Source organism: Pleurodeles waltl, chromosome 10 (assembly GCF_031143425.1).
Source record: "Pleurodeles waltl isolate 20211129_DDA chromosome 10, aPleWal1.hap1.20221129, whole genome shotgun sequence".
Lineage (NCBI taxonomy): Eukaryota > Metazoa > Chordata > Amphibia > Caudata > Salamandridae > Pleurodeles > Pleurodeles waltl.
Window position 1 is genome coordinate 793,146,788 of NC_090449.1, and position 72,089 is coordinate 793,218,876.

Sequence of the window (72,089 nt, forward strand, 5' to 3'; positions counted from 1 at the left end):
TCCTCTGATGGGAGCTCCCTTGCGGTGGCAGGCACCTCTGTGCCCACCGCATCAACAGGTGCAGCCGCCACCCCCCCTACCAGCACCGCCCTCCCAGCAGCCCCTCAGCGTGTGTCCCGTGCCCGCTCGCCCCAGGCACCTCAGGCCCTGCCCCAGTCAGCCCTGCTGCCCTCAGTGAGGAGGCTATTGACCTCCTGAGATCCCTCACTGTTGGGCAATCTACCATTGTGAATGCCATCCAGGGTGTCGAGAGGCATTTCCAACAAACAAATGCATACCTGGAGGGCATTCATTCTGGGCAGGCGGCCTAACAGAGAGCTTTTCAGGCTCTGGCCTCAGCACTGATGGCAGCCATTGTCCCTGTGTCCAGCCTCCCACCTCCAACTTCCTCCACCCAGACCCAATCCCCTGTACCTCAGCCTATCCCAAGCACACCATCAGACCAGCATGCACACTCATCAACACACAAGAGTGGACATGGCAAACATAAGCACCACACATCCCACAGGCACTCACACAAGCACCAGACCCATACAGACACACCAGCATCCACTGTATCCACTGTGTCCCCTCCTCCACATCCTCCTCCTCCCTCCCTGTCTCGTCTCCACTCACACCCTGCATGCACTACATCCTCAGCCACTACCTCCATCACCAGCAAGCCCATCACCACACACCGCTCACGTGCACTCACCACCCCCACTACCATTCACACATCCCCTGTGTCCTCTCCCAGTGTGTCAGTGAGCCCTCCTCCCAAAGTACACAAATGCAGGCACACACCCACCCAACAGCCATCCACCTCACAACAGCCTCCGGCCCATGCACCTTCACCCAAATTCAGCAGACATACACCTCCTACAACCACTACCTCTACCTCCACTCCCAAACCCCCTCCATCTTCCCGTCCCAGTGTGTCTAAAAAACTCTTCCTGGCTAACATTGACCTCTTCCCCACACCTCCCCCCCCGTCCTTCCCCTAGGGCCATGCTTTCCAGGTCCCAGCCCAGCACCTCAGCCACCACATCCCCAGGCACAGTGGTGCCAGCAACTGCGGGGTCATCGAGTGCGCCACCCATCAGGGCTGCCAGTGTGCCACATAGCGAGGGCAAGGACATTCCGCCACCTGCCAAGGTGAAAAAGGTGCCCACATCCCAGAGGGAGAAGCCGAAACTACCAGCCACCAAGGGCTCAGCAAAAACCAAAGGGGATAGTGGCAAGACAACTGCAGCACCATCAAAGCTGGGGAAGGCCCGAAAGCAGAAGAGCAGGTGGCACCGACAGAGGGACCAGTGTCACACTTTCTGTCCACGACCACGCCAACCTGTACGGCAGCGAACACCACTAGCTGCCCCGCCACCACAACCCCCACCTGCACCACCCCCGGCACGTCTACAGCCTCAGCGACAGTCCCCAGCTTCTTCCCCAGTGGGCAGTCATCCGAGGCTGCAGGAGACGTTCTGCTGTGTCCCTCAGCAGGTGCTGACCCATGCACCGCCGCCACAGACACCCCCGCAAGCTCTGCTGCCACAGTCACCACCACAAGCACCGCCACCTGCACCGCCCCGCCATGTCTACACCCTCAGCGACAGTCCCCAGCCTCTTCCCCAGTGGGCAGCCATTCGAGGCTACAGGAGACGTCCTTCTGTGTCTCTCAGCAGGCGCTGAACCATGTACTGCCGCCAGCACCGCGACCACAGAAACCACCGCAAGCACCGCCACCGGCCCGCGGTGTCCTCGGACAGAGGCACCACTGCTGACATGGCTACCATCCCCAGTGGTCAGTCGTCTGAGGCTGGGGGAAAGTGCCTGGACCCTGGGCAGCTTCCATGAGGCATGACAACCATCACTGTCTGCACCTGCAGGTGGAAGACGCAGCCGCAGCAGTGTGGTATATGTCGCTGCCTCCATGGCGTATCATGCTACCAGAACCTCGCCAATCTCGTGGCACGCACACCCAGGTGAGGGAATTGTACGGACACACTGCACGTGGATCACTCTGGGCACCATGCCAACTCCAGAACCAGTGGAGAGATACATCCACTATCTCAGTCCTTGGCAGGTTGAAGCACTCTGGGCACCAGGCCCCCTCCAGAACCAGTAGAGAGATACATCCACTACCTCAGTCTTTGGCAGGATTAAGCACTCTGGGCACCAGGCCCCCTCCAGAACCAGTGGAGAATGACTTCCACTACCTCAGTCCTTGGCAGGATAAAGCACTCTAGGCACCAGGCCCCCTGCAGAACCAGTGGAGAATGACATCCACTACCTAAGTTCTTGGCAGGATGAAGCACTCTGGGCACCAGGCCCCCTCAAGAACTGGTGGAGAGATACATCCACTACCTCAGTCCTTGGCAGGATGAAGCACTCTGGGCACCAGGCTCCCTCCAGAACCAGTGGAGAATGACATCCACTACCTCAGTCCTTGGCAGGATGAAGCACTCTGGGCACCAGGCCCCCTCCAGAACCAGTGGAGAGATACATCCACTACCTCAGTCCTTGGCAGGATGAAGCAGTCTGGGCACCAGGCCCACTCCAGAACTAGTGGAGAATGACATCCACTACCTCAGTCCTTGGCAGGATGAAGCACCCTGGGCACCAGGCCCCCTCCAGAACCAGTGGAGAGATACATCCACTACCTCAGTCCTTGGCAGGATGAAGCACTCTGGGCACCAGGCCCCCACCAGAACCAGTGGAGAGATACATCCATTACCTCAGTCCTTGGCAGAATGAAGCACTCTGGGCACCAGGCCCCCTCCAGAACCAGTGGAGAGATACATCCACTACCTCAGTCCTTGGCAGGATGAAGCAGTCTGGGCACCAGGCCCACTCCAGAACCAGTGGAGAATGACATCCACTACCTCAGTCCTTGGCAGGATGAAGCACCCTGGGCACCAGGCCCCCTCCAGAACCAGTGGAGAGATACATCCACTACCTCAGTCCTTGGCAGGATGAAGCACTCTGGGCACCAAGCCCCCACCAGAACCAGTGGAGAGATACATCCACTACCTCAATCCTTGGCAGGATGAAGCACTCTGGGCACCAGGCCCCCTCCAGAACCAGTGGAGAATGACATCCACTCCCTCAGTCCTTGGCAGGATGAAGCACTCTGGGCACCAGGCCCCCTCCAGAACCAGTGGAGAATGAAATCCACTACCTCAGTCCTTGGCAGGATGAAGCACTATGGGCACCAGGCCCCCTCCAGAACCAGTAGAGAATGACATCCACTACCTCAGTCCTTGGCAGGATGAAGCACTCAGGGCACCAGGCCCCCTCCAGAACCAGTGGAGAGATACATCCACTACCTCAGTCCATGGCAGGATGAAGCATTCCTGGCACCATGCCCCCTCCAGAACCAGTGGAGAGATACATCCACTACCTCAGTCCTTGGCAGGATGAAGCACTCTGTGCACCATGCCCCCTCCAGACCCCGTGGAGAGATACATCCACTACCTCAGTCTTTGGCAGGATGAAGCACTCTGGCCACCAGGCCCCCTCCAGAACCAGTGGAGACTGTTATCCACTTGAGAGACTGTGGTTTTGCACTCCCCAGGATAAAGCAGTGGGCAAACCACCCACAGGGGAGACTTGAGAGACTGTGGCTTTGCACTCCCCAGGATACAGCAGTGGGCAAACCACCCACTGGAGAGACTTGAGAGACTGGGGCTTTGCACTCCCCAGGATAAAGCAGTGGGCAAACCACCCACTGGAGAGGCTTGAGAGACTGTGGCTTTGCACTCCCCAGGATAAAGCAGTGGGCAAACCACCCACTGGAGAGACTTGAGAGACTGTGGCTTTGCACTCCCCAGGATACAGCAATGGACATGGAGCCCCCTCGTGCAGCAGTGGCTTCATGCGTTCATCAGGCTGAGGTTCCCCCCTTCCCCCTCCCCCTGAGGTGCCTGTGTATTTTTGATCTAATGCCCCAGCAGTGTTCTCTCCGTTTCGAGTCAGGTATCATGTGTGGGCTTCGCCCATGCATTTTGGGCCCAGTGGTCCACGGACAATGATTAGTACACTATCCGGACTTGTGTAGTTGATGTACATATTTGTATATAGTGAATTTGGAGTTTTGACTAATGGATTTTTCATGATTACAATCGTTACAATCATTTCCTTTTGTCCTTGCATTCTTCCAGGGGTTGGGGGGGTGTATATGTAATGTTGCTGCATGTATTTGTGTGTATGTTGTTGTGGGTGAGGGTGGGGGTGTTGCGTGTTGCGTGTATGTAACTCTCTTTCCTCCCCCCTCCCCTGTGTTGTAGGTGCAGTACTCACCGTGGTCGCCGCCGCCGCCGCCGTTCATACTCCTGGTAGAAGAGGAGGTAAACCAACATGGGTAACACCTGAAGTTCGGGCTCCGTGGCGTCCTGGTTCCTCGTTGGGTGTTGAGAGGTGAGTGTTTTCCCTTCTGTGTACTGTTTCCACCGTGCTTTTGAGAGCGTTGGTTCTGCCCCAGAAAAGGTAGCTGATAGGCCTCCTGTAATACAGTGGGCGGTACTTTGTCTTTCACCTGTCTGTTGGTGGTGTCCGCAGCGCTGTTTGTTTCTACCGCCGTGGTGGTCGGAGTGTTAAAGTGGCTGTCTATGTTGGCAGTTTCTGCCACGGTCGAAATCCCATTTTTTTTCCCGCTGGCATGTTTACGGTATTACCACTGCTTTAACACCAACCGCCAGGGTTGTAATGAGGGCCTTAGTCTTGCACAACATATCTCTGCCTAACAAAGATACAGGACTTGAGTCACACACCACAAATCTATGCAATCCCAAATAATTTCCAATTTCAATTTATACTGTTCTGTGATAGGGTTTGTTAACTGCCTATTTTCCACTCCCACGACCTGAACTGTTATGCCAGAAAGAGGTAAATCTAGTACTTCCACACTCCTCACTGTGGAGCGCATAGCTCCAGTGTCAACCAGGAACGAGACCTTATGTCCCATTACTTTTCCCTTTACATAAGGGCCTCTCTGATCTACTTCTAGGGACGCGGCAAGCATACAAGCGCCTTCATCTGAACTGTCACTCATCCATTCATCGTTTATTTCATCCTCACTGTGAAATGGGAACTGATGTACTGTATTGTTACAGTAATCTGATCTCCGACCTGTGGGCTGTTGAGTAAGCGTAACTCGTTGCTGCTCCATCGGTGCTTGGGGTATGTGCATTTGCTGTCTAGGCGCCATGGGAATCTGCTGCTGTACTGGTGTTAAGGAAGTAAATTGTGCTCGAGGCACCTACAACTGTGGTACAGGCAAGAAATTCTGACCTCAATTTTGAGCATTCGGAACTTTGCCCCTCATTCTTGGGACTCTTACAGTTTGAACTACACCAACATCGTCTTGCTGAACCATTCCTTCCTGCACCATCAATGGGCACTCCCGCTTCCAGTGTCCCACGTTTCCGCACATATGACATGGCAACATCTTTTTTCATACCCTGAATGTCATTCTGAACAACCACAGTGCTTAGATCCGGACCACGCATCATATCCATCCCACATCCTCTACCCCTCACTTGAGGTTGAAACACGACGGCTCTCTGTTGCGGCGGCATCGGCGGCACTAAAGCTCCTTGTACTCCTGATTGTGCTGCCTTAATCTGCATCATCATAGCCTTTTCCTTCAACTTATTTTCTTTCAATTCAATCTCATCGCTACAATATTTAGCATACTGCAACACCTCATCAATTGGCTTTGCCTGCCAACATCTGCCATACCTCAGGTCTCAGCCCTTCAACAAATCTGAACACAAAATGCAGCATGTCTTTTGGTTCGACTGCTTCCTTGCCACTGTACTCCTTGAAAGCCTTTAACAATCTTTCACAATAGGTATGTATTGACTCCTTAGTTTCCTGGACTGTCAACTCAAGTCCTTATAATCATTTTTCATTACCTCAGGTAACGGTGCGCCTGTCATCTTCTTCCTTTCAGGTTCACTTGTCGGCCAGTCTATTGCCCTCTTACATTCGACTCATAAGTCAGTTGGCACAACTATCTCGAATAAGGTATTCAAGTCTTCCCACAAACACTTAGAGAGTTTCACAAACCTCTCAGTCTGCTGATACCATTCAACTGGCTTCTCTCTCAATTTGGGATAATCATTTGTAAAAGGCAATATGTCACTTTGGTGCCATGGGACATGAACAAACTGACCCCCTGGAATCTCTCTCATCGGTAGAATTTTAACTGCTTCCCTTTTCTCTGCTCCCTCAGTTTCATCTTGAGAATCTCTTTTTCATTTCTCTTTTTTCCTTGCCCATCTGCCTTCCCACTTTTCTAATGCTCCCCAAATTTGTGCACTCTGCAGCAAGTCCCTCAAATGTGCTTTCATTCCTGCTGATCACATGTGTTCAAAATCTTTTGCCTCAAAATCCAATCCGTAACTTCGTCTCAAATGTTTCGCAGTCTTAAGATCAATGTCATGCTTCTCTGCTACTTCCGCTAATTTCTGGTGTATTTTCCCTACTTCTTTTGTAATCCTTGGGCACAAATACCTCAGCTCCTCTTCAGTGTAGGATTCTAACCTATTCAATCCCATTGTCCCTTTGACTAATTAATTTGCTTCAATATTCAGTCCCCCTCGGTTCAACTGATCTTCCCCCTTTGATGCACCTTGTGAGGAATTTATACTATCCAGCCAACTATTTAACTGCTGAGCTGTTAACCCTTGTAATGAGATGTTACTCACATTAGTCACTGGCAGCTGCTGTGCCCCTGTTCCCAAGGCTTGTAGTGTCAAAAGTCTCAGACTCTGATTTGCATTAGAGACATTTGATGCATCTGGCAATGTCACAAGAAGACTAAGGGGGTCATTCTGACCTTGGCGGTCTTTTCGCAAGACCGCCGAGTTACCGCCGCGGTGAAGACCGCCAACCGCGGCGGTATGCCGCTGTGCGCATTCTGACCGCTGGGAGCGTTCCGCCGGAAAACTGCCAGCAGCCACACTGGCGGTCGGCGGGAAAGTGGAGACTGGTCAACCTCCACCGCCACGCCAGCAGAACACCGCCCACAGAATTACGACCCACATTTCTGTGTGGCGGTCTTCTGTTGGCGGTCTTCTGTTGGCGGTCACCTCCCCATGGCTCCTGTCACCTCCCGGAGGACCAACGCACAAGGTAAGTTGATCGTCCGTGAGGGGAGGGGGTGGGAGGGTGTTGTGTGATGTGTGCGTGCATGGGGGTGTGCGTGTGAGTGTGTAGAGGGGGTGTGTGAGTGCGTGCATGCGGGCGGGGAGTGCTGCTGTGCCTATGGGCAATGTGTGTAGTTCGGCGGGTGCGCATGTCGGCATGTGTGTGTGCGGGTATGTGTCCCCGTTGTGTATGTGTGTGTGTAGGGGGTGTGTATATGTGCATGTTGGGGGTGTGTGCATGTCGGGGTGCGTGTATGTGCATGTCGGGGTGGGGGTGGGGAGGGGGTTCGTACCACCTCTGGGGGGCGGCAGGGGGGTGGAGGGTGTGGGGGGAGGACTCGGGGGGGCAGTGGGGGGTGGGGGAGACCCCTATCAGTGCCAGGGAAGGAATTCCCTGGCCCCGATAGTGCCTACCGCCATGGTTCGCATGGCGGTTCCCGAACGCCAGAAACCGCGGCGGTAAGCAGGGTCATGATACCGTTGGCGGTCTTGGGTCGACCGCCGGACCGGAGTGCGCAGACTCCAGCCCGTCGGTCATGACCGCCGTGGCTGTCGGAGTGGGGAAGTGGCGGTCGGTCGCGGCGGTGACCGCCGCGGTCAGAATGCCATTTTTAATACCGCCGGTCTGTTCGCGGTCCGACCGCCGCCTCTCCGCCGACCGCCAAGGTCAGAATGAGGGCCTAAATCCTGTGGGAGATTTGAGCTCACCCGGACAAGTTCCGGATGATGTTGAGTGTATCGAATCTCCCGCTCCCCTTCTCACTAAACTCTGCAACATCTCTGCCTGTCCCCCTACTTCTGTTTTCTTCTGGGAATATAAAGGTACCGCTGGACCAACAGTAATCGGTAGTGATATTGCATCTGGGGCTGCTCTAGCACCTGCACCCTGTGTGATTGGTACTCCCATTGCCTGATTCATAACTGGTGCGAGATCTACAGAAGTCCCTGTCAACTGGTTAAACTTCGACGTACCCTGTATCTGTGCTGGTGGCAATAACATTGGAGTCGGGTCAGTCTGGACCAACATTGGCTGTGGGAGCACCTGCTCCCTCGGCACTACGATATTTGAAACAGTCTCAAGAGCTGGCACATCTGGGTAAACCCTTGCCACTGAAGGTGTATGTACCTGCGCCTGAGCTACCACACTTGTTCCTGCAACTGGTGTACTCTGTACTGCCTCTGGTAACTGTCCTTCTTCTGCTTGTACAGCGCCCGTGGCTCCCCGGGATGTTCCAGGAGCAACAGGAGGGGCTGTAGAACTAGTCCCTGGACCCCCTGCATAAGTCGTTATAGGTGGAGGTCTATCTCTCAGCAACTGCGTAATGAGGTCCTAAACACCAGAATCATCATAATCCACATAGGACTTCTTTCTTTTGTTCTTTTCCTCATTCTCCTCTTCCTTGCTACTATCCCCCTTATCTGAATCGTCACTTTCTGTGATCACTGGGAACATCTTAATCTCTTTCATAGTTGCCATTCTCCATCTCTTTTGGTCCCAATCCCACCTAGCTTTGGCTAGTGACTTTTCTATCTTCTTCACCCTTCTGTTGAACTTCAGCTCTTGCTGTTGTCTGGCCACTAACTCCCAAACTGCTAAAGCCTCAAACTGTGCGGGTCTCGGTAACGGTCCCATGTTATACAATGATAATCGCAACTGGTCCAAAATTCTCAAATTGAACTTTCCATGCTCTGGAAAAGCTAATGTCCCTTGATTCTTAGTCAATTCACTCTATTGCTTCAACCAAAGACACAAAGCTATGCCCTTTTCTGTCATTACGAGATGTGCCGGACTATCCTCTGGGGGGGGTTGGGTCCCCCATTTACACCTATTGTAAGATTCACCCTTCATTGCACTCTTAAATGCCTTGAAAAACTTCATTTTGCCTGTGGTATGAACTCCAATTTCAATAAATGAAATGACTTTTACTCCCAAGATTCCCTTCACCCATTTTCTCAACCAATTGCCTATCACAAACGGCTGCCAATCCAGTCGCGGCTCTTCTCACTACCCGACCTATCCCAGCACGGCACACACTGATGTCACACTGACTCACAGCGGCTGACAAAGTCTTGCGGCTTGTCTTCCTCTACTCAATTCCACTTAACTAATGCAATTTATTGCGAGCGTCTTCACCAAATAATAACTAAAACAAACCTGCTGGTTTACTACAGGAAGGGACACAATCACTTCAGGGGCTTTACGGATTTTTACTAATGGCACTTTCTAGCTCCTTAGCTATTCCTCTTTCTCAGTCCCCCACATTCGCAAGTAAAATTTGACCCGCAAACTTTACTCTCAACTGATCTCTGAGTCTGTCCTGGTGCACATAGGACTCACCACATCTCAGTCGAAGCTTCTTCTATTCATCTAACATTCACGTTGACTTGTTGACCACGCCCGATCAACCTACTAAACCAGACCGATTACAACGTATACCCAAGTGTCTCCTACACTTGTCAATATACTCAGGAGTCTTAGACCACGCAGGGTCCGTACATCACCAACAACCACGTGGACAATTTTTTAGCACAAAGCGCCACACACATATGAAGTTCAACGACTTCCCTACTCTCACACTTTGGAGTACGCACACTCCTACTAACCCTTAACTGGAGTACGGAAACTCCCTACTTATCTCACATACATCACAATTTACCTGCGATCTGCTTAAGCCTGTGCAAGCGCGATCTACTACTCTCATACTATTTCAAAACACGCCGGGAACATACTCAATTTTACCAACGGGATCCAGGATCTGGGTAAGTCATTTCTGGGCTTAAGGGAACATCATCTATGCTACCATTGCCATATTAAAAAAAATAATCAAACCTCATAAAATTTCGAACAATTGTACTCAACTTTAAACTACTACCATAACCATTACTCACCACTTAACTAGTTCCCTAAGGAAACTAACCATCAAGCTGCTACCAAAAACTGTTAGCGCGCCTTGTCCTTAATAAGTAAACTTACAAGGGGACGCGTATAGGTCGATGAATCTTTTGGACCGCATAGAGTATCCTAGCCAAGTGGTGACCAGAAGAAACATCAACAATAATTCCAACCAAACACATAATACCAAAACCTAGTCTAATAAGAAAACACCATCACTCTCAATAAGGTTAATTCGTTTTATTCCCTATTAGTTCATCAAGATTTTATTAACAGCAAAACAACATTAATCTAGGTTGGCAAATTTTAAATCATTGAATAATTCAGCAATGTGAGTCAGTCAGTCAAAGTCACTATTGAGTCGCCCTTTGTCAGCCTCCCTATCTCAGATTAGCATCTTCATGCGAAAAACAATTTAGTCAAAAATCTATAATTTGGAAAAAATCTAACTAAGAGAAAAAACATTTCTAAGCAGCGCAGTTGGTACCTAGAAGGAAAAAGCACACATTAGTCAGTCAACATTTATAGCTACCTATCCAAGATAGATCAGCAACGAGTCAGTCTTCGTCTCCAGGTCATCAGTCATCAGCAAGGCTTGGGCTCTCAGGGAGCAAGCCCAAATTTCAGCACTTCGGACAGCGTCTCCTGACGTTCCCTTCTCGTGTCCTGACTTTTTATTAGGGTCTCTCAGTCCGTCCCACAAATTGCTAATTGGTCAACCTTTTTTGGGGTCATGATTCTAACCTATAGTTTTTGTTTACCACTTGTTTGCGTCGGTTCAAGCATCAAGTTCCATTAATATGATTTGTCCTTCTGTCGATGAGAACATCATCCGGCCCTTCAGGTAACTAAATTGTTGCTCACAGTCTCTTAGTCAGTGGTTCCATTGTTCAAATCCTGGGAAAGTACATTTAGCCTACTCTACAAATAATTGTATCAATTTGTTCTGATCGTCTCTTGTCCGCTGGTACATTGCAGAAAATTCTAGCAGAGCTCATTTGAACTCTGTACAGTTCAAGGTCCTTTTCTCCAGTTCCAGTCCTCGGCAGCTCATCGCGTCTCCACGTTTAAGCAAGCAAGGCCCAGCGCCGACCAGGCCTCTAGTTCGGCTAAGTTAAGGATACGAAGCATCATAAAACCTAGATTATATAATCAGTTATGGCATATTAATACACAATTCTTATAATTTCACATTATTTTAGTACTGTTAACATACATGGTGACCACTCCCCGTGGGCACATTTTACACATTACTCGTTAGTTTCAATTATTGGTTTTGTTTGTCATTAATTCTCGTTAGTATGTATACGCAAATCATTAGAATATTCTCATATTAGCATATCTGCTGCAACACTGGTGTTCTTGTTGCGAGTGTTGGCTGCTGTGAGACAAGACTGCCCTCTCTGGAAGTTGAAGGGGGCCCCCTGTAACTGCCAAGTGGGCCTCTAGGTTCCAGTCGTTCTTCTTCCAGTTCTCCAGCTTGCTCAACAATTCACCTCTTGTATTTTGAAACATCCTAAAAAGAAAAAAAAAAGAAAAAGAAAATATTATTTTGTAGCATGGATCAAGTAGGATGGCACAGCTGTACTCTTTGAATGAGATAATGTCATTTTATAGCCTTGTATTACAAGCCTAGTAAAGGATTAAGCTCTCAACTTAAGTTCTCGACTAAGGCATGCCCTTCTGGATTTTCGTTCACACTTCTTAGTGTGAACCTTTGAGACACATTCTTTATCTGCTCCTGTAGCAGATGCAACAACAGAATAGCTTGGCCCATCGTACTGTCGCTTTAGCTAACTTCTCACGTGAAAACCTCAAAAGGGAGCAGCATCTGTGTCAGGCATTTGATCATGCCCCATTTATCCACATCCATGGTCATAGCTTTTGCAAATACATCCCCTCCTTGATCAATGACATATTCATTGATAAGTCTGTACTGCTGGAACAGACATTGCAAGATATAATAGGTTGAGTTCCAATGTGTTGGCACCGCCTGTATCAGGGCTTTAATGGGTACTCTGTTACCACCCTGAATAATCTTCAACTGCTTCTATGCTTTAAAAGAATGGCTGAAATAAGTGCAGATTCATCTGAAGGTGCTCAGTATGTTGCTGACTATGTCTTCCTTCTTGAGAAACTCTTGCACAACCAGGTTGATGCAGTGCACCAAACACAGGACCCTGAAATAGTCACCGTCTGCCATGGCCTTGACTATGTTACTGCCAATGTCCGTGGCAACAAATCCAGTTCGGAGACCTCTGGGTCACAGCCATTTGACACCTTGCTATTAAATTCATCCAAGATGTTGCAGTTGTATGTGATTTCTCCATGGCGAACATGGATACTATTGCATGCCGCCGAACGCTCTTAAAAGTTTCTTCAGGGCCAAGACCTGTAGCTGCTTTTGCTTCACCCTTGTAACAGAGATCCAGTGTTCAGTGATGCACATGCAATCAGTAGCCTGATAACTGGTGCACATGTCTGTCGTCAAGTGGACAGTGTGGACAACAGTTTGCTACAAAGCTTGTCCAACCAATTGCAGCACATAGTGGTGCAGCGCTGGAACAGTCATTCTGGCAAAATAGGTCCGACTTGGAACCTTCCATTTCAGGCAGATGGCTGCCATGAACTCTAAGAATCCCACTCCTTCCACCAAAAAAGCGAGGAGGTCCAGTTCTAACATTTTTGCTAGCTTCCCATTGTACACATGTGCCACTGGGCGGTTGCGGTCCTAGGGCCCCTCCTACCTAAACATGCCCATAATAGTAGCCTGGATTTTCTTCTTTTCTAGGGCCACTAACGCAGGCGACTTTCGAGATGTAGGTGGTAGTAGACTCAATGTGCGTCATGGTGCAGTTACCATATGCCGTGATGTCTCCGTCTGACTCTGAGTCTTCCTGTGCCATTGTGAGGTTGCTGAGGCAGGTGATTCTTGCACATGGCTGGGGACAGAGCTGCTTTGCGTGATGATGTCACCCTCTTCTTCCTCACCTTCCACTATGAATTGACCAGTTGTATCTGATGTTTCCCAACTCTCCTCACCTTTGCCACTGCAACCACATTCAGCTATTTTTAAGGTGCTCCTCCCACCGGATTGCATGATGTTTTTTATATGGGTCGTCTGGCCTCCAGCACCATAATGTGAACCAGGCTTACCTCGATGAACACTTGTGTAGTAAATGAAAAATATCACAATGTTTTCTTCCTCTTTTGCTCATTGTAAAAAAGCCCCTGTGAGACCTGACAGCCTTAGGGTGGTCACCCCTAACTTTTTGCCTGCCTCCCTCCACTTTTTGGGCACTGTTTTTGCTGGTTTTAGGACTCTGCACACTTTACCACTGCTAACCAGGGCTAAAGTGCATATGCTCTCTCACCTAAAACATGGTGACATTGGTTAATACCCAATTGGCTTATTTAATCTACTTGTAAGGCCCCTGTAAAGTGCACTACATGTGCCCAGAGCCTGTAGGTTAAATGCTACTAGTGGGCCTGCAGCACTGATTGTGCCACCCACATGAGTAGCCTCCTAACCATGCCTCAGGCCTGCCATTGCAAGGCCTGTGTTTGCAGTTTCACTGCCACTTCGACTTGGCATTTAAAAATACTTGCCATGCCTAAAACACCCCTTTTTTACATATAAGTGACCCCTAAGGTAGGCCCTTGGTAACCCATAGGGCAGGGTGCTATGTAGATAAAAGGCAGGACATGTACCTGTGTAGTTTATGTGTCCTGGTAGTGTAAAACTCCTAAAGTCGTTTTTACACTCCTGTGAGTCCTCCTCCTTTCATAGGCTAACATTAGTGCTACCCTCATTTACTGCTTGAGTGGTAGATTCTGATCTGAAAGGAGTAACAAGGTCATATTTAGTATGGCCAGAATGGTAATACCAAATCCTGCTGACTAGTGAAGTTGGATTTAATATTACTATTTTAGAAATGCCACTTTTAGAAAGTGAGCATTTCTCTGCACTTAAATCCTTCTGTGCCTTACAATCCACGTCTGGCTGGGTTAGTTGACAGCTCCCTTGTGCATTCCACTTAGACAAATCCCAAACACAGGATGCTCAGTCACACTTGCACACATCTGCATATTGAATGGGTCTTCCTGGGATGAGAGGGGGAAGGGCCTGACACTTACATGTCAAAGGACCGTAGCACGCCCTCACACAAAGGACTGCCACACCCTCTATTGCGACCCTGGCAGACAGGATGGAACTGAAAGGGACCTTGTGCACTTCTAAGCCATTCTTTGAAGTCTCCCCCACTTCAAAGGCACATTTGGGTATTTAAGCAGGGTCTCTGACCCTACCAACTCATACACTTCTGGACAAGATACCGCTGGTGAAGAATCCCTGAACCAGAACCTGCAACCAGCCACGAAGAACTGCCTGGCTGCCCAAAGGACTCACCTAGACTGGTTTTCTGACAAGGACTGCTGCCTTGCTGTTGCCCTGCTGCCTTGCTGCTCTCTGGCTGTGATGAGAAGTACTCTCCAAGGGCTTGGATAGAGCTTGCTTCCTGTTCCCTGAAGTCTCAGGACCAAAAAGACTTTATTCCTTCAAAAGAACTCCTTGTGCGGTGAAAATCAGTGCACAACCTGCATGAAACGACGCACAGCCTGCATCGCAGTGAGAAAATCACTGCACTGAACCAGATCAACGCAGCCTAATTTCCCAAAGAGGAGAACAACACAGCGCCAGCGTTGCAACTGGAAATTTGATGCATGGACCACTGGATCAACGCAAATCCGAGCCGTAACGACGCAGTCTGACTTCCTGAGAGGAATCGACGCAGCATCTGCCGTGCTGCAGGAATTTCCACGCATCGCCCACCGGATAGGCGCAGCCCCTGTGACTTCATCCCTGCACACCCAGGATTTCAACGCATCGTCCCTGGGGCATCCGAAAACCCCGCTACCCGAAGAGGATCCCAGTCTACACGCCAGAAATCAATGCAAAGCCTGCCCTGTGTGAAAACTCAACAACGCCTCGCCTGTGTACGCCTAAAGAATTGACACACACCTCCCTGTTTTCCACATAACTCCTCCTCTGCGGTCCCTTGTGGAGAATGTGAACGTAAACCAGGTACTTTGTGCTTGCAAGAGACATTTGTTGCTTTTTAAAAACTAAAGAATCTTTAAATCATTTTCTAAGTGATATTTCATTGTGTACCTATTGAATCTTAATCATTTTAACCTGCATCTTAACAGATAAATATTATATTTTTTTCTAACCACTGTGTGGTGTATTTTTGTGGTGTGCTACTGTGTTATTGCATGATTTGTTGCACAAATACTTTACACATTGCCTTCTCAGTTAAGCCTGACTGCTCAGTGCCAAGCTACCAGAGGGTGGGTACAGGATAATTTGGTTTGTGTGTGACTTACTCTGACTAGAGTGAGGGTCCTTGCTTGGACAGGGGGTAACCTGACTGCCAACCAAAGACCCCATTTCTAACAGTACTAAACTGGGGGAGGAGTATGTTCTTATTCGGCCACTGGCCTGTAGAAGAAGAACTGGAGGTAGGTGGGTGTGTCGATTGCCCCTCTGCAGTGTATACTTCTACTGAGATACGGGTTGGTGCAGGTCTCTGCTGGGGACTTACCAATATGGGAACTGGCAGTGCTGCCTATGCCACATCGCTTGGAGCAGGTTGGATAGTATTGTTGGACTCCTCTGTGTCAGCTTCCACAATGACTGACTTGTCATCATCATCCTCCTCATCATCATCCCCTTCCCTGATTTGAAGGCTTCCTGGAATATACCTTTACCCTTGTCTCTCCTGGCATCTCCTGGACTCTGCCGGGGTCCACTCTATGTCCCTATCATCGTCATCAGAAGTGGTGCTCGGAGAAGATGGTGGAGTAGTACCTTTCCTTTTTCTTGTGGGGGATCTGAGAGCAATTGATTGTAAAAGAAGAGGTTCTTGCTTGGCAGGAATCTCAACCTCCTGTTCTGCTCCAACTTTGGGAAGATCTACTATTGCTCACTGCGGCTACTGTCCACTTTGCTTTGTTTCCTGAAATGATTGGGTACTACTTTGTGAAAGGGAAATATCCAATTCAACATCACTGCTCGTCGGTGTCGCCATGATTGTGGTGGGTGCCTCACTGACAGACATGGTCTTGGGCTTAGGTTGGGGTGGTGCTGTTGATGTGGGAGTGCTGCTCCCAGGTTCCTCCCCAGAGGCAGGTGTATCAGGCACACATTTCACGAAAAAGGTTGCTGTCGGCATGACACTAGGGGAAAACTGCTTCTTCTCACTGACCACTTTCTTGGGAGCAACTTTCTTTGGGGCCATCTTAAGCTCTCAGTTGGCAGTGGCACTATGATGCACAAGTGAAAGAGTTTGGATGACCGAAGTAACTGTACATGCCTTTTCTTTGGTAGTACTGCTGGTGATGTGACGTCTCTTCTCTGTGCACCTAAAAGCAACCAAGAAAGGAAAACATGTAGTTAGTGAAATGTGGCATTGTTGCAGGTTGAAATAGTATGGGCATATGCAAAATTAGTGCCGTTGGTTATCAAACATTGTAAAGTCAAACCGCACCAGCACACCATACAATTTCATTTCAAATCAGGCAGCACATCATGCAGATTTAGCTCTTTGCTTTATCTCCATCTGTTTTAGAGGAGACACCTGTGGTAATCAGAGGGAAGTACATGGGTTAATGGAATAATCCTTAAAAAACCTATGGCAACAAAATGCTCCAGGGGAAATGGAATAATCATTAACAAAATGAATTAAGCTGCCGATGTGTCTGCAGTACATCACATCCAGGGGCACCTGGAGGAAATGGAATTATATATACACCTAAAGGAACCAAATGCTAGTATCGTAGCTATGCGCCATTGGTGGATGGATGGATGGAGGAATGGATGGATGGATGGAACAAGGCATACTGCTGGGTTGAATAAAATGAAATTAATTGATTTTTTTTAATCGAAAAACATAAAGAAAGTAAAAATAAAAATAAAAAACAAGAAATTGAAAAAATGAAATAAAAAATTAAAATAAAATGAAAAATTGAATAAACAATTAAAAATTAAAATTAAATAAAAAAAAAATATAAACTTACATTTAACACATTAGATGATCAATAATTGCTGATGTTTATATGCAAGACTATGGGAAGAACACACTGGTTGCATGCACAAAATGGCTACCAACAACATGGTAAAACAACAAAAAGCAAGGAGACATGGCAAACAAAGCAAACCTGCAAGCCTTTGGCAAAGGGACAATGGTTGGATGGACACAATGTTGCCAGCCATATGGTCAAACAACAACAATAAGGAGCAAGGAGGTATGGGGAGCAAAGAAAGAGCACATGGAAGCCTATGGCGAAGGAACACTGGCTGAATGGACAAAATGGCCACCAGCCACATGGTCAAACAGCAACAACAAGAAACAAGAAGGCATTGGGAACAAAGAAAGAACACATCCAAGCCTATGGCAAAGGGACACTCTCTGGGTGGACAAAATGGCTGCCATCCACATAGTCAAACAACAAGGAGCAAGAAGGTATGAGGAACAAAGAAACAACTCAAGCAAGCCTATGGTAAAGGAACACTGGATGGATGGACAAAGTGGCACCTGCAACATGGTCAAATACGAACAATGATCAGGGAGGCATGGGGAGCAAACAAAGAACATATCCAAGCCTATGGCAAAGGGACACTGGCTGGATGGACAAAATGTCCACCAGCTACATGGTCAAACAACAATAAGAAGCAAGGAGGCATGGAAAGCAAAGAACACATGAAAGCCTATGGCAAAGGGACATTGGCTGGATGGACAAAGTGGCTGCCAGTCACATGGTCAAACAACAACCGCCAACAAGGAGGCATGGGGAACAAAGAACACATTCAAGCCTATGGACATAGACTATGGTAAACACACAAACACTGGGCATAAAGAGGCATGGTGGTAACAGTGAAGAAAACACTAAAATTAATTCAGCAATGCAAAATACAAAAATTAACTGAGCTATAAAAATTTCACATCCCCATATGCCACCAAATATTGCCCCGCAACATATATCCTGTTTGCAAAAAAACAATAGCCAATATTCTAATATAATCCAATGCCATCAATGCCCTAAATGAAGTTTTAAAAACATATACCACTGAAACATTTATTTCATATACTGATGACTACTAGTACTGGCTCCTACTAACTGATGGCCTTTTGGAAATCTAGGCTACATAGTAAAATAATATTGCAAATATTAACATGTAGAACAAGTAATTCGCTGTGTAACAATTTCACTTTACAAAAGGTTAAAAACCAATGCAATGCAAAATAAATAATAAGGCCCAAACTTAAACTCCAGGCCACCCACCACTATAAACTTTAAAAATCTCATTAACGTACAAAGAAATACTGGTGCATGCCCAAACAAATAAAAAACAACACCCTTAATCAATTGTTTATTAACTAACTTGTGTGATTTCACAAAAACAAAGGGCCTCATTACGAGGTTGACGGGCCAACCACCGGCCCACAAGCCCTATTGAGAGGAGACTGCTGCAGAGCTGGCGGTCTCCCCCACAGCCTTATTACATAGTTTCCACTTGGGTGACCGGTGGAAACCTCAAAAATCTGAGGTTTGATCCGATCAGCCCAGCGGCAGCATTGGCCTCGGCTCCTCATGGAGCCGAAACCAATGCCTTCACACAGAGGGTGCTCCCAGCACCCTCAAAGTACATACTGTCTGACATAGCAGACAAGAGTGCATTCTAAGGGTACTGGGCCCCAGCACTACACATGCCATGGGCAGTGCAGGGCCCCACCTGTAGCCCGCAGCACTCGCTTTCCACCAGCCTTTTCATGGCGAGGTCCTAGCAATGAAAAGGCTGGTGGAAAGAGGACTCATGATCAGCACAGTGGCACTGAACTTAGCACTGCCGTGGCTGACCACAACTCTGACTGCCACCACCTCATTGGGAACTATGTTCCTGGCTGTGGTGGCAGTCCTCTGGCGGTCTGACCGCAAGGGTCATAATTTGGCGACAGCCAGGAGTGCGGCGGTCCGACTGTCACCCTGAGTCTGGCAGTCTGAAGACTGCACAGGTCACCCGCATCCATTAGAATTGATTGCTTCAGGGAGGTGGCATTCCCCGGTGCTTCTGAAAGTCCTGGGAAGGGGGCTCCTTAGTTCCTAAAATGCTCCTGTGACCTGGCCCATCCAGAGGCAAAATCACATAGGAACATGAGAGACCTTGTGTTTTTTTTAAATTACAGCAAGATCTGTGGATCTAGACGTGGATTTCTCCATGATTTCAAAAAAATACTTTTAAGTCTTAGGGGTGCCAAGGGGACCCCTGGACCAAGGATAGGGGCTTAGGGTATACATACACTGCCCTTTTTCTTTTGTTTAACTCTTTTTTAAGACTCAGCTGAAGGCGATTCCCAAAGTGACTGCCATCACTTCTCGTTTAAACTGTTGGCAGCCAATCAGATCTCAGTAGGAGATCTCCCTGGATCCACAGCCCTGGATATACACATTTCATTTTCCATTAATATCTTAATACTACTGAATGGATTTACAGCAAGTAAAAAAAGGGTGATCTGGTGGTCAAAAAGAGACCTTTTGTCAAATTTGGTAATCACGTCCAGCGGTTTCAGTTGCAGGCATGTCTACAGTATGATATGTATACTTGCTGAGGAAGGCGGAAGCTGAAACGTTGTAGTAGAAATATATTTTTGTTCTTTGGTGAGATCATCTGTTTGAGTCACTTCTTTATTGGATATGAGATTTTCTTGTGACTCATTGCATCCTTTGGGATCCAGATTTTTGCCCTGGCTGGCTGTTGTTTTCTTGTGATCCTTCATCTTCTAGTATATATATATATATATATATATATATATATATATATATATATATATATATATACATATAATTCCCTGGGGGGGTACAACACGGACAACACAGACAATGAATTTCATGTACATTTGTAGAATTCAATTCTGATATTGATGGACTTGATGTAACATATACATTTTTTTAATAGTTGATGGATTTTGTTGTCCCCGACTTGTTTGTGCCACACTTTTGATGTCATGTGACTTCATTGAATTGGAATGATCAGTTGAGGTTGCCCCTTGGAATCTTCATGGGTTTAATCCTTCTCAATATTTGTATGTAATTGTCATTGATCTACATACTTTAAGGAGTTGACAAGTGTAGAGTTGCATTCTCCTCATGATGATTTGTTTTGGATGATCTAAATCATGGAGTTATTAACGTCTAGATGGATGCATAGGGTAATATTCAATTAGGATGCTGACTCTTTAACAGATCAAATTTTGCTGTCTTTAATGTGGGACACCTTACTATAAATCCATTATAGGGGTGTGTGAATTTACTATCTTCTTCATTACTCTTTAAGAAAGCTAGCATGAAGAGTAATGGGAATTAGTAATCCTTGAATGAACTGACATTAACAACTGCTTTGGTCTCCTCATAGATTATCTACTTCTATTGCATTTGACACTCAATTTTGATATTGTTGGCACTGGACACTTTATAAAGTGTTATTATAGGAACATAATAAATTAATATTTTAATCCTTGTCCCAAATGAAAATTGACGTGGAAAATAATGAAAACTTTTAATCCTTGAGTGTAGAAATGCCATTAATTATTGACTATAGGCTTATGCTCTTTGCACTAGACACTTTTGTACTAGACACTTTATCAGGTGAATGGAGAACAGAAGGATATTGTGAAACATGCATATATTTTAAATTCATGACGGTCTATATTCGGTGCCTTATTGATTACTTGTTTACATCCCTAGCACTCAACACTTTATATGGTATTGATTACTTGTTTACACCCTTAGCACTTTACAGTTTATAAAGTAATGGCAAATATTAGGTCTTTAAGAATTGGACATCCTTCTTATATTCGTTGGATGTTCATACTTTTTTATATAACAATTTATACACAATAGTTATAATGTGGACTTGATTTATTGAATATTGTCCCTTGCTCACTGTGTGTACATCTTTTTTGAATTTGACATTTTATAGAACTGATGATGGCAAACTGATTAAGAATGATGTACAGTGATATTTACCATGAATTGATTAGATTCTTACATATAGATTCTTGCAGTTGTCACTTTAATCAGAGAGATCAGTAGTAGAGGTTGTGAGAACGTTGCCTCTTTCTAGTTTGGTTACCCCCATGTTGGCCTGTTTGTCAGTGTGTTTTGACTGTGTCACTGGGATCCTGCTAGCCAGGACCCTAGTGCTTATAGTTGGTGCCCTACATGTCAGTATGTTTCACTGTTTTTGTCAGTATGGTTGACTGTGTCACTGGAGTCCTGATAATCAGAACTCCAGTGCTTATGCTCTATCTGGTTCCAAATGTATACTTACATACTGGTAACCCAGTATTCCACTCCAAATTGGCATACTGGAACCCCCCTTATAAGTCCCTAGAATATGGTATCTAGGTACCCAGGGCATTGGGGTTCCAGGAGATCCTTATGGACTGCAGCATTTCTTTTGCCACCCATAAGGAGCTCATACAAACACTTCTTCAGGACTGCCATTGCAGCCTGAATGAAATAGTGTAAGCACTATTTCACAGCCATTTTTACTGCACCAGGTCACTTATAAGCCACCTATGTGTCCAAACTTCAGACCCTGAAGGCTAGGTGCATAATACCTGTGTGTGAGGGCACCCCTGCACTAGCAGAGGGGCCCCCATGTCATCCAGGCCCATTTTCCCAGACTTCATGAGTGCGGGGATGCCATTATAAGTGTGCATTATATATAGGTCAATACCTATATATAGCTTCACAGTGGTAACTCCGAATATGGCCATGTGAGGTGTTTAACAACTGGGAATTGTACCCCAATACTGATTCCAGTATTGGTTGCACAATCCCATGCACTCTCGGGGCTCCACCATAGCCCCCCAGTACTGCCATACCAGCCTTCTGGGGTTTTCACTGCAGCCCCAGCTGCTGCCACCTCACCAACAAGCTTCTGCCCTCCTGGGGCTTGAGCAGCTGAATCCCAGGAAGGCGTAACAATGCATTTTCTTTAGGAGAGGGGTGTTACACCCTCTCCCTTTGGATATAGGTGTTACAGGCATGGGAGGGGTATCCTCCCAGAGCCTCTAGAAATGCTTTGAAGGGCACAGATGGTGCCCTCCTTGCATAATCCATTCTACACTGGCCCAGGGACCCCCAGTCCCTGCTCTGCCATGAAACTGGACAAAGGAAAAGGGAGTGACAACTCCCCTGTCCGTCACCACCCCAGGGGTGGTGCCCAGAGCTCCTCCAGAGTGTCCCTGGGTTCTGCCATCTTGTTTTCAGGATGGTCAGGGAACCCTGGGAGCATCTGAGTGGCCAGTGCCAGCAGGTGACATCAGAGACCCCTCCTGATATGTCCATACCTGGCTAGGGGACCAATCCCCCTCTGAGGGCTGTTTAGGGTCTCTCCTGTGGGTGTTTCCTCAGATTCGGATTGCAAGACTCCAGCAGGAATCCTCTGCATCCTTTACTTCATCTTCTACCGACGGATCAACCACTGAGTGCTCCAGGAGCTCGATAAAACTGCAACAAAGACGACTTCTGCAACCTTGTGACTTAAGCTCCTGCCAGCAACTGCAACAGTTTCCATGTTGTGCACACTTCAAGGGCTGCAAACCAGACTGCATCTATCCATCCGGCGCGGGACATCTTCTGCACCAACCAGGAACCCACATCTATCTTCTTTGGTGCAATACTGACTGTGAATTCTCAACAGTGGTTCTCCTTTTGCACCTTCATCCAGGTTAGCAGGGGCTCCTGTTCTCCCTGGACTCTTCAGTGCTTCTTGGACTTGGTCCCCTTCTTCCACAGGTCTTCTGGTCTAGGAATCCATCATTGGTGTCTTGCAGTCTCTTCTGGTTCTTGCACCGTCTTCTACCACGACTTCTAGTGTTTTTTTAGGAAACTTGCTGTGTTTTACTCCTGATTTCCTGGCTCTGGGGTGGGGTATTTTACTTACCTTTGGTGTTTTCTCACACTCCCAGCACCCCTCTACACACTACACTTGCCTAGGTGGGAAACCAAATTTTGCATTCCACTATTTTAGTATATGGTGTGTGTTCCCCCAGGCCCATTGCAACCTATGGTGATTTTCACTTTTTGCACTATTTTCTGACTGTTTACTTACCTGTTTTTGGTTAAGAGTGTATATATTGTGTAAATTACTTACCTCCTAGGGAGTACATTCTCCAAAGTATTTTTGGCCTTGTGACACTAAAATAAAGTACCATTATTTTTGGTAACACTGAGAATTGTCTTTCATGTGTGTGTGAGTACTGTGTGACTACAGTGGTATTGCAAGAGCTTTGCATATCTCCTAGTTCAGCCTTGGCTGCTCTGCCTACAGCTACCTCTAGGCAGCCTGGCTTCTAGGCACTGACTACATTTCACTAATAAGGGCTAACTGGACCTGGTATAAGGTGTAATTGCCTGTGGTACCCACTACAAACCAGGCCAGCCTCCTACATAGGTCAAGTGAAGAATTACACTCTTTAGGACCTTTCGGTCTCCTCAGTCTTGCCATTCATTAGAATATAAATTCATAATTTTTGTAATTGATATTTTATAAAATGGGGGTATTGAAAATTTGATAAGGAATGGATTGAACATTATGGGTCTCATCACGAGTCTGGCAGTCACTAGACCGCCAGACTCACAGATGGCAGTCGGACTGCCGCCAATGTGGCGGTCCGAGTGCCTCATCACAACCCTGATAGTCAGACTGCCAGGGAACCACCAGCTCCACCGGGATCTGGAGGTGGTGGCAGTCCTAATCCGCCAGGGCAGTGCTGCACGTGGTGCTGCCCTGGAGATTACGACCCCTTTCTCCACCAGCGTTTTGATGTCAGGACCACTGCCATGAAAAGGCTGGCAGAGAACGGGTGCAGGGCCCCCCCACAGGCCAGCACCCTTGCAATGTTCATCGTCTGCTTTGCAGACGATGAACATTGCAAGGTTGCTGGTGCACCCTGCACTACAGCATTGCCGCCACCTCGATTATAAGCCGGAAACAAGGCTGTAGGCCAGTAGTTCCCAACCTGTGATCTGGGGATCCCTGGGGGTCCACACAGCTTCCTCAGGGGTTCCGTGACTGCTTAAAAAAATTAAATAATATTAACAGATTAGGTCCCCAGCTTTCAGTAATGACTCAGTGGGGAGTCCCGGATTCCAATAATGATTCAATGGGAGACCCCGGGTGTCGGTAATGATAAAGTGGGGGTCCACAGAAATCAAAAGGTTGGGAATCAGTGCTGTCGGCTGTTTCCCGCTAAGCCAGTGGGTAGAAACTCTGATTTCTGCCCGCTAACCTAGCAGGAAACTCCTAATGGGGCCATCAGGGAGGTAGCCTGTGTCGGGGCAACCTCCCCATCTGAAGTTTGGCAGACAGTGAAAACCATCTGCCAAACTCATAATGAGCCTCTATGTACTAATGAATTTGGTTGTTATGAATGACATGTTGTATAGTTGACAAATGAATAAGCACTTTATTGAATGGTAAAGGAAAATGACTGTATATTATCTTGCATTATGTCTGTGGAAATTATTTTTGGCATATATCAATTGGTTGTAAACACACGAATGCATTCCAAAACTCATGCCCTAAGGTAACTATAACTCATGCCTCCACCTTTTTTTTCAATAATTTGACTGATAATGTTTCATATATATTTATAATAATATATATATATAACAACAAGCCTTCCAAATTATGTCCAAGAAAGGAAAGCCGGCACTCCAAACAGTTTCAATCCTCAAAATGGTTTATCTCATATCGGCTACATCATATCAAATATCAGCTGACGTGTTTCAACCGTTGCAGTCTTCCTCTTAGCCCAAAATTCAATAACAATGCCCCACCACCCTTAGAAACTATATTATCGTGTTTCACAAACATAGAGAAAAGACTATCTGCTCTCCCCATATGAGGTCAAACATGTTTGCTTTCCAATTATCCAGTATTGAACCAAAACATCACTAATTTATAATTAAAAATAAAATGTTCATACTGATGTTTAAATTAAATTAAATTAGATTTTGCCTAGTGGCAATTATCTCAGACTTAAATGATATTACTGCCCAGTGGCATTACATGTTATACACACCATTAAATCTTATAGCGGGAAATGTGTTTCAACAGTTAAAATCTTCTACATACACAACAAAAAAAAATCAAAATTAAGTGAGCATAATAGTACAAAAAAGCCTTTTAACAAAACCAAACCAAAGAGCGAAAGAACCCAATTCTGTGGCACCTATACAATTAGCCACCATCCTTAAAATGTACATCATCAAAACTCAATTTTCAATTTAATTTCTCAGCCCACATGTACAAAAAGTTCTTCATCCTGTTTCAATCCCCACGGATGTCTGCTGTTTAATCTGACTATATACTCGAATTCCATCTTCCTGAGAGTGCATTCCCCGTCTCCTCCTCTCGGAGTCTGCATCACCCTGTCAATTCCGAAACAAAAGGATGCCATCAATCTTTTCATCATGCACTTGTCTACATTGTCGTGCATCATTGTTTCTGATGGCACGCCGAAGTTCTAAAATACGTTTTTGTACAGGGAAAATTGCGCTACCCACATACCGGAGTCCACACGGATAGGATATCACATAAACAATGAAGTCAGAATTACAATTAATGAATTTTTTAATATTGACTTCTTTGCCTGTGGGTAAATCATATGTCTTACGATTGGTACTATATGCACAGGCCTTACACTTGGTACATCTATAAAAGCCCTGCTGACCTCCAAATAATACACCCTCCTTTTAAGTCATGTAGCTGTGTACCAACATGTCCCGCAATTAACTACTTTTCCTGTATGTAATTTTAGGACAAGGGCTCACCAACTGACCTGTCACCCTGTCTGCTCTTATCAAATGCCAGTACTGTTTCATAATCCTCATCACTTGATCTGAATCTGAATTATAAGTGGAGTAATACATCTCACAGTATTTTCTTCTCTTGTCTGTTTTTTAGGGATAAGGAGACTATCCCGCTGCACCTTAGAGACCTTTCCACAGGCATCTTGAATCACTTTCACCAGATAACCGCTAAATCAGAATCTACCCACCACATTCATTTGTTCTTTTTGAAAAAACTGAGTCGTACTACTGTTTCTTTTGGCTCTGAGTAATTCACCATACGGAATACTCCAATTTTGTTGGGTGGTGACGTTTTGCATGCAGGAACCTGCTGCCTGCAGTACTTTTTCTAAAGAGACTAGTATGGAGGGTCTCCCCTTCGTCTGTCACTAGAACATCCAAGAATTCCATAAGGAATCGATCACTTTTATGTGTAAAATTCTAATTGAAATGATTATCTGAGATCCATCCCAGGAAATCTTGCAATATACTCTCTGGGCCATCCCAGATGATAAATAAGTCATCAATATATCTTGTCCAAAAAATGACATATGTCATCCATTTTTTATTTTCTTCAGAAATCACATATTGAGTCTCCCACCATCCCATAAATAAACAGGCACAACTTGGAGCAAAGCAACTTCCCATCGAAGCACCTGTGACCTGTCGGTACCATTTGTCCTCATATTAGAAATAGTTGTTCTCTAGACAAATCTGAACATCTTCAAGACCATTTTGGAATGGTCATACAAGCTTAGTGGTTTATCTCTAAACAAATGTTCACATGCCTTAATGCCTAGATCATGTTCAATACATGTGTATAACAATATCACATCTATAGTAACCATAATATAGCTCATTTCCAAGGGATGTCCTGTATTTTGGTGATAAAATCCATACTGTCCCTACAATAAGAAGAAAGACTCACTACATAAGGACATAAAAAATGGTCAAGATATATGGAAGTATTTTTGAGGAGGCTACCTCTCGCTGAAACTATGGGCCTACCTAGTGGGTTAATACTGTCTTTATGAATTTTTAGCAACATGTAAAAATGTGCAAAAACAGGGTGCCACTGGTTTCTTTACTGTAAGAAACTGCAATTCATCACCCGTGACAATACAGGCAACATGTACCCTTGTCTTGAGGGACACCAGCACTGTCCACAAATTCAGATACTGCAAACAACAGCAAATGGGTCAGCAAGCAGACTGAAATACACACAACTGTAGGCAGACAACACAAGTCACGCAGGAACAACATAAAGGTAGAACAGGAATTGCAGGACAAATGTATACCCAAAAAACTACTTTTTGGGTTTATTAAATTTAAAGTTTTTGAAGTCCAAGGCCATTGGCCAGTCCATTTGGTTCTGCACAGGCACATCACTGTGCTGTCACTTGACTCCTAACTGCCAGGGAACCTCCACAGGAAGGGGCATCAAGTGGGCAGGCAGGCATCTCAGGGATCATCTTTTGGGGGGGTTTTGGGGGGGGGGGGTTGCATTTGGGATGGGTAGGTTTGGGAGGGGTGGACTGCTTCTTGAGAGGGTTGGGCTTCTTCTTGGGGGGGAATGGGTTGGTGCTTGCAGGGGGGCAGGTGTAACAGGGGAAGACTTGGAGGTGGAAGAGAGGGGTTGGGAGGTGGGTCAGGGCCTCTTGGGTTTGGGACGGGGCATAGAGGGAACAGGAGAAAGGTCAAGGTGAAACAAAAAATCTTTTTTAGGTGCACAGGGATGGTTAGCAGAAGGGGGTGAGGATTTGGAGGTTGAGGGAGAGGTTGTCTGCTGTGTCAGTATGAATGTCATGGGTGTGTGTGTGTGGGAGGTATGCTTGTATTTGGGTGATGTCTGTTGCATCAGTAAGTGTGTGTGTTTGTGTGTCTTGGGAGCTGGGAGGTGGAGATGCTGGAGGATGGAGTTGTGGATTTTTATGTGTCTGGTGGGGTGGTGCCTGCTAATATGCTGGATGTCTGTGTGTCTGGGTGGTGTCAGCGGGTATGGTGGTTGTGGTGGTGACTGATGTTGTGTCTGTTATTTGCTTGTGTACCAGTGTTGTTTTGTGGTTCATGTGTCCGTGTATGCTGCTCAAGTGTTTTGAGGTGGGTGCATGCAAATCAGCCTGTGTGCTTGAGGTAGGTAGGGGGATGGGGAGGTTGGAGTAGGAAGAGGGAGGTGGAGGAGGGACGGAAGGTGGAGAGAGACTGTTTGCCATCAATAAGAAGGCCAGAGCCTGAAAAGATCTCTGTAGGCCAGACACTGCACCATGAATGCCTTCCAGGAATGCATTAGTCTGCTGCAGTTGGGCTGCCAATCCCCTGGATGGCATTCACAATGAGTGTCTGACCCACAGAGATACTTCTCAGGAGGTCAATAGCCTCCTCACTGAGGGCAGCATGGGTAACAGGGGGTGGGCGGAGGTGCTTGCAGCGAAGGAGACACCCACACTCTTGGGTGAGCTGGCATGGCTAACTGGGTGGGGAGCAACACTTGGACATGGGTGGTGGACAAAGATGGTACAGGGGTATGCCTCGATGGGTCCGTCACCACTAGGGAGTGTTCACTGGAGGAAGATTCCAATGATGAAGATTATGTTCCGGTCTCCCTGGTGTCACTCCCCTCACCCTCCGGGCCACTGGGTCCCTCTCTGTCCGTGATGTCTTGAGCTGAGGTCCCGTGGCCAGATGCGTTCCAACTCGGCTGTGCCTCGTCTCCTTCACTTCCCTGGGTTGATGCTGCAAATACAAAGAGGAATAGGGTCATCACATGTCCATGATCACACTTGAACAACAGCTCTGATTAGCAAACATTACCATGATGTCAAGTAGGCCAAGCAACAAACTCCATATTAGTGGTCCATACCATACCAAATGCATGCATGCCTTCTGAACTGTCAACAGTTGCCCACAGGAAAAATTAAGTTCTCAGACAGCTACAGTTGCATGGCTGAGTTGTGCAATCACAGTAACCACTGAACTAGCAGGAGACCTCATCACCCTCAAAGCTTTGCCCCATGAAGCATAACCTGTTGTCATACAATGGTAGCCCAATACCAAGTCCATTTCCACAGATCCCACACAAGGTCATGCACACATCTATTTGTCACATACATACAATAAGAAAAGATGCTCCAAAATCCTGCACTGTTGCTGACAAAGGTACAATAGCCTGGAGAAGCTGATATGGAAATACTCATGTCACACTGGAAGCAGTTATGCAATGCACACTTCAGCCAGTGATATTTGTTCCAATGGAGTCACGGAGGTAGTACTAATGTTGCTCAGATAGCCCACACACGTGGCATGGAAATGAATACTGTAGACATCATGTGCAATGAATCAGCATGCCCCGGGTAATCACCACTAATGTCTGCCACCCCTTACAATGACATATTATTAGTGCATCAGTAGACGCCATTAGTCCCTTGGATGTTGGAGAGGCCCAAAGATTTGCAACAACTTGTTGAAGGCCCTCAACATGTTTCCCAATTGCAAGCTACATCATTGTCTCCATTATGGCCATGCAGACCCAGATGTCTGTCTGTGGATGATCGCTTATACCCAAACATGTGATTTTGCAATACCTGCAAGTCACTCCATGAGGCATGCCAACCGTCAAGTTACAAACCTTACCCATTTCACTTTGCTACATGCTGCGACATCAATGGCATAGAAATGCACATTCTGGGTCAAAAGTATAGGCCTATCTGTCATGTCCCTCATTGCAACTGTAGTTGTACATGCCAAATGACATGCTATGACACATGAGGGAATGTATCAGCCAATAAACAATGGTGACACACTCCTGTATGAAATGTACCCCCAGTGTAAATTGCTTATTCCACACACAGGTTGCTATGCACATATATATGAGGAAATACAAACATCATCCCATCAACACAGATAGACTACGTATGAGACAGCAGCTTACAAATGTTTTGCTAATGAGAAAGGAACACATGGTGACATGTAGGCACAAGGAATGTTGGCAACAGGGATGGCACATAAATCATGTCAATGGACATTCCCCACTTACCAATGAAAAGTATTGATCTGTAGCTGCACCCAAAGTACAATGTATGCTCTGTCACAAGCATGATGGCCATCTTCACATTACAGACTGTAGTGAGGCACCAGCACCCGTCATACGTTGAAGACAACTAGCCTCTGCGTGGCAGATGCCAATATTATCATTTACCGAGACACATGGCTGATGATGGTGATCCAACACTTTCATACCTTTGGCCAATAACAATGAGGAGTAGTGGTCTGTTGCATAGAATTTACACCCACTGCAACAACAAGCAGTACTTGTTTGATTACTATACACTGCCATTGTGGATTGTACACAGTTGTGTCCTAGTTCCCTGGGCCAATGTGTCCTAGGTCCCTGGGCCAATAGGCAAGGCACATCAGTATACAACACATGACATTTCTACACAAACAATCACTCATCTGTTGTGTTACACATGGCTCATCCCTAATTGTCAGGGGGAGCTGTCAGAACCTAACACATTCACTTGGCAATTTGACAGACAGGAATATGCCCTATACTCACCCCCTTGCGGCTGCTGTGCTATCCTCAAATGCCCATCAAGGTCTGGGTAGACCACTACCAGAATGCGGGCCATTAGGAGGTCATGGTCCATTGAGCACCCTGCCCACATTGGGAGGACAACTCCAGTTGGACCTCTGCGATTTTCGGGGCCCAGCGTCTCAGGTTCTACCACCTTTTCCTGCAGTGGGTACTCTGCTGGCTGCGGACCCCCAGGGTCTTGGTAATGGCTCTCCATAGCTCTTTTGTTTGATGGGTGTTGACCTGCATGGATGCACAAGACAAATCAAAAGATTCTAATCACAAGTTTCATCACAAATGGTTGAGTCACATACATGTCAGTAACATCAAGCTAGAACTTTTCTATTTGTCAATACTCCCCAAGTGTGAAACACACAAGCCAATAAGTACAGGGACATGACTACAGACATATATATTATCATCTACAGACTAACCCACTATCCTGCTGATGGCCTACAATGACTAAGCAAGCTTACTGACAACAGGTAGCCCATGCTCTAGCAACTAGTACTGTGATATGATACACTATGAAACACTATACACCCATGTGGCTTCGGAAGGGTAAACTCCTTAGGCATGAATAGACCAGCACACTCACACTCTGTGTGAATGACTCACAGCATGCAGTCCCTACAGGCAACTGCCAGAGTACAAACTTCAGCATTAGACAGGAGGAAAAATCAAGGGGCTGGCATGGTGGGTACAGAAAGTGTCTTTCTTCTCCATGTGTGGACATGTGGCATACCAAATGCAGACTCATGCCACTTCAGGGGGTGGGGATCTGTGGTATGTACCTGTACCACAGAACACTCCTTTGAATATACGTGTTCATCATACAGAGTTGGCATCCAACAAACAAAGGCATGCATTGTACACTTTCTGCTATGCGACCAAGATACTGAATCGCATATCATGGCCTCCCAGGAATTGACACACTTGTGGGACTGTCATTTATGCAATACATCTGTACAGAACAAATATGACCAGTGTGAAGGTGACAACAGAGCTGTGGGATTAAGGGACATGTCATGAGTCTAAGACACACATTGACAATTATGCTAAATTCACATATGGACTAGGTTAATGATTTACCTCTGAACCCATTCATAATCTAGTCAAAGGAATGAGGCATTCAGGGCAGGTTTTGCCACTAGAGACTCATATTGGCCACATTACATGATGTACTGCTGTACAGGGAGTGGGAACAGTGCCACAGATGCATAGCTACAGTGACTCTACCACAATCTAGACTAGGTCCCATACTGGGAGATACATTTGACAGGCCCCGGTCTCTGCAGGCTGAGCTGACTAAACCTACATGACGCTCCATTCCCATCACTTCCATGCATGACAGTACATCATGTAGCCAACAGGGCAGAGTGACTCATGATATGCCTTCCACACAACAGTTTAGGGCAGATGTGGTTTCAAAGTTCTGTGGCACTATACACATTGCTCACATGACTCAACTGACTTATACAACATGCATACACAGCTTATACTGTCATGCACACACATGTTGTCTGACGTACAACAATCATGAGGAGAAAGATGACAGTGGGTGGCAGTCATGTCTCCGTACCTAGTTCTGTGCATCCAACACAAGGAGGATCTAGGACCCTAAAAATCTCACACAACACAATGCGCCTGAACTTAACATATGGCACTGACCACCAATACCCGCACATTGTCCATCCCATGGATGCCACACAGACTGCAACAACAGGCACATGAGTAGTCTAACTACCACATATGGACACATTCTAGCCTATAAGCAAGAAAAGGATGGAGAGGTTCAGAGAAAAGTGTGCACATGAGGTACTTACCTGCTTCTCTGGTGAGCCATAGAGCTGTCCATACCTCAGTCACCAGCCACTCCAGCTCCTCTGGTGGGACGGCGGAGGCTCTATCACCTGCTTGACGTGGCATGATTGCTCCCAGAGGCAGTACACAGCCGCTCAGGTCATGGAGGCGTTGCTGGCAGCAGTGTCAGTAGTCAAGTGAGTGAATCTGCAGTACATGGTGGTCATGTCACCGCGGCGGACACTGCATTGGCCCACGACCACCATTGGCAACAACTTTAGCCTATGGCTGTGTCTTCCATGGTTGCAACCCCCTACCATCATGACGACTTCCACCGGTGGTCGCAGGCCGTTCCTAAAGTCCAGAGGAATTGGTCAGGCAGCCACCAGTTTTGCAGGCTGAAATGCTGTGTTTGACTTTATAAGTTGCGTCACATCTGCAAAAAAGGATTTTCGACCTCACAAAAATGCTTATCCTGTCTTTCCAGGTATGTCCTACTACTCAAACACCATTGTAGTATGTTGCAGGGCACAGATGGTATTAAACACTGGGGCAAAGTCCACCACCACCGACAGTAATTTTGGAGGTAGGGATATCAGTCACATTTTGAGGGGAAATTGTGTTGCACGTCCTTCAGTTTGGTTCATGTACATGTTATGGATACGGAAAACCTTGGGGGTCACATGTGACCCTTGTGTTATTTTCAGCTGTGATGTGTACTGGTTGCGATGTCTATTCATTGAGAAATGCCCTGTCACGTGATATCATTGACATGCATCATGTATGTTGCTGTGGACACACTGACTAATGATACAACTCATGTCTTGTTATACATAGGTACCGAGGGAGAGGGAGGATGCAACAACCTCCTGTCTACCGTCCACTGCCAGACCTTCAGACCATGGAGCAACACCACATAATAATATGTTACCGCCTGTCTAGGCAAACAATAGGGGCTTATGTTGTCGGAGCCAAATCTGATGTACAAGTCATGTCAGTATTGCACTTCCTAGCCACAGGGTCCTTCCAACATACAGTGGTCCTATCAGCTATTATGTCCCAACCTATGTTCAGTCTGGTGTTGAAGGATGCTCTCTCAGCAATGTTGAAACACCTGGACAACTATACTCGGTTTCACCGATGTGCAGATTTAGCACATGTGAAGGCTGACTTTTATGGTTTTGCATGCATCTGGCATGTGTTGGTGGCCGTTGAAGGCACACGTTGGCTTGGACCCACCACAGGCCAATGAACAAGTATATTGCAATAAAAATAACTTCCATTCAATCAACGTGCAAGTTGTCTGGCGGATCTCTACATTTCTAATGTCTGTGCCCGTTCTCCGGGTTCAGTCCATGATTCCTTTATGATGAAGAACAGCACTATACCCCAGCTGGTGTCACAACTGTACCAAGAGAGGGCCTGGCTGGTTGGTAAGTCACATCTGTCCTGTTTGTGTGTGTGCAATGTCTGATGCTACAATCATGAAGTGAGTGACTCATTGTTGCACATATGTCCCATTACTTAACAGGAAACCGCTTACCCAAACCGTCCTTGTTTGCAATCCAACTATGCCAGGAAAAGTCAGCTTCAAATTGGCCCATGGAAGAACAAGGCGGGTAGTGGAGTGGGCTTTTGGGTGCCTGAAGGCCATATTTAAGTATCTTGACCACACTGGTAGAATCCTCCTGTTCTCATCCGCAAAAGTGCATCAGATCACTGTGGTATGCTGCATGCTCCACAACATTGCCCTGCAGAGGAATATCCTGTACATCCTAGAGGAGGGGTAGCCTACAGTGCCACCAGGTGAGACTCTAAATGCCAAGTGAGGATGACAGTGGTGAAGAGGAAGGAGCTGACTTGCAGGAAGATGTCATCAACAGCTACTTTTCATGAGTGTAAGTATGTTGTGTGATGTAATGACTGTAACTATAAACAATGAACTGTAGTTGTAAGAATGTGTGGAGTTGAGTGTTTTAGAAACAACGAGGGAGCTGATACTCTGCAATATTCAGCTAAAGGCTTCTTGAAGAGTTAGGCTTTGATAAATCCCCACCTTGATGATGTTGCTTTGTTTGTGTCAGTTTCATTGCAATGTAATTACATTTCCAGTAGCTTGCTATGTGATTTGTGTAATAGGTATGTTTTTAAACCTATACTCCTTGTTTTGTCCTTGTACAGGTACCTTCACCAAGGCATCCTCATGTGGGCATTTCAGAGATGTGACATTGTAAATAAATTATGCTGTTCTGACATCCAAAGTGGGAAATTGATTGTTCCAGGTAATTAAGGTCACAGATTTGGGATGTATGATATCTGTGCCAAAGCAGCTTGCATAGTGTTTTGGTGGAAGGTAAGAAGTGCACATTGGACTTGTTTTGTGTCCTGTGTCGGGCCAGTTGCTTTATGTGTGTCATCATGTGGGCATGAAATATGAGGTCATCGATTGCAAACAAGTCATTCACCCTTCACATTGGCTAAACACTATTCTTGTATGACTGGTATGTAGCTGTAGATGTGTTTCATCATTGCAAGCCACAGAGCCTGTGCCACAACACTGACATATGTTTGTGTCATACCACGGGATGCATGGTCATTGGATTATGATGGGCCTATGATCAGGGACTGTGGTACTGCCATCCATCTGAATCTTGGATTATGTGATGTTGGATTACTTTGGTGTGGTATGTGATAAGGCTCATGCTGCTGACAGCATCACTTTAATATTTGCCTATTCTACAGGACATTGTCTGACAAATTCTTCCCTTCCGTGGTCTAGGGGACTGTACCCTGGTACATGTACTTTGGCTCAGTATAAGTCACACATTCTTATGTTACAAAGGTCCAGATATTTGTACAGCCTTTGTGCTGCACACTGGAATAAAATGTTTGGGGTGAGCAGACACTTGTACTGACTTGTTTATGTGCAATGGTTATAATCATGTACCTGTAACATATCTCTCCTTGCACAAGTAATTTATGTCTTCATCACATGGTCTCACATCTCTACATAGCAAAATGTTGAAGTTAAGCAAGCAGACAATGAGTTTGTGATGGTTGAATTTATTACAGTGCTTTTGCAGTAAATAACATTTTGACGGAAAAGACGAAAAATAATAAAGTGAAGGTGTCAGTCATGGTGAATTAAATCATTGGAGTAGATGCCACGTCATTGAGAGTCCAGAGTACTCTTCCCATTGGAACTGTTGGGTATTTCAGGGTCAATCAACATAGTGAATCTGTGGCACACAAAGGAGTTTCTTTAGGAAGAGGTCACTGGCTGGCAGTGGTGGGTGCAATCCGCACCTCCCGGATTCTTCTCCAGACGTCCCCGGTTGTATGGTGGGGGGATCTGCTGCTACAGAGGCAGGAGTGTCTGGGGCTTGTTCCTCTGGCAAGGCCTCCCTTTCAGTGGCTGGCACCGATGAAGAAGAGCCTGGTGTTGAGGTGTCAAAGGAGGGGGTAGAGTGGTATTGCAGAGCCCTGCTCATGGTGGTGTTATTGTCCCTCATCACCCCCGTTAGGGAGGCCATGTTGGTATCATGAGCTTCCCACTGTCCATGCTTATCCCTATGGATGTCCCTCTGTAGATGCTTTATTTCCCAGAGTTCGGTCAAAACTTGGCCCATCACTCCTTGGGTCTCCTGATAGACCCTCAAGATCTGGCTGATGGTGTCCTGGCCAGGAGCAGCCCCAGTGGCCTCATCCTACTGGCCCACAGCATCCCTCCCACGCACCCTAGCCCTACAGGTCTCTGCCTTTGCCACAAGGTGCCCTCTCTCACTGGTTCCTGGACCCTCATTGTCGGAAGTGTTGCACTGCAACTCAGGATCCAGGACTGGGTGGCACGAGATGGTAGACACTATGCTCGGAACACAGGTTGGGGGGCGAATGGTTTCCTGTGATTTAGAGGCAACAGGGGTAGGACGTGTTGATGTGGCCACAGTGAGACTCACCGTTGGTGTCTGACCAGGTTGCCCATATAGGCCAGAACCGTCCTCCACGTCCAGACACCCAGGAGTGTCTTCTTCACTGTGGGCTTTATCCGGGGGGTAGTGGCAGTCTCTGCTGTGGCCTCTGTGTTCCCAGTGGTAGCTCGAACTTTTGATGTGAAAAATACAATGTTACTTGTTGTACTGTGAGATCTACCTCCAGCAATGTAGGGTTACTTTAAGCATAGAACTTATACACAGTTATTTTGCATTTAGTCTGATTGTGGCAAGTAGCCATGATATTGGTTGTACTGACCTGACATTTGTGAAGCATACTAATTCCATCAAAGTTAATTAGGTGCTAAAATGTGCAGATCTTTAGCCCTTTGGAGGATTGACTGAGAATGCCATCTTGCCACCAGTGCATGCAAAACAGTGGCTTGGCAAGATATTTCTTTGGCCATTTTGAGGCATAGTTGATTGTTATGCAGGCAGACCCAGGACTTTGTTGTATATGTGACTGGAGTCGTCATGTGGCCATTGCATTGTGATTGTGTCTGCTGCCTATACCATTCTGGTGATGCATCTTGAGGCCTTTGGGATCACTGTTTTACACACTGTGTATGCTGTTCTTCCTGTCCTCAATAGTTTCATCTTAGGTTAGCTTTCAAGAAAGAGCTAGGTAGCCAGACACATCTCTGAGTTGAGTATGATCTGTTTCTTGATCCCTTCCAGGGGAGTAAACTTCAATTGAGAGTTATCAGACAATAGTATCTGGACAGGTGACCACTGTTCTGGTGTTTGGAGTTACTGAAACAGTACCTCCTGGGAGTTGCAGTCATGTCACTCTCCATACTACACACACCTGACAAATGTTATCCTCCCAGGTGAGTAAACTTCAATTGAGGGTTCATAAATAGATAGATTTGGGCAAGTGAACATTGTTTTTGTGGTTGGAGTTAGAGACACATGGCCTATTGGGCTTAGCATTCCGGTCACTCCCTCTACTTCCCACCACCATACAAATGTTATCCTACCAGATGAGTAAACTCAATTTGAGAGTTACAACACAGAGGTGTTTGGGCATGAGAGACTGGGCTTGAGTTTAGAGTTGGGGAGAAAGGGCCACCTGGCCATAGCAGTCATGTCACTCCGTCTACTTCATACACTTTATAAATGTCATCCTCATAGGTGAATGCACTTCATTTGTGAGTTTAGAAAGAAGTGAACACTGAACTGGTGTTTTGAGTTAGTGAAACAGTGCCCCCTGGCCTTAGCAGTCATGTAATCCCCTGTAATACACACACTCTACAAATATCATCCTCCCAGGTGAATACACTTCAATAGACAGTTATGACACAAGGGTCTTTGGAGAAGAGATCACTGGGATGGTATTTGGAGTTACAGAAACAAGGCCTCCTGGGAATTATAGTCAGGTCACGTTCACTACTCCCCAATACTTGACAAATGGTATACCCCCAGGTGAGTAAACTTCATTTGGGAGTCAGTTGCCACACAGGGGTCTTTGAACAAGAGAATTTTGGGCTGGTGTTTGGAGTTACAGAAACAAGACCTGCTGGGAGTTGCAGTCAGTATCCCCCCAGGCGAGTAAACTTTATTTGAGAATGAGTTTCCAAAGAGGGGTCTTTGGACAAGAGAATCTTGTGCTGGTGTTTGGAGATACAGAACCAGGGCCTCCTGGCCTTAGCAGTCATGCCAGTCCCTTTACTATACACTCTACACAAAGGTTATCCCCCCAGGTGAGTGCACTTCATGTGTGAGTTACCAAACAGGAGTCTTTGGAGAAGAGGACCCTGGGCTGGTGAGTGAAGTAACAGTGATGGACACTCCTGCCCATAGGAGTCATGTCAGTTCCTCTACTACACACACTATCTAAACAAATGGCATCTTCCCAGCTGAGTAAACTTCCATTGAGGGTTGCCAAACAAGGATCTTTTGACTAATGAACTCTGTTCTGGTGTTTTGAGTTGCTGAAACAGTGCCTCTGGTGAGTTGCAGTCAGGTCATTCCATATAGTTCACACACTTTTCCAATGTTCTCCCCTCAGGTGAGTATACTTCATTTGTGAGTTGACAAACAGGGGTAGATGGGCAAGTGACCACTGTGCTGGTGTTTGGAGTTACAGACACAGGACCTGCTGGGAGTTGCAGTCATATCAGTTCCTATACTACACACACTATACAAATAGTATCCCCCCAGGTGAGTACACGTTGTATGTGAGTTACCAGACATGAGTATTTGGAGGAGAGGACACTGGACTGGTGGTTGAAATAACAGTAGGAGAGGCTCCTGAGAGCTGCAGACATGTAACTCCCTTTACTACACACACTATACAAATGTTATCCTCCCAGGTGAGTACACTTAAATTGAAAGTTAAGACAGAGAGGACCTTGAAGAAGAGTACTCTGTGCTGGTGTTTGGAGTTACAGATACAGCGTCTGCTGGGAGTTGCAGTCATGTTGCTGTCTCTAGTACACAGACTATACAAATATTATCCATCAAGGTGAGTTACCAAACAGGAGTCTTAGGAGAAGAGGACACCTGACTGGTGGGTGGAGTGACAGTAACAGAGCCTCCTGTGAGTTACAGTCATGTAACTCCCTGTACTACACACACTATACAAATATTGTAGTCCCAGGGGAGTCCATTTCAATTAAGAGTTACCAAACAATGGTATTTGGACAAGAGAACACTGGGCTGGTGGTTGGTTTTACAGACATAGGGCCTTCCTGGCCTTAGTAGTCATGTCACTCACTCTACTTCCCACATTTGACAAATGGAATCCTCCCAGCTAAGTAAACTTAAATTGTGAGTTGCCAGACAGTAGTCTTTAGACAAGTGATCACTGGTCTAGTATTTGGAGCAGGAGACACTGTGCCTTCTGTGAGTTGCAATCAGGTCACTCTCTCTAGTACACACACTTGACCAATGTTCTCCCACCAAGTGACTACACTTCAATTGAGAGTTCACTAACAGATTATATTAATATTTTTATTTCGGCTAAAAGCCATAAAAGCATTTGAAAAATAATAAATACATTTAAGCATTAATCTTAAAAAGATAAACCTTAATTAAAATCAATCTATAGTGTCATGCAGTTGATGAATTATCCAAAAGCCATATAAGCATTTGCAGGAAAATAAATACATATATTCATTAAATCTTAAGAAGATAAATCTAGTTAAGACCAATCTATAATGTCACACAGTTGGTAACCTATCTTATATGGCTACAGTGTTAATCTCCCTAACAATCCATTACTGGTCTATGGTGTCTTAATAAATCAGTGGTGCAACCAGGCATCTTAGCAAAATTACAAACCAGCCAGATGTGAACTTTCTCTGGATCTTACTGCCCAGGCACATTGAAGATACCTTGTTACTGCGAATACAACCTTATTGCTTGTGTCACTTGTCAGTATACGGAGAGAATACCTATGGTTCATTATTCCAAGGAGTCTACAGAGGGGAATAATCCACTTCCTACTAGGAATTGAATATCTTGGACAGAAAAAAACAAAATGAGCCAAGGTCTCAGATTGCACTGGGGCAGAAATAACAAAAACCAGGAGTGCAATCAGCCTTGTTCCACCCCACGGTAAAGGACTTCAATGGCAGGATCCCCAATCTAAATTTGATTAAAAGGCTTTTAGTGTAGGCCGGTTGTACATTATCCATATAGGTTTCAAACTTCGGTGAACATTTGTGATTTAAAGATTGAGTAGTCCTGCTGCCTAATTCCTGCCTGGACCATATCTGCATCAAGACCATCTCCCAGTAGCATCGCTTTATACATGGTATCACTTCCTTTGTCAAGCGGTGGGGCGCTCTCCACACCTCCTCCATTTTAATACAATGACACATATCTCTAATATATTTAAACCAAGGAATTGATACCACACCATCAAGGGCTATTAACTCTGCTACAGCTGTTTGATAAGGGACCAAATGCTCAGAAGACCAGAGGCACACCCAAGATATGAGCGGTCTCAGAGCAATTACTTTGTGAATCTGGTTGAGAGCTAGATCGAATCTAAGAGGAATAAGTGGGGTACTTATTGGTAAGTGTAGCAAAAAGCATATGAACTTATTTTCAATCAGGGTCAATTTCCTAGGTTTGCAATGGCCCCAGAGCTCAGCGATATAAATTGCAGCCGTCACTGCAGCAGCCTTACATACAGTGATAGCTGGTGAAATTTGCCCTCCCATAGAGATTTAGATTTTTCTTCCAATCACCACTGACCGCTGTTGGAGGGCAACAGCACTCTTTTCAATTTGTGCCGACCATTGGTGGTCATCAGATAGTCTAACCCCCCGGTAGTCAAATTGGCTAACCTGTTCTATAGATAGGCCACCAATAGTAATTTTCCCCTTAAAAGTATTATGTGGGTTTAAAGCCATAAACTTGGTTTTATCTGTATTAATTTCAAGACCCCGCTTCTTTCAAAACGTACCAAAAGCATCTAATTCATTTTGAAGACCCAAGGGAGTTCTCGACATCAATAGAGTGTCATCCGCAAACATAAGGATTAGAGCAGGTACTCCTGCTAGCTTAGCAGCGTCATGGTTACACCGCATCAGTTGCTCTAATGCCCCATTAATATAGAGGCTAAACAGGGTAGGAGCCAAAACATACCCCTGTCTGACCCCTCTTGCAATGGGGATTGCGGGTATCAAATCACCACCTTGGGTCCATCAGACCCTTGCATAAGTTCCCTCATGGAGATATTTTATCAACCTCAGCAGTGCACTGTTGAGGTTGTATGATTCCAAAACACTCCATTGAAGGTCACTTGGAATCAAATCAAATGCAGTCTTTAAATCAATAAAGGCGACATATAAGTGGTCCCTTTTTAACAATAGGTATTTGCAGCATAGGAGTTTAAATCTAACAACCTAGTCTATTGTACTAACCCCTTTCCTACTGCCAGACAGTAGTCATTAGACAAGTGATCACTGGTCTAGTATTTGGAGTTGGAGACACTGTGCCTTCTGGAGTTGCAATCAGGTTACTCTCTCGAGTACACACACTTGACCAATGTTCTCCCCCCAAAGCGACTACACTTAAAATGAGAATTCGCTAACAGATGTATTGTAGCATGTGACCACTGTGCTAGTGTTTGTAGTTACAGGACCAGTGCCTATTGGGAGTTATACTCATGTCACTGCGGGTACCACACCCACTTAACAAATGTTCTCTCCCCAGGTGTGTACCCTTAAATTGAAAACAGGCGTATTTGGAGAAGAGACCACTGGTCTGGTGTTTGGTGTTATAGAACAGTGCCTGCTGGGAGTTGTAGTCATGTCAGTCCCTGTACTAAACAAACTATACAAATGTCATCTTCCCAAGTTAGGAAACTTCAAATGTGAGTTGCCAAATGGAGGTATTTGGACTGGTGGACACTGGGCTGGTGAGCGGAGTGCCAGTAAACGTGGCAAAAGGTAAGCTGTGACCATGCATTACAAAGCATTTTGGTGACTTTTATAGTGTTGTGACTTATCAGACTCCCCTGCCCCAGGTATTCCTGTTAAGCCCTCAGGATGCAGGATGACCAAGACATTCTCCTCTCAGGGGATGAGATGGAATGAGGCCCTGGGTAGGGCCACAGCCAGTCTTCTTGGCTTGCAGCTGGTGCTTGTAGACCAGGGAATGGACCTTAACCCTCAGGTCATTCCACCTCTTCCTAATGTCCTCCCTTGTGCGCAGGGTGGTGCCTACAGCATTAACTCTGCCAACAATCATGTCCCACATTTCCATTTTCCTACTGCGAGGAGTTTGCTGGACTTGTGCTCCAAAGAAGTGTGGCTCTATTCTTATGATTTCATCCACCATGACTCTTAACTCATCTTCTGAGAAACTGGGATTTTTTAAATGTGCCATGGTGGAAACAAACAGAAATGGGTGACAGTGACTTACTAAAGAGGAGAAGTGCAAAAGGGTGTGACTGGACAAAAGTGTATGCAGGGTGTTGTGTGGGATTGTGAAAAATGTGGTGCCTAGTATCTGTAATGTGAAAATAATTTGTTCTGGCTTCTGTGTGTTGCAGTGTAAATGCAAAGGATTGTGGTGTGTGAAGGGGTGTGTTTTATAGTGTCCTTTGCAGGTTTTTCCAGTGTGGCAATGTGTGTCAGCTGTGTTGTTTTCAAATTCATCCAATGTGCAGCACAGCTGTGTAATACTTTGGTGAACGCAGACTGCTGTGGTTCGAACTTCCATTGGCTGGCCGCCATGTGAGTCCTCCATGGCAACTGTGTGCTTGTAATACAGTCAGTGGTTGGTCACGGTACTATCCCTGCTGGCCTGCCCTTTTTGGTTGGCAGTCCTCTCTGTATGACTTTTTATAAGGCGGTCTAGAAGACTGCAAACATCGCAGTCTTTTCAGGACCTCCAACATGGCGGTCTGACAGTTCAACCACAAAACTTGTAATGAGGCCCTAAGTTACAGTAGGGGTTATTTGACTTTGGAGGGGTTATAGTTTCTATTGACTCTCAAATTTAAACCACAGAAGGGAAAGTGTTGGAATTCAGAAGGTTTACGTTTACTATTCCCACTGCAATCTAAGTTGCAGTAGGGAATGTGCTTCAGATCATAGAGATTAGATTTACTATTCACACTCCAGTTTAAGCAACAGTAGAGAAAGTGTTGGACTTCAGAGGGTTAGACTTACAATTCCCATTCCAGTGTGTTCAACAGTGGGAAGAGGTTGTAATATGGAGGGGTTAATTTTACTATTGCCATTCCAATCTAAGCAACAGTAATGAAAGTGTCAGACGTCAAAAGTTTAGATTTACTATTTCCATTCCAGTCTAAGCAACAGTAGGGAAGGGGTAGACTTCAGAGGGGGTTACATTTACTATTCCTACTCCAGTCTAAGCAACAAAAGAACAGATGTTGGAGTTTGGAGGGATATAATTTACTCTTCCCACTCCAGTCCAAGCAACAGTAGGACAGTGTTGGACTTCGGGGGGACTAAATTACTATTCCCATTGCAGTGTAAGCTACTGTAGGCTAGGTGTTGGACTTCAGAGGGATTAAGTTTAGTATTCCTACTCCACTCTAAGCAACAGTGTTGCATGTCATTCAGGGTATAAACGTCATTTGAACACATAACCAACTCTTACAAAATAAAATGCCCAACACCTTGAAATTATTAATGCTTATAAAAAAAATTAATATTCATTCTATATGAATTAAATACATATAAAAATTGACAATAAATGCAAATATTAAAACACAGTAATCTAAAATACAAAAGACTTCCCTAAGGAATACCCAAAAGAAATCTTAAACAAAAAGGTTTCATATCAAAAGAAAACACGAATACCATTAAAAATCTACTTAAAAATAAAACATAAAATTTTAAAAAATTACAAAACCTCAGTAATATTTACACAGAAAAATGTTAAAAATGCTGATCGATCAATTAAATATGAAATCCGGTAAAACAAAAATTAATAGAACAAATAATCGGTTTCACAATTAACATAATCAATTAGAATTTATTATGTAATTACCATAAAACGAATTTTAAAAAATAAATGACTTTTCCCTATTGTCCAATAAAACTGGCAACCCAAAAGTAAAAATCTAAATTTGTAAATATATATTTGAACAAAATGCAAACAAAACAAAAAATAGTTTTAACAATGAATCACTTCATCAATTACCATAGCAACCAATTAAGCAAATAAGTCACAATAATGATTTATTTAACATAAAACATATATAGTATGAATAAGTTCCCACTCTATTTCCGTACAGACCCAAGAACTCACCACCAAATCAAAAATGGCTAATTAAACCACATAAACAAAAATAAACAATTACAAATTATAAATTATAAATTATACTTACATAAATAGAATAACAGTGAATCAGTTCACATATTTAAATAATTAATAAACATTTAAACATTTAAATTACACTAACAAATCAACTAACAAAAATGTAAGCAATTATTTTACTTAATTAATTTCCTACCCTACTCCCCTTCAAGCGCAAAAACCCATGAATACATTATAAATTAGTAATTTAATTTAAAATAATAAATTACATATGTAAAATTACAAATTAATAAAAAACTATTTAAAATGAAATTAAACTATTAAGATTAATACATTAAATTAAAATAAAAACGAATGTAGACAGAATGATTAAAAAACGTGTTATTAACCACTATATTAAACAATGTTAAAAAAATACTATTTTATAAATAGATTATATAAAAAAATATTCTTGCAAATGGTATTCTAATACATGATATTTTTGTACATACTATATTTTGACATGAAATTCATAACAGTCGATATTTTGGAACCAATGTTTGTGTCATTGACCGCTTCAGAAAGACACTTTTCCACTTTTGTACATAATGCATGCTGTCTCAGAAATTATAATAATTCTTGAACATGGTGTTGGTGTTGTGTTAGATCTTCAGATTACCCCAGAGTGTCCCCCAAATATACAATAACAAAGGTATCCAAGAGGTCACAAAAATTTAATTGGCAAAGTGTTGAAACAGAGAAGAGTATTGTAGAGCCCACACACCATCTTTAAATTTGTATAAATGCCTGTATCTTAAAGAGCGCCTTCCACTCATCAGATATTGTTTAGGAACCTCATCTTCTTGTATTGTAAAGGAATAAATATGGACAAGATGAATCATTGCCCCATTAATAAAGTATATACCATAAGTGTATTCTTAGTGGTGTGGTAGGGCAACAGCTTCATTTTTCATACATCTTCGAAATCTTAATATGCTGGTGGTAAGTCCATCACTTGTATGTCACATAGGCTTTCTTCCTTACCGGGATGTTCCATGGTGAGCCCAATGCCAGGTTTGCTCCTTAAAAGGCATCAAAACTTTGCACACAAGCTGAATGAGCTCCACCTGGAATGCTGTCAAAGCTATGCCATCCAAAACCCATGAGTGCTGTTTTGCCACAGAATAATCTGTGATAGCAAGTCGTTGCTCTTAGAGTCACTTCAGCATGGAGACCGTTGAGGTACAGCAGGTGGACACTTCAACCATCATTTGATGGCCCAGGAGATTGTGCTTTTGCTGGTAGGATTTAAGGGTTTTGAATGCTATGCTGGATGGGCTGAAGTGTGAGCATATCTTGGAAGCACAAACCAGCAGCTCTGCCATTGCAGCATCCTTCAGAAGGTTTTGTCCTCAAGCTGGTAAAGTTCTCACGCTGCTATCCTCTACAAGAAGTGGTGACTTGTTATGTTCCATGACAGTGACAAGAAAACAATGATATGCCAGTAATCTGCACTCTCTAAAAGTGAAAATCGCAATACGTCTTCAGCCGGTATCCTGGCAGAGAATGCATTAGGCTTCTGAACAAGATAGTACTTCCTGTCGTAAGGCAATTGCTGTCCAACATTTTAGGCATATTTGACTGCCACAAGCAGCAGTTGCTTGGTGCTGCTGGTGGTGGTGTTGTTGAAGGTGACCATGTAGCCATAAAAGAAGTGATTGCTGCCATTACGCCGGTGCAACTGCATTTGTTTGCTTCCTCCCAGATAGTCTTATGTTTTTTCCCAAGGTGGGCAATTTCACATGATGTCCCTTAATATGAGCCTAAGTTACCCCTTCTTGCAGGCCTTCGGAAAGTGAGCACATTTCTATGTTCACTTCGTTCTGCTCATTACTTAATTTCACATCAGGGACTCCACAGTGGAGGATGGAGCCGACCCAGCAGCTGTGAGTTTGTCTTTTCATGGATTAGGCCTGGAACTGGTAGATACTTCTAGAGCAGTTCATTTGTGTCCAAATATTCCATAAACAGTGTGCCTTTGCAGAGAGACTGGCACAGAAGTCTGGCTTGGCTAGTGGGCCGAGGCAGCAGAGTCCTGCTCCTAACGCTGATGACCACTCTCTTGTGCATTGCTAGTTCACAAATGTCCTTCTCGCCAGACTGAGGCGACCTACCGTTGTTGTTGATGTCGTCCCACCCAGTGACATGCTGAGGAATGTCACATGAATAACTCCCACTATGAAGAATTTGTCAGCAAATGCCTCCCTCACTTTTCGGTTCCACCATCTAGTTATTCCCTGTCCCCTTGGACTGAATTTCACATGGAACTCATGATATCAGCAAAAGTGAGTTCTGTGCTAACCTGGCACCTGTTCAAATTTGAAAAGTTAGTAAAAAAAAAAAGACAATAAACAGCCTAAAGCAGAAACCAGTGAAAGCTCTACGAAAGTCGAGGGTGTAAAAGCAAATACAACTGAAGCTGGAGACAACAACGCCTAAACGCAAGTAAAATTAGAACAACAAATGGACCGAAACACACTCAATCCCCAGGAGAAAGATGCTTTGTATGCTCAATACTAATTTACCAACGAAGGCCACGAAGGCCAAATTGGAAAAGTGGGGAAAAATTATAGAAGCTATACCACAACCTAGAGAGAAGCATACCACACCACGTCTTTGAAACAAGCAAGTTAGCTGCTGCAGACCTGCAGTGGTAAGGTAGCCACAAAACTAGTCGCTGATATCCACTACCACACTTCCTTCCTGCATTCTCAGTGAGTAGTAATATACTTTCCGATTTCCTTGGAAGAGTGAACAATGAAGCCTTGTATGCTCTTTCTCCAACCAAGAGTCAGACTTTGACCTCACTTCCTCACAGGCTGCTTTTGAAAGAGCAGCACGCCACTCCTGAGCACCGATTGGACGGACACAACTGCACTGTTTTCGAAAAAAGAGAACAGTAAATGGATGGAACCATCTATGGAAAAGTTCACTCTTTGTGACCATCGAAATGATGATAGTGATATTATGAAAGTGGTCAAATCTGAGCTTTATATGCAGTTGCCAAAAATATATGAATGCATTAAGTTATGGGGATACCAATGTAGTACAAAGACCCTTTAAATATGGATTTTAAGCTTTTTATATATATATGGGAATGAGTGATTGTAGAGAAGAATTATTGTGTATGTGATGTGAGAAAGAATGAGTAGTGCGTGTGTGTTTTTAATCTAAGAGACCTGTACTAAAAGTTTTGTGACTGTTGAATGTTAATTTGAAATCATGTACTGTAAAGATAAAAGGTTTGAATTAAGAAAGCCTTTCTGAGCCATGTGCACATATATATAGTTTTTTTAGAGGTATTGTTAATAATATAGTGGAAGTTTAGACGCGGTTTGATTTTTGTTGTAGACATTGTTCCGTGTCCCGGAAACCCGATCCCAGCAGGGGCAGTCTTTTTTTTGGGCTATCAAGTTGGTTTTAACCACATCTCTATTGTGAAGGAGATGTGGGGAGATGGGAAGGGACTATTCTTGTCGAGCCTTAAAATAAGCATAACAAGTGCCATCACTTTGCAGTACTAGTGAACTGAGATGCATGTTCATGTCTTTATATTTTTTAATTTAATTTTTGAGTCTGACTGGCAAAACCTTCAATGTCATTGAAGGAAGACATGAGGTCACTGGTGACAATAAGACTTATGCATGAGGGATTTTCTTGTTTGGCTCAATGTTTACTCGAAATCCAGGCGTCTGAGCTCTGGCTGGTGGAAGAGAAACTCCAGTGCCACCTCCCTCCAACTCCCTTTTGTACCATTTGGTTGTTCTTATGTATGTGCCTCTAATTAGGGATTATTTTTGCACATCTTGCTTTTAAAATGTTGAATATAGAAACAACTAAAGTCTAACCTTTGCTGCCTTCATCTGTTGCGTTCCGCTGCTGAAGCACAGACAAGCACTTTCCTCTGTAAGTGAAGTTAGTGCTTAGAAGGCGCACCATGAGCATTCCCTCACCTGTCTCTACTTCTAATAGACTGCCATCAAAACATGCATTCATTTCCAATGGACTTTCAATGCCGGCCACGATCACAGCCCACACTTTCAAGTTGTAACTAAATACCCTTGTTTTCCAGGACTTCTCATATCATATGTTCAAGGCCCAAATGTGCCTGCTTTGGTAACTGTGAAAGGCAGCAGCTTTGCAAATTACAGCTTTGTTCATAGGGGTCTCCCACTCCAAACTTCTGTGGTGCCACAATCTTTAAGCACTAATAACTACTGATTTTCAGAGGTTGGGAAAATAATGGAAGATACCTTCAGAAATACCAAAAAATAAACACTGAAAGCAGGAAACTCTAAGCACGATGCTATTAAAGCAAAGGTACACCCTTGAAAGACTTTGCCTCAGACCACAAAACATTATCCTAAGGACAGCACAGTTCCGTACAGGGCAGGAAATCAAATGAAGAAAGAAAGGATGTAGATGAAAAAATGCAAGAGTGTGTAAACTGCATTACTTGTATTAAGACAAAACAGCGCAATGTCTAACAATTGTCTAAGTGATGAGATAGCATGCTTGTACAATGAAAATGTATTTGGGGGAGAACATCATGGGTATTCTGGCCCGTAGGTGTTGGCTGTTGCTCGTTTGGAATACCTCTAGGCGGGATATGTGTATGGTGCTAAGTTGGAGACATTACTAGAACTTACTCGTGCTGGGACCTGTTTCATGATCAATTCCTCTTTGCTAGCCAGAGATGGACTCATGAAATGAACTTGTTGCAAAAAAATCAATGATGAGGGTACTAAATGTGGCCTTTTCACACCACGACCTTGCTGGCCATAATCCATTCTCCAGTCCTCAACAGACACAGGGTCTGATTTGGAGTTTGGCATAGGGGTTACTCCGTCACAACGGTGACGGATATGCCGTCTGTCAAAATATAAATTCCATAGGATATAATGGGATTATATTTTGGTGGACGAGATATCCATCACCTCTGTGATGACGTAACCCCTCTGCCAAACTCTGAATCAGGCCCAAAGACTTCAGTGCAGGTATCACCCATTTTTCCTACACTACCTGCATTATACCTCTTCCCGAGTAGCACTCTTAGCAGTGTGGGGTCTGACCTGCCTCGGGCACTGTAAGTACAGACAATCACTTTCACAAATAATGGAGAAAACTATTTAAAACATGATCCCCTGTGTTGGCCTTAAGGAAGGGTGCATCTGGCTTCCTGCTGTTTAATTTTTATCTATCAAACAGTTTATCTCATGCAGAGGTGTATACCTTTCTCAAACAAATCAGGATTCCAGTGACAGCCCAAAGGACAACTGATATTGACAAGTCTCACTGGTCTAAAAAAAAAAAGTAAAATCACAAGTTTACCTATTGATGACTGACTTTATAAAACTAAAATCCAAATCAAAGATTTTAGTTTTCGGGACAGCGAATGATAAATTTCATTGGTATTTAACTTTCAAAAATAGTGTAGTGAGGGTTGTAGAGTATCTAAACCTAGGGGTGAAATCTGACACTAGTGAAAATTGGAAGTCCCAACATCAATAAAAATAATGAATGAAATGAGAAGGCAATGGGGAATTACTAAGGGCCTGATTACGAGTCTGACAGTTACAAGACTGCCAAATCGCAATGGCGGTCGTACCGCCATGGCTGTGGCGGTCCGACCGCCACATCATGAGTTTGGCGGGCTGACTTGCCAGCAGACAACCGTCTCTGCCAGGATTCAAGATTCCAACGGGCTGATGGCCGTCCTGATTGTCGTCATCCTGGGCAGTGCTGAACTCAGCGCCACCCTGCTGATTACAACATTGTTCTCCGCCAGCCTTTTTGATGGCGGTTTCCCCACCATGAACAGGCTAGTGGGGAACAAGTGCTGGAGGCCACAGTAGGGCCCTTGCACTGCTCATACTCAGCACCGTCGGAATGTGCACTGTCTGGTCAGCACCCTCTGTGCTACAAAATAAGGGAGCAAAGTGCTATCTCGTAGAACTGTACCTGCCGGTCTCACTGGCAGGAACGCTCTATTTCTAGGTTTCTGCTGGTCAGACAGGTCAGACCGGTGGAAATCTTGTAATAGGGCCGGGAGCGACGCCACTGCCTTGGCGTTGGCATCCTCTCCGCGACTTTGGCAGTCCAGCATTGGGACTGCCAAACTTGTAATCGGCCCCTGAGATATGAAAGCAGCTTAAATAGTCTATCCACTCACTCCCCACCCCTTGCGTAGGATTTACTCCCATGTGATATTACACACATATGGAAAATATTACACAGGTGTAAAATGCTCCTTGTCTGGAAGGTCATCTTTTGTGAATGCCTTGCAACATAGATCCAGGCATTTGAGCACATAAACTAAATCTAAGGCCCTCTTTACAAGTTTGATGGTCTATTTGGAAGACCGCCGTGGTGATGACCGCCAAAAGACCGACCGCCGTATTACGAGTCACATACTGAAGACTGCCCAAAAACAGCCACAAATCAGAGATCGCCTGGCCGCCCGAGGGCGGGAGAGAGAAGGTCCCACCACCAGCCCCACCACGCCAACATCCCGCCCCCATATTACGACCCACAAATCAGCACAATGGTCATTGCATGGCGGAAAACTATTGGCAGTGTGAACCGCTGCGCTCAAATTGCCACCACCACCAGAACCCAACACTGCATTGGACACTGTGAACACCCCACACCTGACACACATTCCCACACTACACACATCCACAAACACCACTGTAAAACACACACAACCCACAATCCTTTGCAACTACAACCACAGACAGACTTTTAGGAGCCACAAACCCATCATCTACCACTTATACTCCATAGGCACATATACACTACATACGCTGCACACATCACACAACTGCACCATCAACACCATACACACATCACAACTGCACACAAACACCACAACACACCAGCACACAAAACTAAGCACCCCCACACCCGATCAAGCTCGAAACACTCCACCCCTGCACACAACACCCCCCCAAACCACATCACAACCACCATTTCCCCTTAAAGGCATCCATGATTCACAGACGAAGAGTTGAGGGTCATGGTAGATGAAATTGTCAGGGTAGGGACACAACTGTTGGGAGCAAACGTCCAGCAAACATCCATAGCCAGGAAAATGGAGTTATGGCGGAGGATAGTTAACAGGGTCAATTCAGTGGGCACCCATCCACATGCAAGGGAGGACATCAGGAAGAGGTGGAAAGACCTTAGGGGGAAGGTGCGTTCCATGGCCTCACGACCCAGATTGCCATCAACAAAACTGCCGGTGGTCCCCCACCTCCTCCCCCAGAGTTCACATCGTGGTAGGAGAAGGTCTTGGACATCATGCATCCAGAGGGCCAGACTGGAATAACCAGAGGACTGGACTCTGGTAAGTGAACAACACTCCCCTCGCACCAACGACTCCTGTACATCATGCATCCCCACCACCCTATCACTCCCCAATTCACCCAAACTCACACTTCTGCACACCCCCAATCACCCAATGCCCCTCACCTACATGCCACACCACCCCACTGCCACTATCCCCACACAGTCCCTCCGTGTGCACGGATAGCACTCACAGTCGCAAGCACCACAACTCCACAATGCATTACTCCCCACATATGAAAAGCTGCAATACCTACTTCACAGTGGAACACCTGCACGTGAAACCATCGCACCAGCTTCACCAACTGGATGTGTTGACTGTGTACTACTGCATGGCTATGACAAATTGCTATCCACTATTCACAAATCTCAATGGAACATGGAACCAATGCCACAATCCATGTCCCACTGACAATGTCTGCAGTGCTGCATCTGTCATTGCCATCACTGGGAAGCAAGTCAAACCAATGTATCCACCAGACAATGAAACAAAGAAGTACACCTCCACAATGTAACTCTCTACCTCTCCATCCATAGGTACCCCTGCCACTGCCACCCTGCAGAGGATGCCAGAGACAGACAACCCTCCCCAGGATGAAGGCCCCAGTGGATGTCTGGACTATGACGACTCACCTGGCCCATCTGGGACAACTGGTCATTCTACCAGCCCCACCCTGACCACATCTGAGTCCCTCACCCAAGTGGCAACAGCACAGCTAGCCCCTCATCCTCAAACCTGTGTTCCAAGGACTGGTCAATCAGCATTGTGCCCCACAGTACAGGGACCAGAGTCAACCCCTCACATCTAAGAAGATGAAGGTCCTGGTGTAACTGGGAGTGGTCACACTGTGTTAGAGGCACAGGCACAGGAGGCCAAGGGCAGTTGGAGGGCACCTGTGGGCCAAGGGATGGGGCCCCAAGGGAAACTAGTGGCCAGGAGGCCATCGCAGGACAAGATGGGCCAGATCCTCTCAAACTTGCAGGAGAACCAGAGGCTGCAGAGGGAATATCACCAGGAGGCCATGCAGCAGTGGCAGGCCCACAATGCCACCATGGCCTCCATTGCAGGGGCACTCAAATAACTTACTACCATCCTGTGTGCATCCTCCTCCCACCAGCAGGCCCCTTCCACTAGCCACATACCAAACTCAGCCATCTACTTCTGCCGCAGCTAGTGGAATGGAGGCCCTGCCAGAGGACCCACAGGCCACTTGCACCCTTTTTTCTGTATCTGAGGAACTCCCACGCAAATGAGGTCATCCTCATCCTGCAGGACCTGATGCCAAGACCAAAACCACTGCCAGGAAGTGAGCCTATCCTAAACATTCTCCCTTATGTGCCACTGAGACACCCTGTTGACTGTCCAGCTGGCGTGTCTCCAAATTTCCCATGGCCCTTGGACACTGGACCTGAACTAGCTACAGCTCAGCCAACTATTCTGATGATTTCTTCCACCATGACCCTACTCATCACCCACTGCACTTGTGTATCACAATAAACAGCATTGAGCACAGCTACTGCTTACCTGTCTTTATTGTAACAAGTTAGATTTACTGTTGTACAAACTGTCATTATAGTTAAAACATTGACCATCAAAAGTCTGAAAGATGGACAGAAGTGGGTGCAATGTGCAGGGAGTATGACAGTAGAACAGACATATTCTGAAATCTTGTGTCAAGGGAGCCACCAGTTAAGCCAGGAACCAGAGTAGCACCACCAAGAGACCAAGACAGGGACGACCATCACATTAGGAGTCAATGTTGTACAACCTACACAAATGCATTACATTGTCAAACTCCCTAGTGCGAATAGGCAAGTGGAATAATAACACATATCTTGGACCCACTTCTCACCATGACCAAACAAGTCAACGCCGTATCATCCTCCTGCTTCCTCACCCTCCGCATGCTCCGAAAGATCTTCCGTTGGATCCCCGCCGACACCAGAAAGACCGTGACCCACGCCCTCGTCACGAGCCGCCTGGACTACGGCAACACCCTATACGCAGGAACCACAGCTAAACTCCAGAAAGGTCTGCAACGAATTCAAAACGCCTCCGCCCGCCTCATCCTCAACATACCCCACAACAGCCACATCTCCGCACACCTGAGACACCTGCACTGGCTTCCCATCAGCCAAAGGATCACCTTCCGTCTCCTCACCCACGCACACAAAGCCCTCCAAAACAAGGGACCAGAATACCTCAACCGTCGCCTCAGCTTCTACGCTCCCACCCGTCTTCTCCGCTCCACCAGCCTCGCTCTCGCCGCCGTCCCTCGCATCCGCCGCTCCACGGAAGGTGGGAGGTCCTTCTCCTACCTGGCGGCCAAGGCTTGGAACACCTTCCCCACCATCCTCAGGACCACTCCGCATTCTGGAGACTACTCAAGACCTGGCTCTTCGAGCAGGAGTAACCCCTTCCCCCTAGCGCCTTGAGACCTGCACGGGTGAGTAGCGCGCTTTATAAATGTTAATGATTTGATTTGATTTTATTTGACATATTACCCAGACATGCATTCCCAGTGGTACATCCCTCACAGCTGACGTTACTCCACTAAGGGCAAGTCCCACTGTCAGTAAAAGTTATGTTCCATAAACGGCCATTGTGTACAGTGAGGACAAATGTCCAAGTCGTTGCAGATGAGATGCTAGATGACATCATAGTAAAAATAGCTCTGACATCAGAACAGTAATTCCCCTCCTGATGGCCAACATGTTGTCCTTCACGCCCACACAGTGGGATAGCTGCACTTGCCACTTCCATTGATGGCAAACATCAGGAGGAGTAATATCACAAGGCAGACAGCAGTAGAGTACACATACAACAGAATAAACACATACTTGTATGTCATAGGAAGTATTGTTGGATCAACTCTGTTCTAGTGTCAGCTGCATTCTTCTCATCACTATCTATGTCACCATCATCAGCCACTGGTCCAGCTGCCACCTCCTCAACATCCAGTAATGGGATGTAACATCTCAGGGCCAGATTGAGAAGCATGCAGCAGGCAACAACTATCTGGCCCACCTTTAGTGGGCTGTAGAGCAGGGCACCTCCTGAGATGTGTAGACACCGGAATCTGTCAATACACATGGAGAGAGTATGTGGGAGAAAGGGATTTTGAAGGGAACACAACCGTACTCAGCTCCCTATATAATTGAAAACACACAAATGGAGTACGGGTTCTTCTTATGCGTCGAGGGGTAAACACCAGGTGCACCAATTGTGCCCTAGGTTCCTCGTGTTCCTCTAATGGAGGAAGGGGGTCAGTGTGAAGAGGGAAAGCAGTGGGAATGGAAAAAGAAAGGGGGGGAAATTTCCTTTACGGACTAGGTGGTCTCACACACTATATAGTGTCATGCTTCATCATATGACCACCTAGCCCCACCCAGGTAGGACAGTGCCACCTGGGCGGACTCAACCTCGCTGTTAAAAGAACAGGAGGGAGTGCGTAAATCAATTCTAGGTCTGGAAAGATCGGGATCCAGCTAATCTAGGGAATAAAAACACCTAAACAGATACCTGTGTAAATTTTAGTAGTAGGGTCTGTTTGGTGTGGTTAAAAGTGTAGATTGGGACACCTCTGAGAGAGCAAGGAATCACAGGGTCACCTATCTAAAGAGTGATAACCGACATGTTACTGCCCTCAGTGGTGAGCCTAGGAAGGTCTCAGGCATTCATCAGGGCAAAGGATCCCTAAGACTCACGCTAGGAGTATAAGAAAACACTGTCCGGTCAGTAACAGTTCTAGAAGGTAAAGAAAACAGCCTACCTTGCCAAGGGGCTACCTTGAGGAGGCCTGTTGGGTATGAAAACAGATATACAATGAAGGCAACAATGTGACACAGCAATACACAGCAAACCAACAGCACACGTGAAAAACTACTCATGCATGGAACAATTACACTTAATAAGGGCAATAACCATGCACATGTAACGTCATAGATAATAATGCTATGAGGGGTAAGCGGAAAACTTCTTACCCTATCCCTAGAGACTACTCGCCTCTGGTGTCCAGTAGGGGGAGTGTCCCCTTATAGTCAGACACTAAGGTTCAAAGAAAGAGTAGATAAAGAGGGGCAAAAAAAGGTACACAGTAATATATAGAGAGGGAATGGGAGGCCTCTAGAATCCAAAGGAGAAGGCTGGTTGCAAAATGTCAACCTGAAATTGGTACAAGTAATAATAGCGCGTTAGCTAAGAAGCAAAAAGGAGAGAAAGAAAAAGAAGAAGAAAAATAAAAAGAAAAGGAGCGCAGAAGAATCTTATCTGTGGGTCCAGGGCGTAGTTCAGTCACTCACTGCATCAAAGAGGGCGCTCGCTGTGCGCCTATACCGTCCTCTCCCTGGACCGCTTGGATAAAATGGTCAGGGAGAGACGGGCTTATATTGAACAAAACCGCCTCAATCAAGGGGCCAGGTGTGGCTAATCACCGCCGCCGCCCGTGGTCTCATCGTCAGGCCGACATGGAGGCCGGAAGTAGAGCTTCCGTGATCGTGCCGGCAGAGCCGACTCGTCTTTGATGTGCTTACGGGGCAGCCCGAGGTGGAAGCCTCTTGCTGCAGCCTGGAGCGCCGGGAGATATCGCCGGACACCGGAATCTGGCCTTCCGTAGCCCAAAGGTCCTCTCAATGACATGCCTCATCCTGCCATGGGTCTCATTGAAACACTCTTCCCCATCTGTGGTCGGGTATCTCACTGATGTCAGCATCCACGGCGGGTTAGGATAGCCAGAGTCACCTGTATGCACAAATATTTTACACATCACAATACTGGCAGTGACAGAGAGCAGTATGTGAAGAGAGGTGAGATAACAGATGCACACATACAATTGGAGACATACTAATGAGCCAGGCCCTTTCTCTCTGTACTTGTGCCATCATGTGTGGGACATTGCTGTTCCTCGGAATGTAGGGGTCATGCACAGAACCAGGAAACTTGGCTGTCACTTGGGAGATATACTGGTCAGCGAGACACACCACCTGGACATTTATGGAGTAAAAGATTTTCCAATTCCTATACACTTGTTTATTGGCCCTGGGAGGTACCAAAGCAATGTGGGTGCCATCTATGGCCCCTATCACATGAGAGATGTGTGCCATATCATAGAAGTCAGCTTTAACGATGGGCAAATCCACACATTGGGGGAACCTGATGTAACTGTCGAGATGTTTGAGTAAAGCACACAGTACATCCTTCAACACATGACTGAACATGGGCTGTGACATCCCTGCTGCCAAGCCCACTGTGATATGTAACAAGCCTGAGGCAAGGAAGTGTAGCACAGACAACACATGCACTGTTGGAGGTATGGCATAAGGATTACGTATGGCAGACAAGAGATCCGCCTCCAACTGGGTACACAGTTCCATGAGGGTCTGACGGTTCAGATGATAGGTCTGTATGATGTGTCTTTCTTCCAAGGCAGCAAGATCGATAAGGGACCGGTACACAGGTGCATGTCTCATTCTCACTGTTGTGCAGAATCTTGTAATGGGAGAGAGGAATAGCCACAAGTTAATGTTGTCAGTTTACAAGCCACTGAACACAATACACATGGAACACAAGAGTAGTGTGGACATAACGCTGAAGTACGCCATGTTGAGTGACCCTGTATGCCATCATTGATGACAGTTCCAGGCCCAGACAGACAGTTTTGCAGACACAATACATTTGACACTTCCATGTAAGAACACCTATTTCCTCAGGTAATGAGGTGTATGTGAAATTTGAACATATAGATATGGTTACCCCGTCTATGAGCCAGCAAGTGACTGTACATGTCATTTCATAGTTATCTGTACATCCAACAACACTATGTATGAATATCAAATGTATGTACCATGTTTTGATGTGTGAACATAGGTCATCTGTGCACATCGCACTAAGATCATCCATGACACACTCATCAGCCACCTAAAATACACAACATACATTTAAAATGGCAGCCACCTGTCCTTCAAGCATAAGACAGATGGAAGTGACCTAATTTCTTCAGCGTTAGTGGTCATGGTGTTAGGCGGTCTCAACCACCGTGCAACTTCTCATTGGCTAACATTGTTGCCTATGGAAGACTGGGGCCAATGATGATCATCGCCGGTGGAAACGATCATGTTCACGGCGGATGTGACTGCCATTTTCTGTTGCATACCTCAATTGACTCCTGACACTCGTGCAAGCAAGCCCTCCACTGCATGTGCTGCTGTGTTCTGTCCCTGAAAGCCATTATGCCACGCCCGTCAGGAGATAGGGTCCCTGCCTTCACCCAGGAGGAGATGGAGAAGCTAGTAGACGGGGTTCTACCCCTGTAAAGACAGTTGTATGGGGCACCAGAGCAGCAGGTGAGTCAAATGTTCCTGTCCTGTCTGCTTGTGATGTGTGTGGGTGTGAAAGATGTTGTGACGACGCACACTGAGTGGATGCATGCAGATGGCAAAGGATTTGGTGCATTAGTGGCGTACGTGCAAGTTTGTGTGGTCATGAGATGTGTCTGATGTGTGGAGTCCACTGCTGTTGCTGTGATGCCACTCTACAGACTTTCTCCTTCTGTCTGTGTCACCCATGCAGGTCAGCGCCTATCAGAAGAAGGGGATTTGGCATGTCATCACTAAGCAAGTGTGGACCCTGGGGGTCCTTGCCCGGTGGAGCACCCACTTAAGAAAGTGGTGGGAGGATCTGAGATGTTGGGGCCGTAAGACCACTGAGGACCAGCTGGGGACATCATCCCAATGAGGGAGGAGGTGCGCATCGGACCCTGACCCACCTAATTGCCCACATTATGGTGGTGGCCTACCCTCAGGTGGTTCAGCATTTTAGGGCAGCACAACAGCCACAAGGGGGTAAGTACACACTCACAGCTGGCTAATGGTAAGCATGTAAAGGTTTGGGTAGCCTACTAGTGAGAAGATGTGGTGTATATCATTGGTACTTGCACATTGGCTATGGGTATGAGCCACCCGGGCAGGATTTTTCACGATTATGTCTGCCAATGCCATGCAGACAGTGACTCATGAGGGGATTTATTCCCATGTTTAAGTTTGTCAAGACACATAACACATCTTTTGACTGACCAGATCCTTCCATCAGCATGTGTATACCTGAGGTGCCAGGGCGTTGCCATCAGTAATAGTCTGCTACTATGACGGAGGAAATTGGTGAGTTCTCAATGAGCCACCTCATGCTGTAGGTGTAGATAGCTGCAGGGGACAAAGATACTACTGTACACATTGTGAAAGGATTTGTTGGCATGCTACCTTGCAGTGCAGGAAATATTTGGGTAAGGAGTACAGGGACTGTCTATGTAAACGAGCATGGTAGTGTGGCAAGTACTGTGTTATTGTGCATTGCAGGACTCTTCATCAAGTCAACGTGTGCCATATGTTTCCACATCAGTAGGTTTTCACTGCATTGCTTCAGTTTGTCCTATGATTTCAGCGAGCTGTGCATGTCAGTTCAAAGGCATGCAATGGCACGGCATATCAGCGGATTTCGAGGTTGTTACTCTGTGTGAATGATGGGTAGGTATTGACCCATCGCACCCTTTATTTCTCTCCAGCCCTCCCTCCCTCTCCTCTTCTGTCTTTGTGTGCATCAGCATCATCAGGCGAAGGAGAAGGGGCACTGGCAAGTGGGGAAGTTGCAGCCCTCGGGACCCAGGAAGTTGAGACCAGCAGAGCTGAGGGGACCAGAGGGATGGAGGGCGAAGGGAGTGCCACAGGGGAAACCAGATCAACAACATCATCTACGGATTCCTCCTCTGGTGGATGCTCCCTGGAGGTGGGGGACCCATCTGGAACCAGCCCAGCACCATCCCTGTCCACCACCCCCCTTACCAGCACAGCTCTCCCTGTAGCCCGTGCCCGCTCAACCAGGAGAGCCGGCATCTCCTTTGCTGCAGGCACCTCTACTCCTGCCCCATTAAGCCCTGCTGCCCTCAAAGAAGGGGCTATTGACCTCCTGAGGTAATCTCTGTGGGACAGTCAACCATTGTGAATGTCATCCAGGGACAGGCATCACAGATGCAACAGAGTTATGCCTACCTGGACGGCATTCACAGTGCCTGACTGGTCTGCAGAAATCCTTTCAGACTCTGGCCTCCTAGTTGATGGCAGCCAGTGTGCCTTCGTCTACCGTCCCCCCCTCCAGCTACTTGTGCCCAATCCCACACCCATCCAAAGCACACAGTCAGACCACCATTCATCTACCTCAACAGACACGGTTTGCAAAGACAAACACAGGCACTACAAGTCACACCACCGCCATGCATACAGAAAACAGACAAAAGCAGACACAACAACATGCACTCCCCACACAGACTCCCCTACCACCTCCCTCACAGACACTACACCACTCAAACCTGCTATCACCACATCAACACTCCCAGATCCAGCCACCAGTCCCCTCATGCCCACTATCACCACAATAGCAGACACCCATACATCCACCCCATACACCACATGCACACTTACCACGACTACCAACACACCCACATGCAGTCCATTCACCTTACCTGAACACACCACCTCAACAGACACTGGCATCATCCTCCCCCCTCCTCACCTGCACACACTCACCCAACAGACACCCAAAACACACAGGGCATCTACCCATGCACCAGCACTCAAGGCACGTATACACCTCTCAAGCACTCCCTCTCCCTCCACTCCCAAACGTCTTTTCTATGACCACCCTTGTAATCAGAAAAAAGGATTTTTGTTTGAGTTTACCCTATTCCCTCCCACTGACCCAGTCCCTGTTTCCCGCAAGTGCCCTGCTACCCTCCCCAGACTCAGTGCTTCCACCTCCCAGTCCTCCAATGGCCCCCCTAGTACTGCCCATGCCCCTACCACACCTAAGATTTGGACCCCCACAAAAGCTAGCGATAGCCCTCCCAAACCCAAAAACAAGGGCCCTCCCCCTAAGTCGAAATCTAAGAGCAAACCCCCCAACAAGCCTAAACCAAAGGACCTCCCTCCCAAACCCAAGCCCCCACCCTCTATCACCCCTGAGGTGCCTGATTGCCCCACTGATGCCCCTGACATGGAGCATTGCTTTCAGGAGTCAAGTTGGGCCGAGAGACATTGCCCAGTGTGCCAGGGGCACTGAGGACTATTGGACTGGCCAGTAGACCCATTTTGTATATAGTTTTTTACACATCTATTTATATATTTTAATATATCTGCACCACTTCACCGTTGGTGTTGATGGTTACAAACTTGTCCTGGCTTTCCTTCCACATGTATGTGTGTACATGTGCAATTTGGTGTGCGTCTTCTGTGTACGTGATGTGTTTGTGTAGCAGCATGAGTTGTATGGGTGAGTTGTGCTGAACACTTGTTGTGATGTGTTCTGTTGGTGTTGTGTGGCATTATGTGGTAGTGGTGTGTGTGTTGTGATGCATCTGTGATGTACTTTGTTTGTTGGGTGGATGTGGCATGTGCTCAGACACATTGTTTGGCAGTTATTGTTTGTATTGGTTGTGTGCTTGTGTTACGTGTTGCTGCCAGTATGTGTTTTCCTGTGGAGGTGTGTTGTGTACCTCTCTGACAATGCATTTATGTGGTTACAATTGTGTTGTTGTTGTGTGACCCGGTGGTGTTGTTTCTAGATGTGTTTGACAGTGGAGGTGGTGTGTATGTGGGGTGTGATGTGTGTATGGCATGTGTATGTTGTCCATGGTGTGTGCTGTTTGTGTGTGTGTCTATAGATGTGTTTGTGTGTAGGAGTATGTTTGCGTGTGTATTTGGCCGTGGTTAACCATGACGGTGTTGTGTGTGGGTGTGTACTAATGGCCTTCCCTCCAGTGTGTCCTAGGTGGGTGTACTTACGGTTGTTGTCTTCGTCGTTGTTGCTGGTTCTGGAGTAGTGTGACCAGCAAAAGCAGTGGGAAGACTTCAAGTTTGGTTTCCATGGCAGCTGTGGACGTGTCTGTGTTCCTGGAGGTGAGTGTCTCCATTTATGTTGTTAATTTCCACCAGGCTTTTTGTAGCGGTGTAACCAACTCGGAAATCCTGGTGGTGTGCAGCCTCATAATATGGTCAGCGGAAATATGGTCTCCGCCGGCCTGAAGATGCCTGCTGCCGCAGTGAGAGTCCGTCCGCACTGGCGGTGTGTTGGCTTTGTCCTTTTGGGAATACCGCCATGCTCATAATATGGCGGTCTTCTTCGCCGGGCCACCCGGCGGTGCGACCGCCATTGCCACTGTAGCGGTCATGGGACCTCCAAACTCATAATGAGGGCCGAAGTGTGCAAAAGCCTTTGTGATTCTTGCCCAATCAGGCTCACACTCGTTGCATTTCACTCATTGGAGTTAAATTCACAGATTGCAACAACATCATTTAAAATATTTAAATTCACTGGTAATCAAAATAATTTTACTAACAGTTCAAATTAGTAACATAATCAAATATTAAAATTGCAGGGGAAATGATAACATTATTTTAAAACGAATAAATATTGTTTATATAATTTAAAACAAAAATTAATTATGGTGGGGACATGGTTGAGAGGAAGAAGTTACTTTAGGAAGAGATGACAGAGCAAATACAAGGAAGCAGGGATCTTTCCACATTGTAATGCTTAGTATTGCTTTGATAAATCATTTTAATTTTTTGGTTATGTAGATGTTACTGTGATGTGTGTACATTTGAGTAAAGATTACTTATTTATTGAAGCTACATAACCAGTCAATGTGTATTGGCTTTTAAGTATTAATATATCATGAAATAATTTTCACCAAATTAACTTAGAGTGCAATAAGTTTGCATTTGGGGTAACATGGACTATTGCAGATTCACTCTTAGTAATACTAACAGTAGTGTTGAAACAATCAGAATTATCACTACTGGTAATATTATTAGTATTATCTGTATTTGTATCATGGAGCACTAGTACTGTTAGTAGCTAAAGCAGTACTAACGTGCCTTTTGTAGTGGTAGCAATACTAGTAGTTGGGAAACAAGTAGGGACACCTGTAGTTGTAATTAAGGTATACTTTGTCATAGTCCTACTTCCAAAGGGAGTACTAGCGGTAATACCTTGCTAACGTATAATAGCAATAGGAAATGGAGTAACGGTATCATCAGTAGAAATAATAACAAGAGTAACAATAGTATTTCTAATCGTGCTAATTTTGTTACAATTGTTAGTGAAGAATGTTGCATCAGCAGGGCAATAAAGGCAGCGCTAGAAGTGACCAAGGAAGTTGTGAAAGCATTCACTATTGTTCTCTATATTTCACTTAACAGTAGTGTTGTATGTGTTTTATTTTTAAAAGCAGATGTAATTGTATTCTATGAACCTGAAAAAATTACCTTTCTAAGGTTAATGCACTTTATAGAGAAGGGTGAGTAGATGAAACTGGCACGAGGATTTTGGGAGGAGAATAAGTAGGCCTATATGACCCTGTTTATGAGTCAGGTGGAACAGCATAAAGGGTAGAATACTGCTTAGTTTGATCTTATCGGACCCAATCTTACTGGCCGGTAATTTAATCAGTAAAATTGCATAAGGTCAGGTTTTGGCTGAAACAACAGCCAAGCCGCACCCTCATGTCTGCCCTACATTTTTCTCTGCCAAAGGGTAAGCATTCAGGGCTAGATGTATCAAAGCTGTTTGAATTCGCAAACGGTGCGAATTGCAAAATTCGACCGTTTCCGAATGCAAAAATGCCTTTCAAAATTTATGAAAGGCATTCGCAGTGCAATTTTAAGGAATCGCTAAAATAGCGATTCCCTGAAATTGCGACTCCATTTAGGGAATCACAAATTGTGATTCTCTAAATAGGAAATTGCAAATAGGGAATTCCTATTTGCGATTTCCAAAGCACATGTATCATGCATTTCCTAAATGTGAATTGGGCATTTAGGAAATGCAATTATCACCAAATCAAATTTGGTGGTAACCATGTGCAATTTTCAAAATGCATTAAAAATGCATTCTTAAAAATGACATGTAACGCACATGTGCCCAAATGGCATGTGTGCGCTTCACATGTCCACTGATATTTTTTTGAAGTGCATCAAAGGGGGCCTCAGGTGATTCGGTAATAGCGATTACGACTTTTAAGAAATCGCTATTACCGAATCGCAATTTTCATACTTCCCATTTTTCATTTCTTAAATAGCGAGTTCTTAAAAATCGCTATTTGGGAAATGCAAACTGGGATAATGATACATCTAGCCCTCAGTTGCCCCACCTGTCAAAACTAATGTTCCCCTTCCCTTTTCTATCTTCCCTACCCAGTGCCCCTAAACCCACCCCTGCAAAACACCCCATACACCTTTACCACGTGCTAAGAAGGTGGTAAATGTGTGGGTTAAACCCCCTCAGAAAAGGGAATGGTGCACCGGATACTGTGCAGTAACTCCATGTCCATACAGTTATTCCCCACACCAAGGGGTTCCATGGTACTGGCAGGGTGCTGCGGTATGGTAACAATAACTGTGACTGTAGAGTTTGCGACCCTCCACAACCATCCAACTCTTAACCATAGCTTATGAAATAACATATATTTCATAAACCAATGGACATGCTTCCATATGAAGCCTGCTGATTGATGCTTTATAGTTAAACGTACTCTGAAATCTTTTTTTTTAATTTTTAGGCATGAAGATCTAGGAATTTTGTGAAAATCGAAGAAGTAAGCCCCTGACCAGTAAAATGACTCATTCTTTGTGGGTCGCCCACTGCCTAAAACTGCTCTCTAAATATGATTGCTGGTGTATTAATTGGACATTTCTGTCCATTTCATGTGTGAAAGACAACCTTGCCTTGCTGTGTTTAGCCTAGTAACCAATGGATGACTAGCAAACATTGTTAATTCCCATTCTGCTGATTTTGCACACTGCAAAAATCCTGAGTGTAGAAAAACCTATCCTGGTCTTAATATATGTCCAATTTAGGCATGGATAATGCATTTAAATGTAAAAATACATACATTATAAATTTACAGGGTGTCACTGTGTACTGTTTTTTTAATCCATTCTGATATTTATAATGCAGATTTAAGAATCGCACGCAACACTCCGCAGCCATTCCTTTAAGGTGGCAGATAATATATTGCTGGAGAGAAACACGTTACTGTAGCAGGCGTAGTTTTTAAGATTAAGTACAGAGTATCATGGCAATTATTTAACATTGTCCCTTGAGGCTACGACTTCTGGCTTCAGCGTGTAAATATAATCGTGGAATTTTACAGGTTGGAGTAAAGAGTATGAAAGCCGCAGAAAAGAATGTAGCAGTACTTTCAATTATTCTTCATTAAGTGGGTCATCCCTTTTAATGTCCAGTGTTCATTTTAATTTAGAGAGTGTTGTTAGATATTGGAGGCTATGGAATGAATCATAGTGTAACAGAACTATATGACAAAGCTTCTCTGATGTGTACAAATGAATTAACACACTTTTGTAGCAGGTTAGCGACGCACAACTGTACATGCATTAAGAATGCAATAGCGTGGTTCTTAGATGTATGCGACGTTAATACTAAACTTGTTTTATTTTGTTAAATATAATATACGTAATGTAAAGACAATCATCAACTTTCAATTATTATTTTTGGTGAGTTTGTAAACAGTTTGGAAGGGAAAAGTTTTGATGTTATGTGAAATATGTTGTGCATTATGGGGATAAGGCTTCATGCTCACAACCTAAATACACAAGGATCAGTAGGTCAGAAGTTTTAAAACCAGCAAGGCTATTCCAGTTTTCCATGCTTCCGAGGTCAATAGTTTGACTACCATAAATTGGGTAATGCTAATGCCTGTTATTGACATCACTTAGAAATGGCAAAGTAGCATATGAAGTAGTAGGGTGCATGACAGAATATCACTGCTAAAAATATTAGTGATAAAAATATAGCAAAAAAATATTAAGGACATAAATATTGACTTTGTAAAGTTGAAAATATCAACAACAAAAATATAGAAAACCATAACGGCAGTGGCGGTCCGAACCGCTGTGGATGGGGTGGTCTGACTGGATATAACAACCCTGGCGAGCCAGCCACCAGGGAACCACAGGCCCTGCCAGGATTTTAGGTCCCAGTGGTATGGCGGTGGCGGAGATCCTAATCTGCCAGGGCAGCGCTGCAGGCAGCGCTGCCCTGTGGATTACGACCTCATTCTCCGGCAGCCTTTTCATTGTAGTGAGACCGCCATGATAAGGCTGGCAGAGAACAGGTGCAGGGGGCCACAGGGGGTCCTCTGCACTGCCCATGTACTTGGCATGGGCGGTGCATGGGTCACCCTGCCCAGCTCAGTCGCAATGGGGTGCTGGTGCATCCTGCTGGCTACAGCATTGTCGCCGGCTTGATTACAAGCCGGAAACAATGCTGTGGCCTGTTTCCCGCTAGGCAGGCAGACGGAAACGTAGGTTTCTGCCTGCAAACCTAGCAGGAAACTTTTAATGACTCCGACAGGGAGGTCGCCCTTATGGCGGCGCCCACCTAGTCAGGAGTCTGGCAGAAGGGCTTATCCATCCGCCAAACTCGAAATGACCCCCTAAGTGTTTTTGGAGAGAATAAAATTATTATTTCTACTCCAACCTGAGCAACAGTGAAGAAAAAGCTGGATTCCAGGATCCAGAACTAGCATTCCCACTCCAAAGCAAACATCAGTAGGGAAAGTTTTGGACTTTGGAGAGGTCAGATTTACTGTACACATTCCACATGGATCAACAGTAGGGACACTGCTGAACTTTGGAGGGGTCAAATTTACTATTCAAATTCCCACAGCCTTTGACACAGTCCCATCTAATCCTGACCAGACGACTCTTTGCTACTGCCATTTAAGTTCCCACACTCCAGTGAGTCCCTACATTATCATAGAGAGACCCAAACAGTAAACATGTCATCACACTCCTCAGAATCATGGAAACTCATTTTTGGAGCCTCACAGGGTTCCTTGCTCAGCCCAGTCTTCTTCAACATCTATATGACTTCCCTGGCAGACTTAATCAGCACACACAACATCGATATACTCATGCAACTGAAATTGTTTGTCTCAAACAAAACACCCAGTACCAGTGCATGAGAGTAGTGGCCACCTGGATGATGTCCAACTGCCTCAAGCTGAGCACAGCCAAGACCAAAGTGGTGATATTCAGAAAAGATGCCTGTCTGTGGGTCTGCAACAGGTGCCCCAGAAATCTCGGACTAACTCCCACCCCAGCACACAAACAAGATACTCCGAATCATTATCAACAAGTTGGAGGTATCCGCAAAAGTCATCACAACCGCCATGCCTTGCTTCCACACCTTGAGGATTGTAATTGTAATTGTAATCCTATTTATATAGCGCTTACTACCCCTGACGAGGCGTCGAAGCGCTTTTCGATGAGTAGCACGCTACTCCGGTACCCAACAAGAATTAGTGATGGATTAGTATAATTTAATAAGGAGTACAGTTTTAGTATTATCATGAGTTAATTTGAGTTGCAGATATGAGAGTTTGTTAGTTAGATTGACTGGAGTAATGGAGGGGTGGAGGAGGAAAGAAATCCAGAAGTGTTAATTGGGAGTTTATCCTTCATTTACTCAATCCAAAGGCTTGAGATGAATAATAGGGGAGCGGAGGGAAAAGAGGATGTGGATGGGTTAGGGAGAGCATAGAAGTAGGGTGAGAAGAATGCAGGAGAATTTAGTAGGGTTGTGTGGGAGGTCACAGAGGAAGAGTGAGGTTTGGTGAGTTAGATGTGGAGGTGGAGGGGAAGAGCTTAGGCAGAGATATTTAGGAGATGAAAGTGATCGAAGGGATTTGGGATGAGTCCGAGTGAGAATGGAGGATAGTTAGATAGAGACATGACATAAGAGTGATGGGTAGATAAGTGTGATAAAAAGAGAGCAGAAATTCATAGATATCAGGAGCCATGCAATGATCCACAAACATGCCAGGCACAGAAACAACATATACACATACATACACATATATATATATATTTATACACACACACACATGAATAAAACACACATATGCACATACAATACATAATTAGAATCATGGGTAAAAAATACTTAGTCATACAGGTTTAAAGAGTGTGTGTGTATTTTATTGTTATTGGTTTAGTTTCTGTAAAATGAGCATCGTGGCCTACCCAACCGGAGTATTTTCTACGAGTATGTCAGTAAGCGTTACCTAGCATGTTTTATACGCCCCGTTTATATTGTACAGTAAGAGTACGTGATGGGCCATGGGGTAAAAAACGTCTCCAGCAAACCTTGTGTGCCATTGGCAATGTGATTGTTACTAGTGCGTCTTTGTGGATATGTCCTCGTGCTTCTGAGCATCAACAACGCACCACCGGAATCGGCGGTAAACGCAGTGGGGTCGTTTGGAAAGCTGTCCATCATCGTGGTAAAAGGCGGGGAATTCCTTTACCTACTTCGAGGGTGGGCGGGGTGTGGCTCAGAGGGCGGAGCTTACAGGTGCTTTATAAAGGGAGAAACCTTCTACTCTGTGTCTCCAGCAGAGGAAGATAGAACCTGCGCGTCACAGTCAGATACAGATTACGCTCTAGTACATCATCAGTTCACCTCCAGGATGGATTCTAGATCTTTTTCTGCTATGGGATCTCTGAGCGCACAGCCTTGCTTTATCTTTGCCAAGCCCAAGAGTTAGGGTGGCTTGTCCTTTCCAGAAGCTGAGCTTCAACTGCGGCACCTGCTACGATTATATTTGTAAGTGCTTCTTTTGAGGTTTAGTTTCTGTAAAAATTGAGCATCGTGGCCTACCCAACCGGAGTATTTTCTACGAGTATGTCAGTAAGCGTAACCTAGCATGTTTTATGCGCCCCGTTTATATTGTACACTAAGGGTACGTGATGGGCCACGGGGTAAAACATCTCCAGCAACCTTGTGTTCCTTTGGCAATATGATTGTTACTAGTGCGTCTTTGTGGAGATGTCCTCGTGCTTCTGAGCATCAACAACTCACCACCGGAATCGGCGGTAAATGCATTGGGGTCGTTTTGGAAAGCTGTCCATCATCCTGGTAAAAAGGCGGGAGTTCCTTTACCTACTTCGAGGGTGGACGGGGCGTGGCTCAGCGGGCGGAGCTTACAGGTGCTTTATAAAGGGAGAACCTACTACAAAAACGATTTTGTGTTTATATTGTACACTAGGGGTACGTGATGGGCCACGGGGTAAACGTCTCCAGCAACCTTGTGTGCCTTTGGGAATGTTATTGTTACTAGTGCGTCTTTGTGGAGATGTCCTTGTGCTTCTGCGCATCAACAACGCACCACTTGAATCGGCGGTAAAACGCAGTGGGGTCATTTTGGAAAGTTGTCCATCATCCTGGTAAAAAAGGTAAAAGGCGGGAATTCCTTTACCTACTTCGAGGGTGGACGGGGCGTGGCTCAGCGGGCGGAGCTTACAGGTGCTTTATAAAGGGAGAACCTTCAACTCTGTTTCTCCAGGAGAGGAAGATAGAAACCGCGCGTCACAGTCAGATACAGATTACGCTCCAGTACATCATCAGTTCACCTCCAGGAAGGATTCTAGATTGTTTTCTGCTTTGGAATCTCTGAGCGCACAGCCTTGCTTTATCTTTGCCAAGCCCAGGAGTTAGGGTGGCTTGTCCTTTCCAGAAGCTGAGCTTCAACTGGGGCACCTGCTACGTTTATATTTGTAAGTACTTCCTGTTGAGGTTTAGTGTCTGTAAAAACACTGTTTGATGCATGTACACTAACAGTGACATGCAAGTGCATGGTTGTACTTCTCTTTAGAAGTATGCAAGCTGCTTTATTGCTGTTGCTTTCTATTATAGATCGGTTTTTATTAATAAGGTATCAAACTAAACCAAAATTAGAAACATTGGTCCTGAAGAATTGCTATTGATCAGCAGCGACTTTAATCGGCAAACACGTGGAACCACTGAGCTATCTAAGATCATAGTTGATAGTGACCACCTTTTTTAACTGGATAGGTGGACTAATTTATTAAAAATCTCTGGGGACCACCTAGTCTATTTTAGCCTGCACTTTCCTCCACATTCACATTTTTTACACCAATTTGCACTGGCACACGCTTGGGCTGCATTCCAGTCCATCGATCCTTTAGTGTGATGCCCTAACCGAGACTGGAATGTCCAGTGATGGGTGTCCTGGGCTCACTAATACCAAACTGCACCCACCTGATGAGCCCCAACTAGGGCCAAACTGGTCTTGGACTACTCTTATTCCAGTTTACGGAGGGGCGTGCTTCAGTATGGACTCAACTGTTTCTACTGAGGCAAGACCAAGACTGAGTTGCACATGGACCGGTCTAGCCTAAGGTGGCAATGCGAACAAAACAAAAAAAACACATTGACAGGGATGCGGCCCGAGTAAATGCCAATGGCTGAGATTCATCCGAGTAAATGCAATGGCTGAGATTCATTCAAGCAAAACTTTTTTGTTCACTTCAATTTAGGAAGAACGCATTCTGCCTTTACAAGGCATGCAGGAAGTTTTACTTGGGGAAATGCTGACAAGTGGGGAAACTAATCTCTACTAGAAGGATCCATTTCCAAAAGGGATCTGAACTATGTACCAACATGTTGCAGTAGTCGTTAAATTACTTTAAGATGTATCTTTCCATTCACTAAAGGCCAAGATTGAACACGGCAACCAGAGACTACAAGAATATGGTCCATTCTCATCAAGCTGGAGCCAAATATTCGTTATTGTTAGTTCACCAAAGTACCCTAACTCTCAACTGCTTACTCAGCTGGATCCTGATGCAACTGATCAATGTGACAAAAAGGATGCTGAAAATGATATTCAAGTGGCTACCCATCAACACCAAGAAAACCATCACCCAAGCCCTTATCATCAGCAGACTGGAGTATGGCTACACCATCTGTGCAGGAATAACCAACCAACTCACAAAAAGACATCAGACCATTCAGAACGCAGCAGCCAGGCTGGTCTTCATCCTCACATGACAGTTTCACCTCTTACCACACCTGAGAGAACTCCACTGGCTCCTAACACATAAGCACATGCACAATTCAAGTTCCTCACCCAGACATATACAGCATTATACAACACAGGACCAGCTTAGCTCAATGGCCGCACACAGTTCCACCATCCCTCCAAAACCTCTGCCTGGCCAGACACTCACTAGCAGATACACCACGCATAAGCAAAACCAGATCCGGAGGTTGTGCATTCTTGTGCATCACTCCTAAAGCACGGAATGGCCTCCCACACCACATTAGAGCTTCCTCCTACTCTCTCCTTGAATTTGACAAGAAGGTGAAAACCTGGCTCTTTGAGTAAGACCCCAGGAGGATTGCCTCAAACACCTGCCAAAGCTCCTGGATACACTCACGGGTGATAGTGCTCTATAGAAATACACATAACATAACTCCAGTATTAGCAACTGTAGAGAAAGAGTTGGCCTTTGCAAGGGTTAGATTTACTATTCCAAATTCAACATAAGCAGTAGTAGGGAAAGAGTTGGACTTTCGAGGGATAAGATTCAGGGGCATAACACAGGCTGCTGCAGCCCCTGCAATGCAGAGGGGCCCTCAGCCTTTCGGGGTGCCCCAAACATTCAGTGCCTCTCATTCAGACATCCGCCAATGAATAGCTGTGTGATATGGGAGACTCAGGGGGCCCTCATCACATTCTGCTGGGAGGCTCCATCATTTTGTGTTACACCACTGGCAAGATTTACTCTTCCTACTCCAATGTAAGCAATAGAAGGGAAAGTGCTGGACTTTGGATGGGTCAGACTTACTATTTCCACTACAACAGTAGCAACAGTAGGGAAAGTGTTGAACTTTGACACAAAATTGACACAATCAATTATCTAATTAACCAACTAACAAAAAATATAAAAATATGTTTTAAATTATCTAATGAATAACTTTAAAAACATATAAAAATAATAACCAAATGAACATCTTAAAACATATACAAAAATTATAATTAATAAAAAATAAATATTTAAAAAACTTCCTAACCTGCTCCCTTAAAAACCTAATATCTCACCAAGACAAAAGATATTGATATATTTTTAAAATGATATATTTAAAATAAAGCCTTTAAAATAGCTTTACAACATTTTTAAGAAATACAAAAAAAATGATTAAGCGTACTCAACAATAAAATAATATCAACTTACAAAACAAAAACTGATAAAACTCAATTAAATAATTTACAAAAATCAATATTACATACAAGTATATTTAAAAAATAATATAAAAGACTTACAAAATTATATGTTTACCTTCTGTATTACATTCGGTGACATTTTTGACATCATGATAGTTACACAATATTTGTGTCTCACAATATTTTTTAAACAATAATTTGGTGGACTATTGAAGCGCTATTTAAAAAACAATGTACTATAATTATTATTATTAATTTTAATAATAATAATAGTAATAATAATAACAATAATAATAATAGTAGTGTATTGATTAGTAGCAAAAGTGTGTACCACACAAGAATGTTCCTATTAAGTGTCCCATTATATCTTTAATAGACTTTTGAACATAATGAAGACAAATCAGGTAAATAAAGACAAGTCTGCAGAGATCTTTATTTTCAGCCACACCTTTCTACTTCTTTTATTTCTCCATTCTCTCTTCTAGATACCTTAGGGCCCATTCACAAAGGTATTTTTGACTGTATGTAGGAAAGTGCCCCTTT